Raw genomic sequence first — 72,089 nt, 5'->3', positions numbered from 1 at the left:
AGCCTCTGAGTTGTCACAGCTTTTTTGTAATGTAATAGTGACTTATACAGGAGTATGTATTAGGACACTCAAGACTGAATACTGTATTTTACACTAATTGGCATCTTGAAGGAGATTGCAATTGACAAAAGGCTTATTGTAACCATAATGCAAAGATAAATGGTGTTTGCATGTGTGCATGACAATGATACACTTTCATTACACGGGGGCAGCCATCCACAATATGCACCATCAAGAATGAAGAACAAGATTTTTGAAGGTCACCAAATGACGCTCATTCTTTCTTTATGGGATCCCCGGCGAACTGTGGCAGCAAAGCTTCTGCTCAGCTGTAGTGCAGCCAATAGACCAGAAAAAAACACACCATGGATTTCAATTTTGAGCCCTTCACAAAGCATCTAGTAGGGATTTGAAAGCTGTCCAGGATTTCACATTCTGTCTGCATTTTTTAAAATAATTGTTCATTAGTAGAAAACCATTCAGACTACAGAATGAATTAAAAAAAAAAAGGATTCACAGGAGACTACTTCAGTCAGCGCTCCTTCTGCTGCGCTCTACATTTGTTTCAGTGTTGGTCTTCCTGGAGAGTTTGAATGATTGGCTGGCGAGTCACTCATTGTTCTCCAATCGTTAGACAGTCTCACATTAACCACCGCTTTGTGTTGCTCGGGTACCTACCAGGTAAGTTGTAACTCCTTCTGCATGATTGAATTGACGCACAGTGAGCTTGCACATCAGGCCAGTGTCTGAGGTGGTTGCCAGCCAATCGCAGAGCGCATGGAGACAGACAACAATCACACTCACAATCACACCGAGGGGCAATTTAGAGTCTACAATTAATGCATGTTTTTGGGATGTGGGAGGAAACAAGAATGTCCAGACAAAATCCACACAGGCACAGAGAGAATATGCAAACCCCACACAGGCGGGGCCGGGATTGAACCTGGGTCCTCAGAACTGTGAGGCCAACACTCTACAGCTCCTCCACCATGCCCCCCCCACTCTCTTAAAATTAGAGAATAAATCCATCCATCCATTTTCTTAGCTGCTTATCCTCTCAAGGGTCGCGGGGAGTGCTGGAGCCTATCCCAGCTGTCAATGGGCTTGAGGCTGAGTACACCCTGAACTGGTTGCCAGCCAATCGCAGGGCACATCGAGATAAACAGCCACACTTACAATCAGACCTCGGGGCAATTTAGAGTGTCCAATTAATTAGATAATATATAATTTGTGTGTACTTTTTATGACAGAACACTTGCCTCAAAAGTGTTTTGTTCTATCCCGCATACCTTTCCTTGACTGGACTCCGAGCAGGTCATCACAGAGCAATACGCTGCATTCCTGTGATATACAGTTCAGTTGTTGAGTAAATAGCTGACTTAAACCAGCATATCTGGAATCTTTTTTTTAATTTCTACAACTCAATATCAACACAGTTAGTGTATTATTGCCTTTCATGTTTCTTGCTACATTAGTTCATATTTCTTTGTTGATGTCATTGGTCGGGAATGACCTGATGATTCTTTTTTTTTAGCCGAGAATCAGTTCAGGTGGTCCTCTATGAATTGGAGATAGAGAAGGGACCTGTTGTGTCATGTGTATTTTCCAATTAACAATGTGACTAACTGCATGTCAGTTAACATTATAGTGCCTGTAAAGACACACGGAGGAGCAAAGATGGGATTTTATATATTAGTGTTCAATGTTTTCACAAAAATTAACAAAGTGATTTATGGTAGCAAAGGGACACTATACAAACAACAATGAATCATCCATCCATTTTCTTTGCCGCTTATCCTCACAAGGGTTCTGGGGAATGCTGGAGCCTATCCCACCTGTCAACAGGCAGGAGGCGGGGTACATCATGAACTGGTTACCAGTCAATTGCAGACAATGAATCAAGGAAGACTTAAGAGGAAGAAGAGCATTAAATACCATATACTGAAATGAACAACAAGGACATGAAGAGAGAAGGACTTCATCGGCTGAGATGGGAATAGCAGAACTGAGGAGACCAATGAGCAATCACAAAAGACTTGGGGAAACAACTCAACTGCTTAAACCCCTGAGCTGAAGGGTGCCCCGGGGATTGGATGATACTGACCCGTCACTGGCCAAGCACTGCTTTAACACTGCAACGACAACCTTGTGGCTGTAAGAACTTCCATCATTCAGTGAGGGTGATGGGTCAGACCAAAAAAATTGGCTCCTTTGAGTACCAGACCAAAATACTTCTGTGGACTCATGATTATTGTCATTTATAAAGTGTTGGTTTACAACTATTGTTTTAAAGTACAACTCAAGTCAATTAATTTCCACATAATGTTGTGCCATTTCTGAGTCGGTACATTTTACTCAAATCTGTGAGTATAATGCATTATTAGTTGTGGATTAGTGCATTTTATTTCAGTCATAGAAAATTGATGTGACGAAAATTAGTTTCTTTTCTATATAATCTGTCAATTTACAAAAAGGGACCAGTTTTGGGGGCACTTGCACTTAGCCTGCTGTCATATTTCTTTTCATGTTTACAAGAAAGAATTAGGCCATTTCCCCTTTCCTTCCCTGCTCCAACTGTAATAAATTCAAGGAACAAGGAGAATTTTTTTTAAATCACAACAATGAGTCACATTCAAATTTACCCATTGGAAAAGTAATCACACCCAACTGCAGTTTTTTTTTTTTTTTTTAGCATTCTGTCGCCCCAATTAGTAACAGAACTGAAGAAAAATAACATTGATACCTGTGTACTGTACTTCGATATTTATGATTTATGGCTGAAACAAAAGTAGGTCACCTAGTAAGAAATAATTTCCAAAATGAGACGTATGGTAATGAGTTTCTCTCACATGTCAAAATGACATTCTCACAGTGTTAAATGAAAGCAGTACGACATTTTCTCTCTAATTCGATTTTTAATTGGTGCAAAGTATTCAATGAGGGGGGAAATGAAAACAGATGGCTTTTACAGTGTAGCTTTCACCTTTGCACATCATTTTGGTCATATTCAGCACCTCCATTTTGTTGATATGCCTAAACATGACAGATAAAGACATTTGAAATGCTTTTAGAATCATGGCAAATGTGGAAACGTGTACGCGTATCCCTGTTTGTCTTTTTTTTTTGTTAAATACTTAATTTGCATTTAACACAGAGCAAATTCCAAAGCCATGCTCAAGAGGTTAATTGAAAACAACACATTTACACACATATGGTGTGTTGTTAACAAGAGGCAAGTAATTTATTTGCCTTTTCTACTCTTCCTTCTTTCTCATTTTCTTCATTCACCAACTTATCGAAGTATTCTTTCCATCTATTTAGCACACTAGTGGCACCAGTCAACGGATGGAGCTGCCAGGCAAAAGAGTGAGAGGAAGACCAAAGAAAAGGTTGATGGATGTTATGAGGGAGGACATGAGGACAGTGGGTGTTAGAGAGGAGGATCCACGAGATGGGCTTGGATGGAAAAAGATGACACACTGTGACGACCCCTAACGGGACAAGCCGATAGAAAAAGAAGAAGACTGGCACCAATCAACACATTTCCATCTCTATCCTTAATCATCCTTACCTGCTGCACATCCTTCCCATCTCTATCCCTCTATCTGCCCAACCTGTAGAGATCCTTTTCACCTTCTTTCGTGTCCAAACTGGTGTGCATGTCGCCATATGCCTCTGTTTAGCCTTCGCCACCTCTCCCTTTGCCCTACGTCACATCTCAATCTATTCTTTTTGCATCTCCTCAGTCCTCTCAGTGTCCCACTTCTTCTTCTTTGATAATCTCTTTCCTTGTATGACTCCCTGTATTTTGGGGTTCCACCACCTTCTCCCCTTTCCTACCAGAAGACACACCAAGTACTCTCCTGCGTGTCTCTCTGATTACCTTGGCTGCAGTAGTCCAGTCTTCTGGGAGCTCCTCCTGTCCATCAAGAGCCTGTCTCAACTCTTTCCAAAAGGCCGCACAACATTCTTCCTTTCTCAGCTTCCACCACATGGTTCTCTGCTCTACCTTTGTCTTCTTAGTCTTCCCACCCACCACCAGAGTCATCCTACACACCACCACCCTATGCTGTCGATCTACACTCTCCCCTACCACTACCTTACAGTCAGTTACCTCCTTCAATTTACATCATCTGCACAAAATATAGTCCACCTCCGTACTTTCAACTCCGCTCTTGTTGGACACTATGTTCCTGCCTCTTCTGGAAACAAGTGTTCACTACAGCCATTTACATCCTTTTTGCAAAGTCCACCACCATCTGTCCCTCAGAGTTCCTTACTCAGTGACTTACTCATCACTTCTTCGTTCCCCTGTTTCCTTCACCAACATGTCCTTCTCTCTCATTTTCTTCATTCATCAACTTCTCAAAGTATTCTTTCCATCTATTTAGCACACTACTGGCACCAGTCAACACATTTCCATCTCTATCCTTGACCACCCTTACCTGCTGCACATCCTTCCCATCTCTATCCCTCTGTCTGGCCAACCTGTAGAGATGCTTTTCTCCTTCTTCTGTGTCTAACCTAGTGTACATGTCATTATTTGCCTCTTGTTTACCCTTCGCCACCTCTACCTTTGCCCTACGTCGCATCTCGATGTACTCCTTTCGCCTCTCCTCAGTCCTCTCAGTGTCCCACTTCTTCTTCTTCGCTAATCTCTTTCCTTGTATGACTCCCTGTATTTTGGGGTTCCTCCACCAAGTCTCCTTCTCCCCTTTCCTACCCGAAGACACACCAAGTACTCTCCTGCTTGTCTCTCTAATTACCTTGGTTGTCGTAGTCCAGTCTTCTGGGATCTTCTGATGTTCATCGAGAGCCTGTCTCACCTCTTTCCGAAAGGTCACACAATATTCTTCCTTTCTCAGCTTCCACCACATGGTTCTCTGCTCTACCTTTGTCTTCTTAATCTTCCTACCCACCACCAGAATCATCCTACACACCACCATCCTATGCTGTCAAGCTACACTCTCCCCTACCACTACTTTACAGTCAGTAATCTCCTTCAGATTACATAGTCTGCACAAAATATAATCCACCTGCGTGCTTCTACCTCCGCTCTTGTAGATCACTATATGTTCCTCCCTCTTCTGGAAATAAGTGTTCACTACAGCCATCTCCATCCTTTTTGTCCACCACCATCCGTCCCTCAAAGTTTCTTTTCTGGATGCCATACTTACCCATCACTTCTTCATCTTCCCTGTTTCCTTTACCAATATGTCCATTACAATCTGCACCAATCACAACTCTCTCTGTCTGGGATGCTCAGAACTACTTCATCAAATTCCTTCCAGAATTTCTCTTTCATATCTAGGTCACATCCTACTTGTGGAGCATAGCCACTAATCACATTATACATAAGACACTCAATGTCAAATTTCAGCCTAATCACTCGATCTGATACTCTTATCACCTCCAAGACATTCTTAGACAGCTCTTCCTTTAAATTATTACTATTACTATTTACTTTGGGAAATCTTCTTATAACTACTGTATATTTGAAATCCAGTAACCCCTTCTGAACTAAAATGAACTTACCCATAATCAATTACAGCTCCCACCTTCCAAATGTGACTACATTATTGTTAAATAGTGGGATGTACAAGCTAACCTTCGGAGACGATGTCACACAGTGAGTCTCACTCATTATCTGCATGTGGCAGATCCAAGCAGATCATTCAGACCACTGTAGGCCACTTGTGCCACTCTTGCCATCTGCACTGGTTTCATTCCAGCTCCACAAATGGTGCCGCTTACCATTTGGTGTTTCACATGGTCATCGATTCAGCAACTCACACTGCTGCTCATTATCATCACCAGGGGCCGATTTACTTGTCGAAAACATTTTGTCGCTATTTTGAAAGTTTAGGTTTTAGTTCCAATGTTGTGATCCCACAATTACAGAAGGAAACTCTGAATATGTGTTTGATATCACAGCTCTATTTCTTTTTACATATTGATGGCCTTTGCAGTAAGGCTATACTGTGTGTGCTTGCCATGTTCACGATTGTGTTCAGCCTTTTAGTCTGAACTTTTTCAAGTCCCATATTTCGGCAATTTAAACCTCTATTGAGTAACTCTCTAAGATGGACTTAGTATTAAAACGTCAATTTCATCGAAAAAAACCAAAACTCCTTGTTTTTTTTCAAACAAGTGTCCAAAAAAAGGCTCCTGTGACAGCTGGTTCTGTTTGACACACTTTTGCATCTGCTTTGTCCATATTTGACAGAACCGATTCCTCTGATTTGTTGCCTCTGTGTAGAAGACCCAGTTGTGAGAGTGTTTGTTATGTTGACAGTGCTGGCTCAGGAGCATAGATATAGGCAGAAATCTTTGTTAGTGATGTAGACAAGCTCGAGAGACTCAAATGACATATTTTTTAAAAAAAATCTCTGGAACTCAAAAATATGTGGATGATTTCTATATCTATTTCAAATGTTTACTGAGGCACCAAAGAGCCTCGATTGCATACCAAATACGACGAAATGTTTGCTTGACCCAATAGGGGACATTTAAAAAGGAAGACTGATGGTAAAAACAAAATTCTAAAATTAATATTGTCATTTGTCTTACAAAAGCCCCAAGAAAGTCAGTCCTTTGTAATTCTGTTTCAAAGCTTGGCTCTTCTCCCAGTAGGAAGAGTGAATATTCATACATTATTATATTTCAGGACCAATAATTTTAGAACCTCATTTAGAATATATTCAAATTCATCACCTATTTCTGTCAAAAATCCATCACTGACATGTGAAGTTATATTTAGAGTTAACCAAATTACCCAAATGTACCAACAACACAGCAGCTTTTATCGTCTGACTTTCCCCTTTTCCTGGAATAAAATATTAATACAAAAAGGCTGACAAAATGATGACAACCTATAAATTAATGATTGGCCTAAACGTGTAGGGGAAGCACTAATATTCTTTTTCCTCTTGTGTAGAAAGGACAGATACTGTGGAATATTTATACGTACATCGGCAGTTTGAGCTGACTTTGAACGCATATGACAAGACTTGACCTCATGGCCTTTTGGGGTGTAGGACAGGATCCCTTAAGGATACAAGCCCTTATGGACAGGAGCCCTTAGGACATAAGCCCTTAGGACATACAGTGAAGAAAATGAGTATTTGAACACCCTGCTATATTGCAAGTTCTCCAACTTAGAAATCATGGAGAGGTTTGAAATGTTCATCGTAGGTGTGTGTCCACTGTGAGAGAGAGAATCTAAAAAAAAAATCCAGAAATTACAATGTATGATTTTTTTAACGATTTATTTGTGTGATACAGCTGCAAATAAGTGTTTGAATACCTGAGAAAACCAATGTTAATATTTGGTACAGTAGCCTTTGTTTGCAATTACAGAGGTCAAACGTTTCCAGTAGGGTTTCACCAGGTTTGCACACACTGCAGGAGGGATTTTGGGCCACTCCTCCACACAGATCTCTAGACCAGACAGGTTTCTGGGCTGTCGCTGAGAAACACAGAGTTTCAGCACCCTCCAAAGATTTTCTATTGGGTTTAGGTATGTAGACTGGCTAGGCCATACCAGAACCTTAGATATACTTGTTACGGAGCCACTCCTTGGTTTTCCTGGCTGTGTGCTTCGGGTCATTGTCATTTTGAAAGACCCAGCCACAATCCATCTGTTTGGTGCATAAGCACAAACAACAGTCGGGAAGTGCAGGCAGGAGGAGGCTACCCTCTCATCCATTAGGGTAAACCCCAACGTACAGGCCCCGAGCCAGGGGGCAATAAGTAGACCCACACCTGCTCGGCGTCTCTTACTGTGGGCAACTCCAAAGTGGAATACATCCAAACCCTCTCAAGAGGAGTGGTGCCAGAGCCCAAGCAGTGCGTAGAGGTGAGTCTGACTATATCTAATTGGAACCTCTCGACCTCACCCACCAACTCGGGCTCCTTCCATGCCAAAGAGGTGACATTCCATGTCCTTAGAACTCGTTTCTGTAGCAAAGGTCGCCACCTTTGGCCACCGCCAAGTCACTTCGCACCCGACCCCTATGGCCCCACTTACAGGTGGTGAGCCCATGGGAAGGGAGACCCATGTTACCGTTTTGGGCTGTCCCCGGCCAAGCACCATTGGGTGCAGGCCCGGCCACCAGGTGCTCTACTTCAAGCCCCACCTCCAGGCCTGGCTCCAGAGGGGAGCCCAGGTGACCCGCGTCCGGGCAAGGCAAACCAAATCCAATTTTTGTAGTCATCATGGGGGTTATGGAGTCGTACTTTGTCTGGTCCCTCAACTAGGGCCTGTTTGCCAGGGGTGACCCTACCAGGGTCATAAAGCCCCAGACAACTTAGCTTCTAGGATCATCGGGACACAAATACAACTCCACCACGATAAGGTAGAAAGTAAAGTGTAAGTGTAAAGTGTAAGCTACAAAAGCAGTCAAACGTGGAGGGTACAAATGTAAATAAAATAACTGTGAAATAAAAAATTGTATAATATTGCATCACATTCAAGGTTTCTTCACCCAGAACACTTGATGTTTTAATAGATTATAAATGTTTGTAAAGCAAAATTAAATTACCATTGTATTATAAGGATAATGCAGGTCTCAATGTGGATTTGTTCAAAACTTGGTAAGCTTTAGCAAGATTTTTTTGCATCAGTAAGTCATACAACATGCCTCTGGAGACTCAGTATTTACACCCACCACTCACTATATGTGATAGTGTCAAATTATATAGTTTGCACACATCTGGACCAACATCCATCATAAAAATAAGATAAATCACAAATATTGATTGGCTCAACCTGGCAGTACAGGAAGTCCTTGAAGACACCAACAACTTAGACAATAAAAGTTACAAGCTGCTTTATTCTCTTGTGTCGACATCTGAGGCCTTACCTTAGTCACATCAGAAGAGATCCCAGGAATTATCAACAAATGAAGGTCATTCTTTTCAATTATTTTCTGAAAGAAAGTTTTTGGGAAAAGGGAAGACACTTCCATCCCTCCATTTTCTATACAATGTCTTTTTTCTAAGGATACTATCGGACATTTGTACTTCATCGGTAGTTTACATGTTCATTTGAGCAAGAGTAGTCCAAGAAACTAAATTTTAAGTGATTCATTTATCACTGTCAGAGAGGTTTTTATTTAACAATTTGTTTGTGTGTTTGTTATCTGACCATGTAGACTAGTATACTAATTTACACAACCTCTTACAACAAAGTTTGTAATGGGGTGGGCAATGTGGAACATATCGCTTTAGTGACAGGTCTTGATTAGGATCATTCCACCAACAAATACAAAATGGGAGTAGTTAATTATAATGCATTACCTTGTAAATTCAGGGAAGCTGTTTGCAAACAAAACAACAACAAAAATAATATCCAGACAACACTGTGCTCCAATTGTTTGGTTTGGCCTTGCCTTGTTGGAGGTCTGTGTTCTGAATGCTATTCTAGTTTGCAAGATATGAGCTTCACTTCATTATACTATTGATAAACTACAGCCAACACAGAAAGTATTAAGACCCTTTTAAATGTTTGACTCTGTTATATTCCAGCCATTTGCTAAAATCATTTATGTTTTGTTCCCCCCAACATTAATGTACACACAGCACTTCAGATTGACAAGGGAAAAAACAAATTGGTGGAGTTTTTGAAGATTTATTAAAAGAGAAAAACTGAAATATCACACATCCATAAATATTCAGAGCTGTGGCAACGGATCCACCGCCGCGCCATTTCCACGTCGCTGCGGCAACAGATTCAGTGCAAGTGCACACTGCAATAGCCACTGATCCGCTACCGAGCCAAGCTCACGTTGCAGTGGAGACAGATCCTTCGCCTCGCCACACTCACGTTGCTGCTTCGACAGACGCGCTGCTGATCCATTCTCACGCCACGATATCCATCGACCCCTTTTCGAACCAAGCTCACATCGCGGGCGGCAATAGATTCACTGCCGCATCACACCTTTGTCGCGGTGGTGACAGGCGTCCGGGCGACCGTCGCAGGAAAAGGGTGGAATTGGCGATTGAGGATGAGGGTGCCAGAGCGCCTTCAACGTGCGTGTTCCCAAGGAACAAGACCCAGAAGCGAATTGCAGAGGGCTTAAGTTCCGAGGCTGGAGGCTATTTTCCTCCAATTAAGAGGAGGAGGACTTTATCATTCCTGTTGCTCCGTGCCGAGCCCAAGAATGATCTATTCACGCCATCTAGTGTCTGCCAGTTCTCCTCCGGGAACCCTGACCATGAGCCAGTCCCTCTGAAGGAGTCGACTCTCATTCATGAACAAGCGCCCAGTTCAGGAGAGCCAAGGCAAACACCGAAAGAGCAACAACGCAGCGTTCTGCCGCTTCTGGGGTTTCAGGAGCCAATCTCCAAATCCAACGTTTCTATCCAGGAGGTGGTGATGGCGCCGCAGCTGCCTCACTTTCCTGTCCAGGAGGTGGGGATGGTTCCGTAGCCGCCTCACGTTCCTGTCCAGGAAGTAGCGACGCCTAGTTGGCATACTCACGGCCCTGTCCAGCTGACGGTGGTGGCGTCACAGTCCCCTTCGTTCCAGTACCGGCTGCGACCGGTCCGCGGCCATCCCTCGCCCCTGTCTCAGCGGCGACAGGCCCACGCCAGCCCCACACTCCTGCTTCGACGGCGACCAGTCCGCGGCCGTCCTACGCTTCTGCTTCGACGGCCACTGGCACGCGGTCGTTCCATGCCCTCGTCTCGATGGCAACAGAGGATGGCGACGGCTCATCAGCATCCTTATGTTCCTGTCCAGCGCACGGCAATGGTACCACTGTCCTCTTTGCCGGCGGCGACTGGTCTCCGGCCATCCCACGCCCCTGTTTCGACGGTGACAGGAGCTGTGGAGTTCAGATGGGCCACCCCGGAACTGGAAGGGCATCGGGATGGCTCTGATGATGATCGTGGCATTCATGGCTTTGTTCCTCTCCGTCGTCCTCCTCACTCCTGATGTTTCCCAACTGCTTCATGACCTAGCCTTGGCAGTGACTGATCCCTGGCCGCCTCATGATGAAGCCTCGGTGGTGACCGTCCCCTGGCCGCCTGCCTACCGAGCCTTGGTCAATACTCGGTCGTCTTGCAACCGCGTCTTGGGTAGGCTTCGTCCGGAGGAGTTGCATGCCTTTGTCTGGTTCCTGCTTTGCCGTTGGGTTCCTCCTCAAGGACGTCCACCCGAATCACCCTGTAGGGAACCTGGTGCTTGGACATGTTAATTTTTGTGTGTGTGTTTCTTTTGTTTAGGCACGTCTGGGAGCCGTGCCTTAGCGGGGGGGGGGGGGGGGGGTACTGTCATGGTCCTGCTGGTCCAGCCCTGGCACACAGGCACTGATTAGGAGGCGGACACCTGCTCCTCATCCTCGTTGATTAACCCTATATTTATAGGACCCAGGGGACGACTGGTCTTCGCCAGATCATCGCCACTCATGCCCCGTTCCTGCACTCCCATATTCATGATCGTGAACCCTGGTGTACCGACCTCCGCCTGTCCTCCGACCGACCCCGTAAGCTTGACGTCTTTGATACTCCTGCCTTCTCTGATTGATCTCCCGTGTACCGACCCCTCCCTGCCCATGGACCTGCTCTCTACGCCCGACGTCCTGACTACCGCTGCTCCACTTGACTGTTTGCCTGATCCCCGACCTTGGAATGAATAAACACTTCTCCCAAACTGCCTCTGCATCTCCGGAGTCCTGCATTTGGGTCCTCCTCCGTACCGATGGCTCGTGACACCTACAGGTAATCAATCAATCAATAAATCAATCAACTTTTCCCCATCCATATACTACAATAACAGTGATATACTGTACAATGACAACAAATCTCTTTTCAACAGAATGACACAATAAAACATTTTTTTAAATAATAAACTTTATTACAGACATATTACCTCTGGCATCCACTTAACCTTAACCTGATGTCTACAGATAAACTTAAGACAAAACGTATATGACCAAAGACTTTACACATTTTTAGTTAATTGAAGTTGACAGAATAAAATCTAGAAAGAGAGCAGTGTTCGTTAAATAGTGTTTATCTTTGCTCCTTCTCCCAAAGATGGCTATTTTTTCACCCATGGTTATATACACGTTTGTATGCTACTGTATTTCCTGGACATATTTTCAGATACAGTGTTCCCTCGCTATAATTCTGTTCACTTTAAGGGGCCTCGCTATTACACAAATTGTGTGTGTGTGTAGTTTTTTTCCAGTATAGCTAACTTTTTTTTTTTTTACAGCGTATGAGCATTGTGTTCTGTATCGTGAGTGGCTGATTCATTGTGCCCGCGTTGTGCTGCATCTGCAGTTCCGGTACTTTGGGCGGATGATCATGGCAGCCCCCGAATCCCACTGTCAAACGAGTGCACTTGAGCTCAGTGCAGTTTGCTGAAGTTCATTGGCCATGATTGTTGGAAGATCAAGTGTTAGTGCATACTCCTCCTCCTCTTTGACAACACTTGTGTCTGCTTCTTTCTCTTCTGCACATTAGAGTCACACTATTAGCATCGAACAATTATGGAAATTAGGCAGGGTGAATGTAATCTGTACAGTACAGGACATGTCACTGTCAGGGCTAGCGAAGGGCAAAGAAGGCAAGGCAGGGCGTGGAGGACTCAAGCGCATGGAAGCAGGGACACGAGGCAGGAATCCAACAATCTCCAAAAAGTATTTAATTTTTGAAAAAATACAAAAAGAAGTAACAACAAAATACCCAACGTAAAAAAGTATATCTTAAATAAACCCAAACTAGAATCTTGACAAGATGTGGCTCAGAGAGATCATGTCATGGGCATGAACAAACATGACAATGAGGCAGTGGACCGACAAGAACTAAAAGAAACTAGGGAGTTAAATGCACAGCAATTGATGAGACAAGAGATACCTGAACAAGACATGAGTGGTGGGAGGGAGCGTATTGGTCATAACAAGGGAGCAGGATGAACGTGAACAAGTGGACACAACCAACAATATCAGCACACAAAACATGGAGACAAAAATAAAACCAACCCAACCCAAACGGAGACCATGACAGGACACTTGGCATGGAGGAGATTGATTGACCTTCAGCGAACTGTATTGAGCTCAAGTGCAGTGGTCCGTTTGCACGCTTCGAGGGCCGCCATGGGTGTGGCACCGACCGCGGTCCCCTGCTGTAAGTACCGGGGGTGGGGGTGGGGGCCGTAGCGTTTCGACACACCCGCACAAAACGTCATGGATTCAGTTCTCAAACATAATCCAAGATGCCGAGTCTGTTTATAAGAATATTTTCACCCAGAAGAAAAAAAGCGGCAACAACAATCCATAGCAGCACCTGGCCAGAGGAAGTGTAAAATACTGAGTTTGTGTACAACCTCCTCGATTGATTGTTAAAATTAAATTTGTTATTTTTAAATACTTTTTTTTTTCTTTTTATAAGAATACACTTGTACCCGGTGCAGGATAAAGTGGAAAAAAAAATGGATGGAAGGAAATTGATAGAATTATTTCTCAAATAAATATTTTGACCTCAAACAGGTTTTGATCTTTAGTTTCATTCTAGAATACAGTTGTGTACCTTTTTTTTCTTTTAATCTACAAAGGTTTGAACAAGAGAATTGTGGGAAAATGTTAATGCCTGTCTGAGAAAAGTTCATCAAGTCTGTGGTTAGGGTCTTAACAGCCTTAGAAATATTTAAGAAATAAAAAAAAAAACACTGTAAATAAAAAACACACTGTAAACAACAAAAAACAACCTGTAAATGGAAAAACACATGCACTGTAGATGGGGAAAAAACATCTTGAAAAAAATGAAAAAAAATATCCTGTATATGGAATGAAAAAATGAAAACGAAAAAAACTCAACTTCTACTACAATGATTTCACTTAAAGCCCGGGTGTCATCCCTATAAACATTCTAAAATAGATATTGTAATGAAAAATACATATAACAGTATTCACTTCAATGTCTATACGGGAAAAAAAGTGAGCGGAGAGCGCGTCATCCAACCAAAAAGTTGCGCAATTGAGTGTCCCTCGACATCCAAGTGGTCGCCATATTAGTCGCGTCCTCTGTCCTTGACGTCATTGTCACTTCCGCTGTTGATAACGCGCAGTGCCTGCTACTATGGAAGCCGAACAACAGAGATATTCGCATTTTTCCGACGCCCCTTCTGACACCGAAGTTCTTTTCCAAAAGGACAACACCACACAACCGAGTGAAGTTACGGGGCAATATTACACTGTTGTTTTGAGCCATATTCAGATGATATCTGATCACGGCCAAACCACATCCCGTCCGATCCACTCCCGCGGCGGAGATGCAGGGATGAGAATGACCAATTTGGAAAAACACTGAAAATATCTGTCGATGGGGGTGGGTTTGAGTTTCCTCCTGGATATTTTTTGCTCCTATCAGAACACAGAGTGCACAGCACTTTGCCGGGAATGTCCACTTTTTGTATGTGTTCGGTTAGACATGTTGATACCATTTTCGGTCCTATCTGCACGGTTACACTTTTTTAACCCATGCCCGTTTGAAACAGTTTTTGATTCCAGCATCCTTGTCAATTGTCCTCGCTCGATCTTCATCCTTTTTTTCTAACACTTTCGCCATCGTGAAACTTTGAACACACTGTCGCTCAGTTCGCGCTATCTAAGTCCCACGCGCCATTACTTGGCTAACTAACAAGTTACACTGCGATTTCTGAGAACCAAGAACACATGTACAATGGTAAAACTCAATTAACCACTAACACGATTGGCTCGTTATACTGTATAACTCTGTTGTCCAATTGAGTAATCTGCCGCAAACAAGTTTTAATGTTTATGTCGCAAAATGCAAATATTTACACTACCGAGCAAGTTAGAACGGCATATGATAGTTGTGCTTGTGCTAGCACTAAGCTGAACTTGCAGCTCGGAGCCCACCACTGAGAGGCAGGAGCACGATACCCCCCCCCACCCCTGAAATTTTCTCAACGGATTTGCGCTTATCTCGAGAATGATCATTTTGGTCTGAAAAAGTCGGACATCTGCCGATCGGCGGAAAATTCACATCCCTGGAGATGAGCCATCGCGGCTCATCTCAGACGGCCGATGTGGCTTATGACAGAGCCGAGCAGTGGTGCTTTAGTCACAGTCGAGCCGGAGCGCTTTATGCGCGCACGAGACTGAGTAACGCATTCTCGGCTGGGTTCTTCAGAGCCGCCCCCGTTGCAAAGCCCGACGCGCAGCATTTGTAGAAGCCATGGAGTGCAGGCCCTCAAAACTTCTGACATGGGTTTGCACCTGGAGGAAGTCGCGGTTGGTGACTCCGGCGTCAGGTTGCCGTGCGACCTCTCGGCTGACCAGCCTCGGCCGCTGGTCCCTGCAAACTAGCAGCGAGCTGTATTCGAGGCGGTCCACAAACTCTCCCACCCCGGAAGGAAACCGTCCGTGAGGCTGGTGGCCCAGAAGTTCATGTGGCGCGGTCTTAAGAAAGATGTGAAGGCCTGGGTCGACTCGTGCGTGGCCTGTCAGCGGGCTAAGGTGCATCGCCACACAAAAGCCACCTTGGATCCCTTCGCTGTCCCTGAGAGGAGGTTTGACCACATCAACGTCGACTTGGTAGGTCCGCTTCCTCCCTCGCACGGTTTCACCTACTTGCTCACCATGGTGGACAGGACGACCCGCTGGCTCGAAGCCGTTCCCCTCTCCTCAACAACGTCGTCACACGTGGCCCGGGCGTTCATCGGCACATGGGTTGAGCGCTTCGGGACCCCGTGCAACCTTTCCTCCGACCGTGGCCCTCAGTTTACCTCTGAACTGTGGAACGTAGTCCCTGAGAGTTTGGGGGTCAAGCTGCACCACACTACCGCCCATCACCCCCGGGCGAACGGTCTCTGCGAGTGGTTTCACCGCTCCATGAAAGCAGCCCTGCGTGCCGGCTTGACGGACGGCAACTGGTTGGATAACCTCCCGTGGGTCATGCTCGGCTTCAGGTGCGCCCTCAAGGAGGACCTGTTGTCCTCATCCGCCGAGCTCGTCTACGGCCACTTTTCATCATTCATCCCAGACGCCACAGCGCCCTGGTCCGCAGCCAGGCAACGGTCCTCCCTGCTGGAGGCCGCAAAAGGGTTTGCGCCGGTTCCCACGTCGCAACATGGCACCCCAGCTGCCTGCCTGCCCCGTCACCTGCGCTCTGCGGATTTTGTGTTTGTTCATCATGACGCCCAACGTGGACCTCTGTGCCCCCCATATGACGGGCCGTTCAGGGTCCTGGAGCACGGGGATAAGAGCCTGCTCGTGGACACTGGCGGTAGACCCGAGACTGTTTCCGTCAAACCTGCGCACCTGGACATTGCCCAGCCTTTGGGGTTGGCCCTCCCCCGTTGCCCTGTGCCCCTGCGCCTGCCGGGGTGCCCTTGACCCCGCCTGGGCCCTTGTTCCGTGACTCAATGGACAGTGCGGCCCCGCCCCCCTCGGCCTCTACAGTGTACACTCGCCGGGGTCGGGTCGTCATCCCTCCATGGCACGAGGATTTTGACTATGGGTGAATTCTGGGGGGGCTTGTGTGGTGTTTACATAATTCACCCACAGGTTGGGGTGCGGGGTTCCGCACGGACTGCTTTTGTTTGTTGCTCTTCCGGAGTGAGGCTTCACAGAGTTCCCGCCATTATGCGAGTAGTGTTTTGATGTCGAGCAATAAAACAAGTTTTGTTCCTGTGTCCGACACTCCGCCTCCGACTCCTTTTCTTCGGCGCTACACCACCATAATTTCTATGTGGGAGAACTTGCAATATAGCAGAGTGTTCAAATACTTATTTTCTTCACTGTAACATATATGCTGAGGCGGATTTTTTATGCTCTCCACACACAACAAATTCACACACATGCAGGGATGCAAGCAGAGCTGTCCAAGTGATACTATAGAGGCACGCAAACAGTGCAGCATCTCTTGGGCTGGGTGGGTGATATGTGTGCGTTGGGAGTGGCGGGGTGGGGGGGTGGGGAGGGGAGGGGTCCTTGAATTGGTCAACAGTAGTCAAGAAGCAGACTGATATTTGCACATCTGTCTGACAAGTCAACATTTTTTTTGTCTAGTTTGTCAGCAGTGCTCTTCGGTTCCAAAGGCTCAGTACTTACTGTACAGATAAGGTATTGCTAAAATATAATTGTCATTCAAGCACTTTAAGAATTCCTGCCCTACTGTATTTTAAATGTCACAATCAAAATTCTTATTGAATATGGATAACATGCCAAAATTACCATGGTGAAAATAACGCTTGCACAATTAGCTTTAAACTATCTAGTATGTACTGTTGTCGTGGTTTTCCACCTTATTCTTGTTCCAATGGGACACTCGGCACCAACAACCAAGTGTGGTTTGGAATACTTCAAATGAAAAAAAAAGCACATCCACAGTGGCGTCATAGACTATGAGTTTGACATGCACCAGATCATTGGATAAAAGGGCAGATCAGTGGAGAAATACTCTATCTCCATCGTATTGCAGAAGCAACTTGACAATCACAACAGGCCAGGTCTTAAACATATCCTAATTTATTTTCTATTCTTTACTTCTATAGCTCTGCAATTGATGCTGATATCAAATAGAGGGTAACAACTCAACAGACACGTACGATCATGTTCTCATATTACATGAGTGAAAATCCTAGTATGTACTCTATAATTGATAAGTCACAGTTTAGATTCACAATGGTGTGTTCTCATCACAACTATGATAATGCAACACAATGACTTTGTTACAGATATACTGACAGAGTTTGTCCTACCTGACTGGTCACATTTACACACAAAGTCAGTATACAACAAACACCGTACAATTACTTTTGGAACATAGTGGACTATCTTGTGGAATTGAGAGTACAACAATGTTGGACAAATGTCAAAATATTATAAAACAAGCATGCAGCACAAAAGCATTTAAAACTAGAACAGTGTTCAATTTACATTGTGTACGTGGGTACATGAAGATAACTGATCTGTTTCTATGGTCTAATTATTTGAAATGTTTATGAACTATAACCAGTACAGTAGTCAGACACTTGAGCATACAGCATGAGGAAACATATTTTTTTGGCAGGTAAAGGGCCTTCTCCAACACTTTCAGTGGACATGCCCACCCAGTCCTGCAGAACCAGGCCGGCCTTATTTTTGATCATTTGAGAGCCTTATTTTACATACATATTGATTTTTTTTTTTTTTTTTACAAATTCATGGAAATTTAGTATTTTTCTATACCCTTCTCTTGGGTGTGTCAAACGTCCAATACTTTTTTGCACTTTTTCGGTGGGTGTTTAAACATTAAAGATGGTGAGAAAAAATGTGAAAATGAGAAGGGTGCAAATAGTTTTTCATGGGGCTGTAGGTCTTTGATGAGCATTTTCTGGCTGCTTAATGTTGTTAGTTCCTGTGCGAATCCTGTACAGTTATCTTCATTAAAGTGGGTGTGAAATCTGCAGTTATAAGCTCGCCGCTCATGGTAGCTGGGAAATATCCCTTGTTTCCAATGTACAATACAGTGTAGTCTTATATGTCAACCCAGAGTCATTTGTTTTATTCACCAGGAGAGCCAAAACACTGGTAAATTTTGCACACAGCTCATGTTGCTGACTTCTCTCGCAAAAAAATTCAGTCATTCTCACAAACAAAGAATTGCCTGAAATGGCTGTCCGCAATACAATACACTAAAACGCAAGGGAAAACTATTGGACCTTTGAGTTGTTCATTAATCAAGATGTGTGTCAATCAATACTGATGAGCACTGTTTATTGTGTAGATTTTTGTGTATCCCAATTTCACTGTATGAATGTTTTGCTCTGTATCTCAGCAGACGAGGCAAGAGGGACTTCTCCCATTGACCATGCAGCATGGATGAAAGCGCTGGCCGTCACTCGTCTACACAGTATGAACAAAAACAAAAAGTATACAAATTCAGACGGGGGTTTCTAACTTTTTGATGTGTGGATTTGATTGAAGATGTGCTGGCAAAGTAAAGCACTGAAACAGCATAGAGAAACAATGCTTCCTTTGCAGCCTTCGTCTCTGGGCTTGAAAGACAAAGGCCATAGAGTAGTTGAAAGGCTGAATTTGGGTACTTGAATATTACTGCCGAGCCCTCAACTAATGGATGCCATGGTTTTTCCTGAAGTTTCTATTCTCATGGAGATACTGTGTGAAAGTCTATCAAGTCAGTTTTAGTGCGGGTCATATTTTGTGACTAGAAGTTGTGCAAGTGTGGTCAAGAGGAAACAACAAAGATTGCCGCCAGCAGAAATAAATATAAGGCAAGCTTGTATTGACAAAGTATCAAATGGGTAAGTTGTATGAAAAGACCTGTGTATGAAAAGACCAAACAAATATAGTTTGTTTGTTCAATTGATTGATTGGTTAATTAATTGATTGTTTTTTTGAGCCTACCCCCTCCTCGTAATGATGAAAATGACAAAGTCCAAAGCTCCAATATGGCAAAAGGGTTTGTGACAGGAAATACATGTTGGAGTAGACCCACTGCAAGTAGCTTTGCTGTTAGATCGGACAAACTTTGTTCTCTGGAATGGGGAGTTGAGCAAAGGAGCCACAGTCAGTCTGAGAATCTTCAGACCTGGGTGATCCTGTACCACCAATGGGGATACGGGCCGCAATGGCAGCCATTTCTCCTGTTTGACTGTCTGCGGTGGTTCCTGGTCGCTCTGATGTCTGGTTCATGTTGCTTTCCGGCATCGCCACAATCCCAGTGAAGAGCTGGATGATGCACTTCCTGAACTAAACACAAATCAAAAGCAACACAAGTCTTCATTGAATGCATCCTTATATGTTATGCAGTTTTTACTGTATATTCAAAAATTAATTCAAACTTCAGTGACTTGATACCACCGGCTTATGTGTGTAACCAAGCCCTTGTCCTATACAGTATGTTCTTTTCCTGCACCTCATTTAAAATCTATGTATGACAAAACCTTAACTGACTTCAAAATATTACCTGATATTGCCCTTAAATTTAAGAGCCTGTTTGAGGTCCTGCATACTTCTAGAAGCTGCTCGTTATAATATTGTACCTATTTTCTTTTCTTGTCATCATTGTGAGGATGCACATACAATAAACTCAGTTCAGATTAAAACAAAACAAGAAAATTGTGAGCACTAACATCATTTGGAGTAATTTGAAATGTATTTTTTTATTTTTATTGGCATCCATACACTTTTTTTAATGGATAAGAGTCAGAGTGAGAGCTGGAATCTTTTCAGGTTACTTGTGATGTCATTGGGTGTGAATGGGGCATTAAATGACAAACGAGCCTGCACCGTCACTACATTGTGTATGCCCTGCTTTTACTCATAGTTCTTTCTTCTTTTCCTTTTGGCTTGTCTCGTTAGGGGTCACCATAGCATGTTATCTTTTTCCATCTAAACCTATCTCCTCCCCACCACCTCCCCTCCTCGCTACTATCGAACACCAACTGCCCTCATGACTTCCCTCACAACATCCATGAACTTTCTCTTCGGTCTTCCTCTTGCTCTTTTGCCTGGCAGTTCCATCCTCAGCACCCTTCTACCAATATACTTACTCTCTCACCTCTGAACATGTCCAAACCATCTAAATCTGCTCTCTCTAACCTTGTCTCTAAAACATCCAACTTTGGCTGTCCCTCTAATGAGCTCATTTCTAATCCTATCCAACCTGTTCACCACAAGCGAGAACCTCACCATCTTCATTTCTGTCACCTCTAGTTCTGCTTCCTGTTGTCTCTTCAGTGCCGCCGTCTCTAACCCGTACATCATGGCCAGCCTCACCACTGTTCTATAAACTTTGCCCTTCATCCTAGCAGAGACTCTTCTGTCAAATAACACTCCTGACACCTTCCGCCAACTGTTCCAATCTGCTTAGACACGTTTCTTCACTTCCTTACCACCCTCACCATTGCTCTGGATTGTTGACCCAAAGTATTAGAAGTTGTCCACCCTCGCTATCTCTTCTCCCTGGAGCCTCGCTCTTCTGCTCCACCCCTCTCATTCACGCACATATATTCCGTTTTACTTCAGCTAATCTTCATTCCTCTCCTTTCCAGTGCATGCCTCCATCTTTCTAATTGTTCCCACACCTGCTCCCATCTGCGAACAAGGGGATTCCAGTCTAACCTCATCTGTCAGCCTATCCATTACCACAGCAAACAGCTTAGAGCTGATACTTGATGCAGTCCCACCCCCACCTTAAATTCTCTGTCACACCTACAGCATACCTCACCACTGTTCTGCTTCCCTCATCCATTTTGTACTATTCTTAGATATTTCTCCGTCACACCAGATTTACGCATGCAGTACCACAGTTCCTCTCTTTCTATTCTGTCATACACTTTCTCTAGATCCACAGTGGTACTTTTTCTTGACATGAAACCATACTGTTTCCCCCGGATACTTACTTTAGTCCTGAGGCGAGCCTCCACTACTGTTTCCCATAAATTCATTGTATGGCTCATCAACTTTATTCCTCTATAATTCACACAGCTCTGCACATTGCCTTTGTTCTTAAAAATGGGGATTAGCACACTTTTCCTCCATTCTTAAGCCATCTTCTCAATCGGTAGTATTCTGTTAAATAAATTGGTCAAGAATGCCACAGCCACCTCTCCAAATTACTTCCATACCTCCACAGGTATCTCATCATGACCAACTGCCTTTCCATTCTTCATCATCTTTCGTGCCTTTATAACTTCCCTCTTACCAATCATTGCCACTTCCTGGTCCTTCAAACTTGCCTCTTGTACTCTTCCTTCTCTCTCATTTTCTTCATTCATCAACCCAAAGTATTCTTTCCATCTATTTAGCACACTACTGGCAACAATCAACACATTTCCATCTCTATCCTTGACCACCCTTACCTGCTGCACATCCTTCCCATCTCTATCCCTCTGTGTGGCCAACCTGTAGAGATGCTTTTCTCCTTCTTCTGTCTAACCTAGTGTACATGTCATTATTTGCCTCTTGTTTACCCTTCGCCACCTCTACCTTTGCCCTACGTCGCATCTCAGTGTATTTCTTTTGCCTCTCCTCAGTCCTCTCAGTGTCACACTTCTTCTCTTCTGCTAATCTCTTTCCTTGTATGACTTGTATTTTGGGGTTCCACCAGCAAGTCTCCTTCTCCCCTTTTCCTACCAGAAGAAATACCAAGTACTCTCTTGCTTGTCTATCTAATCACCTTGACTGTAGTAGTCCAGTCTTCCGGGAGCTCCTCCTATCCATCGAGAGCCTATCTCACCTCTTTCCGAAAAGCATCACAACATTCTTCCTTTCTCAGCTTCCCCCACATGGTTTTCTATCTTTGGATGCTGTACTCACCCATCACTTCTTCGTCCCCCCTGTTCCCTTCACCAATATGTCCATTACAATCTGCACCAATCACAACTAACCTTTCTGTCTGGGATGCTCAGAACTACTTTATGTAGTTTCTTCCAGAATTTCTCTTTCAACTCTAGGTCATATCCTACCTGTGGGTGTGGGGCATAGCCGCTAATCACATTACACATAACACCCTCAATTTCAAATTTCAGCCTCATCACTCAATCTGATACTCTTTTCACCTCCAAAACACTCTTAGCCAGCTCGTCCTTTACAATAACGTCTACTCCATTTCTCTTCCCATCTACTCCATAGTAAAATAATTTAAACCCTGCTCCTAAACTTCTAGCCTTACTACATTTCCACCTGCTCTCTTGGATGCACAATATATCAACCTTTCTCCTAATCATCATCTCAACCAACTCCAGAGCTTTTCCTTTCATAATCTCAACATTCAAAGTCCCTAGACTCAGTTGTAGGCTCTTTGCATTCCTCTTCTTCTTCTTTTGATGAATCCGGTTTTGTCCTCTTCTTTGTCTTCGACCCACAGTAGCTGAATTTTCACTGACGACCTGCAGGTTAATGGTGCCGGTGGCGGTCATTTTTAACCCTGGCCATGACCGATCAGGTGTGGGATTCTTTAGATGAATGCTCATATTTTTTTGGCACAGTTTTTACGCCAGATGCCCTTCCCAATGCAACCCTCTGCATTTTTCCAGGCTTGGAACCGGCCTACAGATTGCACTGGCTTGTGCCCCCATTGGGGTGCATTCCTGCTTTTCTTCTTCTTCTTCTTCTTCTTCTTCTTCTTTCCTTTCAGCTTGTCCTGTTATGGGTCACCACAACGTGTTATCTTTTTTCATCTAAGGCTATCTCGTGCATCTTCCTCACTAACACCCACAGTCCTCATGTCCTCTCTCACCACATCCATCAACATTTTCTTTGGTCTTCCTCTCACTCTTTTGCCTGGCAGCTCCATCCTCAGCACCCTTCAACCAATATACTCACTCTCTCGCCACTGGACACGTCCAAACCATCAAAGTCTGCTCCCTCTAACCTTGTCTCCAAAATATCCAACTTTGGCTGTCCCTCTAATGAACTCATTTCTAATCCTATTCAACCTGCTCACTCCGAGCTCCGAGTCCAGTAGTGCTTTCTGTTGTTTCTTCAGTGCTACCGTCTCTAATCCATACATCATGGCCGGCTTCATCGCTGTTTTATAAAGTTGCCTGTCATCCTAGCAGAGACTCTTCTGACGCATTCCTGCTTTTACTCCTAGTTATTTTCTCATATTCAATACCACAACAAAATATGAAATGACCTCACTCGAGATGGAGTACATTCTCTTTAGAGACTGTACCAGTGTGGAAAAGTCTTCACATTGGTATCTTCTCTTGAGGAACAAAATGTGTTTTTTTGTCTTCTTTTACTTAAAACACAAGTTTAAAAACATATCACAATCTTGTACCCATTTCAGAATGCCAATTCAAGACAGCTGTTTCTCTGCTAATTGTCCTGTGAGGGTATATGTAATGTACTGAAACAAAATGGGCAGGGAAGTCTACCCACAAATTTGCTGGCTGTGGTCGGCAGCAGGACAGGCAGAGTGTGAAGTTGAAGACCGGAGACCCAATTCCCACAGCCCTTTCTGTTAAACTCAAGTGACGTGGTCCCAGACTCTGGTGCTGACTTCGCAATGTATGTAATTATTTCAATGTGCGAAGCGACGACAGCTGTGTGAATGTCCTCTACAGACACTCAAATGTGCCTTTCCAGTTATTAATACATAAATATAAATACACAATTACAGTAGCAAGAAATACAGCTGTAGTACAATATGTATGCCAGTCCCAGGCCTGGTTATGTCAGGAAGAGCATTCAACTTAAAACTTGACTAAACAAATGATAGCATTCATCCAAAGAATTCCATAGTCACCATGTTTGCAGTGGTGAAGAATAGGCTACCAGATGAGGTTCAAGTGAATCCCTCTGGACTAGGATGTTCACAGATGACTTTGTGAGCTCCATGTAAGAAAGTATGAACCAGGTGAAGGAACAATAAGAAAAGGTGCAGGCATACACAGGAAAGTGGAGGAACAAAGATTAGCTGAAATAAAATATAATATATGTGCATGAATAAGAGAGAGGGAGAAGAGATACCAAGACCGTAGGGCTTTATAAACCTGGTGTGTTGTGTGAGAAAAAAATGGATGGATGGATGATGGATGGATATGAAGCTGGATTGAGATGATAAACATACAATTTCACACATTCACAGATTATTGAATGTCAAGGTGTGTCCAAACTGCTGAATAACATTGTATGTACAGGAAATTGCATAAAGACAAATGACTGATTTTGAAAATTAAGTGCACAGTTTTCACCAAAGGAGAATGTGAGCCATTTTTCCATAGAAGTGGTCTTTGCCCAGCAGAAAATGAGTAGCAAATAGCTATCAGCTGATGATTCCAAATGTTAATTAAATGTTAAAGGTTGTTTTTCTACCTTGGAAAATTATAGTAAAGCCCTGCAGAGTCCAAGGATTCTTGCCCAGGTCGTATTTTGAGATAAGATCAAAAGGTGATGGAAAATGACTCAAAGTGACTGAAGGTGACAGGCATGAGCATTTCACGGAAACAATCGTTCCGTTACCGTGTCATTACCCAGCCGGAGAAAAAAACGGAACTGAAAGTCCGTTTCCCAGATCTCAGGGCTTACTTTTAATAAAATTCGCCCATGTGTGGAATGTAAAACAAGTTCTCAACGAAATAAAACAATCTGTATAAAACGAACCTGCATGAACCCCTTTATTTTTAATTAAAACGGCCAGCTTTGTCAGTGTGGTTTACAAACAGCAACAGTTTCTTATTCTGAAGTACATGTAAAAACCGGTTCCCATGAGCATTATCTATGGGAACCGAAAAATCGTTTCCCACCGTTTTCCAGGACAAAAATCAACGGAACCGGAAGATCGGTTACCATACTTGCCGAAATCCTCATGCCTGAGGTGATATATGTATTGTGTTCCGCGACATCCACTGGAAAAATATTTTGCAGTTTGGTGAAATTTGGTCAAAATAATTTGGGACTGAATTTAATGCAGCTGGCATGTGTTTGGTTCTTGCTATGTAACTTTTAGATGTAAATGTGGAGGGTTGACTGTTGATAGACGTTCTTTGATTTATAGCAAACAATTAACAGTGTAGTCCACCCTTAACTTCCAGAATTGGATAGAGTCCAGGTCTCTGTGACCCTAGAGCGGGTAAGTGGAAGAAAATTTATTGATCGATTGAAGGACTATAGTATAGTATAGTTTAGTATAGTAAAGGCACCTTAGCAATAGTTTCTATGATTAAACGTCTTCCAATCACATTACTGTCAACATTTGTTCAATCTTCTTCTTTCCTTTCGGTTTGTCCCGTTAGGGGTCGCCACAGCGTGTCATCTTTTTCCATCTTAGCCTATCTTCTGCATCTTCCTCTCTAACCCCAACTGCCCTCATGTCTTCCCTCACCACATCCATAAACCTTCTCTTTGGTCTTCCTCTTGCTCTTTTGCCTGGCAGCTCCATCCTCAGCACCCTTCCACCAATATACTCACTCTCTCGCCTCTGAATATGTCCAAACCATTGAAGTCTGCTCTCTCAAATTTTGTCTCAGAAACATCCAACATCTTCATTTCTGCTACCTCCAGTTCTGCTTCCTGTTGTTTCTTCAGTGCCACCGTCTCTAATCCGTACATCATGGCAGGCCTCACCACTGTTTTGTAAACATTGCCCTTCATCCGAGCAGAGAGTCTTCTGTCACATAACACACCAGACACCCTCCGCCATCTGTTCCAACCTGCTTGGACCCATTTCTTCACTTCCTTACCACACTCACCATTGCTCTGGATTGTTGACCCTAAATATTTGAAGTCCTCAACCCTCGCTATCTCTTCTCCCTGTCGCCTCACTCTTCCCCCTCCACATTTCTCATTCACGCACATGTATTCTGTTTTACTTCGGCTAATCTTCATTCCTCTCCTTTCCAGTGCATGTCTCCATCTTTCTAATTGTTCCTCTGCATGCTCCCTGCTTTCACTTCATATCACAATATCATCTGCGAACATCATGGTCCAAGGGGATTTCAGTCTAACCTCATCTGTCAGCCTATTCATTACCACTGCAAACAGGAAGGGGCTCAGACCTGATCCCTGATGCAGTCCCACCTCCACCTTAAATTCTTCTGTCACACCTACAGCACACCTCACCATTGTTCTGCTGCCATCATACATGTCCTGTACTATTTTAACATACTTCTCTTCCACACCAGACCTACGCACGCAGTACTACATTTCCTCTCTTGGTACTCTGTCATAGGCTTTCTCTAGATCCACAAAGACACAATGTAGCTCCTTCTGACCTTCTCTGTACTTTTCCACTAGCATCCTCAAGGCAAATAATGCATCTGTGGTACTCTTTCTAGGCATGAAACCATACTGTTGCTCGCAGATACTTACTTCTGTCCTGAGTCTAGCCTCCACTACTCTTTCCCATAACTTCATTGTGTGGCTCATCAACTTTATTCCTCTATAATTCCCACAGCTCTGAACATCACCTTTGTTCTTAAAAATGGGAACTACAACACTTATCCTCCATTCTTCAGGCATCTTTTCGCCCGCTAGTATTCTGTTGAATAAAGTTGGTCAAAAACTCCACAGCCATCTCTCCAAATTGCTTCCATACCTCTACCGGTATGTCATCAGGACCAACTGCCTTTCCATTTTTCATCCTTTGTAGTGGCTTTGTGACTTCCCCCTTACTAATCATTGCCACTTCCTGATCCTTCACACGTGCCTCTTCAACTCTTCCTTCTCTCTCATTTTCTTCATTCATCAACTTCTCAAAGTATCCTTTCCATCTATTAGTACACCCACTGTCCCACTTCATCTTTGCTAATCTCTTTCCTTGTATGACTCCCTGTATTTTGGGGTTCCACCACCAAGTCTCCTTCTCCCCTTTCCTACCAGATGACACACCAAGTACTCTCCTGTCTGTCTCTCTGATTACCTTGACTGTCGTAGTCCAGTCTTCCGTGAGCTTCTGCTGTCCATCGAGAGCCTGTCTCACCTCTTTCCGTAAGGCCGCACAACATTCTTCCTTTCTCAGCTTCCACCACATGGTTCTCTGCTCTACCTTTGTCTTCTTAATCTTCCTACCCACCACCAGAGTCATCCTACACACCACCATCCTACGGTGTCGAGCTACACTCTCCCCTACCACTACTTTACAGTCAGTAATCTCCTTCAGATTACATCGTCTGCACAAAATATAATCCACCTGCGTGCTTCTACCTCCGCTCTTGCAGGTCACTATATGTTCCTTCCTCTTCTGGAAATAAGTGTGCACTACTGCCATCTCCATCCTTTTTGCAAAGTCCACCACCATCTGTCCCTCAAAGTTCCTTTCCTGGATGCTGTACTTACCCATCACTTTCTTCATCGCCCCTGTTTCTTTTACCAATATGTCCATAACAATCTGCACCAATCACAACCCTCTCGCTGTCTGGGATGCTCAGAACTACTTCATCTAGTTCCTTCCAGAATTTCTCTTTCAACTCTAGGTCACATCCTACCTGTGGGGCATAGCCGCTAACCACATTACTCCTCATCACTTGATCTGATACTCTTTTCACCTCCAAGACATTCTTAGCCAACTCTTCCTTCCTAAAATAACCCCTACTCCATTTCTCTTCCCATTTACTCCGTGGTAGAATAATTTAAACTCTGCTCCTAAACTTCTAGCCTTACTACCTTTCTACCTGCTCTCTTGGATGCACAGAATATCAACCTTTCTCCTAATCATCATGTCAACCAACTCCTGAGCTTTTCCTGTCATAGTCCCAACATTCAAAGTCCCTACACTCAGTTGTAGGCTCTGTGCATTCCTCTTTTTCTTCTTTACTCCTCTTCTTTGTCTTTGACCCAGAGTGGCTGAATTTCCACCGACGCCCTACTGGTTAGCAGTGCCGGGGGCGGGCGTTGTTAACCCGGGCCACGACCGATCCGGTATGGAATTCTGTAGATGAACGCTCATATTTGTTTGGCACAGTTTTTATGCCAGATGCCCTTGCTGATGCAACCCTCTGCATTTATCCGGGGTTGGGACCGGCCTACAGATTGCACTGGTTTGTGCCCCCATAGGGCTGCATTCAATATTTGTTCAATATTGAGGCAAATAATGTCTCCCTCTCACTCACATCTCTTGACAGCACAGTACAAATTGTAACAAGAAAAACAGGACTCGAATGTTCCTAGCAGTAAACAGCCGCAATAACTAACTTTACAAGCACCCCATACTGTAGGTGGCTTAAGCATTTTTCAACAGTGTCTCATACGGACAATTGTACCAACTGAATTGTACATTTTATTTATTCATATGACATGCATTATTTAAAAACAAGCAAACCTCTCCAATAATATATACCACTCGGGATTCACTTCCCATTTTCATCTGCCGAATACATGTAGTGATATGTCTGAGAGGAAGTGTTACCTGTCTGTTCATAAATACGTAGATGATTGGGTTGTACACCGCAGCTGTCTTGGAGAAAAAGGCAGGGATAGAGGCCAACCTGGCATCCAGTTCAATAGTTGGATGAATCGTAACTAGTATAGCAAAGACTGCATATGGTGTCCATGCCACCATGAATGCAATAATCATGACGACCACCATACAGGTCACCTGACGCTCAGGTTTCCTGGCAGTGGCCAGACGACCATGGGACACCTAGAGGGGGGAAAAAAAAAGGGTGTTGATTTTATTTGAATTTTAGACATTGCTAATAGGATTTCCATCCATCCATTATCTTAGCCGCTTATCCTCACAAGGGTCGCAGAAGTGCTGGATACTATCCCAGCTGTCAACGGACAGGAGGCGGGGTACACCCTGAACTGGTTGCCAGCCAATTGCAGGGCACATAGAGAGAAACAGCTGCACTCACAATAAGACCTAGCGGCTATTTAGAGCGTCCAATTAATGTTGCATGTTTTGAGGATATGGAAGGAAACCGGAGTGCAGGTACGGGAAGAACATGCAAACTAAACACAGGGAGGGCTAGGATTGAACCCGGGTCCTCAGAACTGTAAGGTCAATGCTTTCCAGCTGCTCCACCATGCTGCCCGAATAGGATTTTTACAAGTTAAAATAAAGAGTAGTCAAGGCTGGTTTTAAGTACAGTTTGCAGTGATTCCCAACCAGTGTGCTGTGAGAACTCTTCAGGTGTGCTGCTAGAAATGATCGAAATTCACTAAATTGGTGAGAAAATTATAATCTATGAAACCTAATGGATCTTTCTTCATTTATGCATGCCACTGATGTAGAGTGAGAGACAGAACAAATAAATGCTCTTCTATTAGACGGCCGAAAATACATAACTGACAGCTGTATCCATATTTTGTAGCATTTACGTTTTTAGGTGTGCTGTCAGATTTTTCAAATATGAAATGTGCCCCTTGATCCAATAAAGGTTTAAAATCACTGGACTATTGCATTCCTTTGTGCATCTCTGATGGCCCCAAAAATGCAACCAAAAAATAGTAGAATAAAAATACAAAACCAAAGCGTCGCCTAACATTAGAATGACATTGCAATAATAAAAACTTGCATGACCTGCCTACTTTCTTGATCTTGTAGCCAGTAGTTTTTAAGTATCATTGATATTGAAAATGTGATAATTAAATATCATTTTAAAGTAAAATTTATAGATTGGCGGTACAGAGCAGCTGCAAAGCATTAGCCTCACAGTTCTGAGGACCCGGGTTCATTCCAGACCCCGCCCGTGTGGAGTTTGCATGTTCTCCCTATGCCTGCATGGGTTTTCTCTGGGTTATCCATTTTCCTCCCACATCCCAAAAACATGCATTCATTGGAGACTCTAAATTGCCCATAGATATGATTGTAAGTGTGGCTGTTTGTCTCCATGTGCCCTGAGATTAGCTGGCAACCAGTTTCGAATGTACCTGCCCGTTGACAGCCGGGATAGGATCCAGCACTCCCTTGACCCTTGTGAGAATAAGCGGCAAAGAAAATGGATGGATGGACAATGAGATAAAGGCATCATAATTATTACTGAATTTTCTATAGCACTCATCCTAAAATCGCAGGTGGACTGGAGCCTATTTAAGCTGACCTTGGATGAGAAGCGGGACACACTCTGGACTGGTCGCCATCCAATCACAAGGCACACACAGACAAACAACCAGTTTATGCACTCAACCCTCTGGTTCATTGCGCTGTAGTGCTTTTGTCGTGCAATGCATCAGAGGGTTTAAAAAAAGAAAACAATGAAATGTAATACAAATATGGTATCTCCTGGATATAATGACAGATTTAGTCACTCGTAGTGTGGGGAGGAATGCGTCACTGCGGAATTGTCTTCTCAAATAAGAGAAATAAAAAAAGGCGATGCACTCCCCACTTATACATAGCACTGACCTTCCGGAGCTTCTTCAGGAGCTTTCCATAGCAGAAGAAGATAAGTCCAAGAGGCAGAATGAAACAAGTGGAGAAGAAAGTGATGATGTAGCTGTGGTCAGTGACATCGGATGAATACCTGGGAGGCACAGAACCATTTAGCTCCATTTAATTCCACTGTAACCAAAACAAAAACAAAAAAAAAAACAGTGTATTCACATTAGGAACTAAATATATTTTGAAGATGATTCTTGCACGTGTTAACCCTGATATATTCATATTTTGTATCCATCCATTTTATTAGCCACTTATCCTCACAAGGGTCGCAGAAGTGCTGGATCCTATCCCAGCTGTCAACGGACAGGGGGCGGGGTACACCCTGAACTGGTTGCCAGCCAATCGCATCGAAACAGCCACACTCACAATCACACCGTAGGGCAATTTAGAGTGTCCAATTAATGTTGCATCTTTGCGGGATGTGGGAGGAAACCGGAGTCCCCGGAGAAAACCCTCACAGGTACAAGGACAACATGCAAACTCCACACAGGAAGGGCCGGGATTGAACCCAAGTCCTCAGAACTGGGAGGCCAACACTTTCCAGCTGCTCCAGCATGCCGCTTCTTTATGGTTATGTTTTGTTTAATGATGATTCTTGTGTGAATGCTTGACAGTTTAATTTCAAACCCATGCCTGCGCCTTCATGTTTTCTTTAAAGTATATAACATCTTACAAATTCTGCCTGGGTAATCAAACAAAAGAACAAGTGGGCGTTTTCTCATATATTAAATAAACTAGGGCTGTAAGTTTCAAAATAAGAATAAGTAAATAATAAAGTGTGACATCTTCAAATAGCTAATAATAAATAATAAACCCCAACCTTAACTTCAGAATAATTAATTGTCAAAAACTAACACAATGCTAATTACACTTCATGTTTGATCATGTGATTACAAGCAAAATCATGTATTGTAAATTGCATAATATGTGGGGAGTTCTCCAGAATTTTGAGCTCATTTTTGGGAGTAATTTTACATGTGTGTTCAATCTACACAAGAGATTAATTATGTTACTAGGAATATTCAGTATGATCTATATTTTTACATTTTTGGGCAACCAAAGTTGATTTCCTGACCTGATACTTTCCAGCAGTCCCGCGACGCGTGTGAGGATAAGCGGCTCAGAAACTGGATGGAAAATGGATATTACATCACATCATATAACACATTATATCCATCCATTGTTTGAGCCCCTTATCCTCACGGGGGTCACGGGAGTGCTGGAGCTTAACCCTGGTGGAGGAGACGGGCTACACCCTGAAATGGTTGCCAGCCATTCGCAAGGCACATAGAGACAAAGAGTCACACTCACAGTTACATCTTGGGGCAATGTAGAGTGTCCAACTAATCACTAATTTAGAAAAGGCTTCCAGTCCCCGTACTGGTGACAACAAATCGAGGAGGCTCCGACCTGCACGACCATACAATAAATAAATCCTGCTGAATTTGGACTGAATGTGGTGAATACTTGACGTGGGACACCCCTGGTGACGAATTCAGGTGACTAAAATCATCATCTGTGTAATCTTAGTACCCAAATTGGAGCTGTATTCAGTGAAGGTGCACGGCCTAGCCTAGCCTAGACTAGCTCCTTAACATTAAGTCGCATACGTAATCAAATATTTGCTGAGGAGGTAAACATCAAACGCTAGTACTTACATGACGTACAAAACCGATGTATCGTAAACAACGAGGACCGTGAGTACTTATTAGGAAGTTGGGCGAGTGAGGAACTTAATTATAGGCCCAGACTACCTTAGCTTAGTAGGCTAACAACGAGGCGAGTTTGTGATCAATCCATGCTGTGGAAGAAACATCGAATGTGAGTAACTTCATAACTTGTATGAGGGCTGTGAGGATTTACAGGAAATTTAACAAGTCTTATCTTAGTACATCTTAGTACCCAAATTGGAGCCGTATCGTTCGCATTGAAGCTGCACGGCCCAAGTTAGCCTAGCTTAGCGCTAACAACATTATCTTCGTTGCGTATACAATGAGGACCAAAGATCGACCGTGGACCCAACCCAACCTTTAACTACTAGAGTGAGGGCCATGGTGGTTTGAATTCCTTCCATCCACATATCCTTTAAATCGCCATATCCTTTATAATTTCACACGTGTAGGATGTGATTTGTGTACCATAGGTTCTGATTGTGTTTATCTGTTGACTGTGTTTATGTGATTGCTTTCATTTGACCTTAACTCTAAAATAGATTAGGCAGTATGTGATTTGTGTATCTTATGTGCTGACTTTATTTATTTGATTGCTTCTTCTTTTCTTTCTTTTTTTTTTGACTATCTGCAGCCCGTTGGGCAGCACAATATTGTGCAAGCTGTCCACTGGTCCCAAGCCCAAATAAATGCAAAGGGTTCCGTCAGGAAGGGCATCCGGCGTAAAACTATGCCAAACACATAGGAGCGTTCATCATATGAATTCCATAACAGTTAGGTTGTGGCCCTAGCTACCTACGCCCCTCCCCTGAACTGGTAATCTGCAAGGTGTAGGTAGAAATTCAGATAATGTAGGTCGAAGACAAAAAAAGAGGGGGAAAGCGGATTAGTCAGAAGAAGAGGAATGCACAAGCCCTACAGCTGTGTGTAGCAACTTTGAATGTTGGGAGTATGACAGGAAAAGCTCAGGAGCTAGTTGACGTGATGATTAGCAGAAAGGTTGATATATTGTGCATCCAAGAGAGCAAGTGGAAAGGGAGTAAAGCTAGAAGTTTAGGAGCAGGGTTTAAATTATTCTACCACGGAGCAGATGGTGGAGTAGGGGTTATTCTAAAAGAAGAGCTGGCTAAGAATGTCTTGGAGGTGAAAAGAGTATGAGATCGAGTGATGAAGATGAAATTGAAATTGAGGGTATTATGTATAATGTGATTTGGCCCACAGGTAGTATGTGGCCTTGACTTGAAAGAGAAATTCTGGAAGGAACTAGATGAAGGTGTCCTGGGCATCCCAGAAAGAGAGTGAATTGTGATTGGTACAGATTTCAATGGACATGTTAGCGAAGAAAACATGAGCGATGAAGTAGTAATGGGTAAGTACAGCATTCAGCAAAGGAACTTTGAGAGGCAGATTGCGGTGGACTTTGCAAAAATGATGGAATTGGCAGTGGTGAACACTTATTTCCAGAAGAGACAGGAACATAGAGTGACCTACAAGAGCGGAGGTAGAAGCACACAGGTGAATTATATTTTGTGCAGACGATGTCATCTGAAGGAGGTTACCGACTGTAAGGTAGTGGTGGGGGAGAGTGTAGCTCAACAGCATAGGATGGTGGTGTGTAGGATGACTCTGGTAGCAGGTAGGAATACTAAGAGGACAAAGGTAGAGCAGAGAATCACGTGGTGGAAGTTGAGAAAGGAAGAATGTTGTGTGACCTTTTGGAAAGAGGTGACACAGGCTCTAGGTGGACAGGAAGAACTCCCAGAACAATGGAATACTACTGCCAATGTATTATATATAGAGCAGAAGAGGCAAGCATGAATGGCCAGGAAGTGGCAATGATTAGTAAGGGGGAAGTTAGAAAGACACTGAACAGAATGAAAAATGGAAAGACAGTTGGTCCCGATGACATACCAGTAGAGGTATGGAAGGAATTTGGTGAGGTGGCTGTGGAGTTTTTGACCATTTTATTCAAGAAAATATTAGCGGGAGAGAAGATGCTAGAAGAATGGTGGAAAAGTGTGCTAGTCTCCCTTTTTAAGAACGAAGGTGATGTTCAGAACTGTGGAAACTACAGAGGAATAAAGTTGAAGAGCGACAAAGTTATGGAAAAGAATAGTGGAGGCTACACTCAGGACAGAAGTCTGGTTTCATACCTTGAAAGAGTACCACAGATGTATTATTTGCCTTGAGGATGCTCGTGAAAAATACAGAGAAGGTCAGACAGAGCTGCATTGTGTTTTTGTAGACCTAGAGAAAGCCTATGACACAGTACCAAGAGAGGAACTGTGGTACTATATGCACAAGTAGGTGGGACTGCATCAGGGATCCGCGCTGAGCCCCTTTCTGGTGTTCTATGTGACAGCAGAGTCTCCGCTCGGATGATGGGCAAAGTTTATAAAATCGTGATGAGGACCGACATGACGTACGGATTAGAGACTGTGGCTCTGAAGGAACAACAGGAAGCAGAACTGGAGGTAGCAGAAATGAATATGCTGAGGTTCTCGCCTGGATTGAGCAAATTGGATAGGATTAGAGGGACAGCCAAAGTTGGATGTTATGGAGACTCTGTTAGAGAGAGCAGACTTCAATGGTTTGGACATGTCCAGAGGCGGGAGAGTGAGTATATTGGTGGAAGGGTGCTGAGGATGGAGCTGCCAGGCAAAAGAGCAAGAGGAAGACTAAAGAAAAGGTGGATGGATGTTGTGAAGGAGGACATGAGGACAGTGGGTGTTAGAGAGGAGCATGCACGAGATAGGCTTAGATTGCAAAAAACGACACACTGTGGCAACTCCTAACGGGACAAACCGAAAGAAAAAGAAGAAGAAGAAGAAGAACTAATGTCACATGATTTTGGGATGTGGGAGGAAATCGGAATGCCCAGAGAAAACCCACGCAGGGACGGGGACAACATGCAAATTCCACACAGGCAGGGCCAGGATTGAACCCTCGATCTCAGAACTGTGAGGCTTAAACTTTGGAACACCATGTTCCCTACATAACAACTATATACGTATATATAATCTCTCTCTCTCTCTCTCTCTCTCTCTCTCTCTCTCTCTCTCTCTCTCTCTCTCTCTCTCTCTCTCTCACTCACTCACTCTGTGTCTCTCACACTCTCTCTCTCTCTCTCTCTCTCAGTTGTTTACTATCCAGTCATAATAGATAAGAGGTGGGATGAGCATTGGCAATCTCTTTCTTTATAATGCTTTATTTAAAAAGCACCAAAACAAACTGGCCAGTTGGGAACGCGTCGTCACACAACTTTGCATTATTGACGTATCGGCCATCATTAGATTTGATCAGCTAAGACCGAATCACAGCCGTGATGATATACAGTACAGCGTCACTCCTTCTCGACTAATACAACTTCATTATGCAAATTTGCGACAGAGGTAAGGACAGGGGGGACCTGATATCATAATAACATTGTATCTAAACCGACTCCAGCTTTTCTTGATTGATTTGTACAATTAGAGGAACCACTAAGTGCGTGTGGGAGTGCATGCCAGCGTACCTGCATTCTGGATAATTCTATTGATTTCAATAGAGACTGGTGTAGCACTCTAACTGTACTTAGCTTTCCATTGATAGTTGCTATTTCATCCTTAAAAAGCATTTTTTTCACCTGTGTAGTAAAATGCAGTTCACATGTACACAAATCCAGATCATTTTCAACTTGACAAGAAACTGATGCGACTGATGGCTTCAACCCTTGTCAGTGTTTTATGACATGCACTTGAATGCAGCAATTTAACAGAACTGTTTGGCAAGAAATGTTATTTTAGTTCTGTGGTGTGATGTGGTGACATAGTCTCCAGTCACCTGTGACCCAGAAGAGGTTGTTTTTACCTCTTGTGCTTTTTCTCCTATAGTTTGCATTATTACATCCTGATAGAATCGTTTTCATTTTTTTCTACAACAATGGCAATAAAGGCCCATTTTAATCATTCATAGGACCCATTTTAACACAGTGGCACTTGAACAGGTAGGGGAAGATGTTTTAAATTCACTTTCTTAAATCCACTATTTATATATTATATTATGAGACAAAATGCATGATTTTGGTAAATTTGATTTGAGCACATTTTGACAGATTCCTAGATTTGTGGTGGTCTTAGATGCATTCCATTCATAAATATGTGAACAGCAGCCATAAAAAACTCTGAATCATAGTATGAATCAATTTATTGAATTATTATTCTCATCCTACCAGCCAGCATGCAGCTATAGGGGGCATAGGAATGAGGATATAGACATGAGTTGCACGGACATATTTAACTTATCGCCACTTCATTCTCGATTTAATAAAGTTTGCCGATCACAATATCTGTTGCAACACAGATCAAAAGCAGCAACAATGTTCCAGTTACATGTGGCACGCTGTGTCCTTTTCCCCAAAAATGTCTCCCTGTGAGACTGTACTGCACCGCATTTAAAGGAAATGAGAAGAGCCGATTTGAATGGTGGCAAAAGAAGTCCACGGACACAAGCACACACACACACACACTGGTACAGCGTCCTCTTCCTTTAATATGTCGGCTTGGATGTATGCAAAATTATGAAAATCCTGTCTAATTTGTCAGATTTACAAATATTTTTACCAAAGAAAATCTGGTCATGTGGTGACCTTGAGCAAAGCACTGAATGACCTGATTGCTCAGGGCGTGCTTCAATTTGCATTGCTCCCTCACTCTGATATCTTTTCCTTGTTTTACACTTAATTCATTGTTTTTTGATGCAATCCTTTCCAATTGTGATTTATGCTTGACTGTTATATGAGACTGTGTGATTTCTTTCTTTAACTCGGAATCTTATGTCCCCCTGCTGGCAAAGAAACAAGTAGGAGTTTGACCAAACTTTTGAATTGCCTTCATTTTGCAGATGGCTTTCCAACTGTCTCCAATCCAAGCTGTAAAATGATATTTTTCAATGACTTCATCCATGTGTCTGTCCAAAACGTAATTTGGTGGAAATTTGCAGGTAATTCTGAAGTAAAGAGCTAAATAGCCTCAGTTGTTTCATTTCTTCTTTTTTTCTCGAGTCAATCTGCAAACCAATTGCTATTTTTCAACATACGCTTTTAAGAACTTCAAAGGAACCAGCACTCAATATTAAAACGTACTCAGTGATGATACGAGGACACACACCTAAATTAGGCTTTTAAAATGGATCCTGACTGTGCATGTGGGAGTACGCTAACATTCAGGTACCAAATGCTATTTTTTTTCCCTCAAACAACTCACAGATAGATGCATCATGTTGTTTTTGTTTGTGTCTCCCTAAGGTGAGTTCTTGATTATTGTGTCTAAAGCTGGGATGTCAAAATAATTCCTAGCACAGGCCACATCGTTGCTACAGTTTCTCTCAGAGGCACGTTTTGATCATGAAATAGTGTAAATCGCCTGATCAGAAATAAGGATAATTCTTTTAGTATTTTTCAAGGAGTTGTGTAAAAAAAAAATGCTTGCAATATTTACACATTATTTACTCCACACCATGAGATAAAATTTAGTTGCACCTTTAAGTATAAAGTAAGAGTTGATGTGAATGATTTGCTTTTGATCTTGACATAAAATGATGTAAAAGGGATATGATCTCAGTAGGCGGCATGGTGGGGCAGCTGGAAAGTGTTGGCCTCACAGTTCTGAGGACCCGGCTTCAATCCTGGCCCTCCCTGTGTGGAGGTTGCATGTTCTCCCCGTGCCTACATGGGTTTTCTCTGGCCACTCTGGCTTCCTCCCACATCCCAAAAACATGCAACAGTAATTGGACACTAAATTGGCTCTAAGTGTGATTGTGACTGCAGCTGTTTGTCTCTATGTGCCCTGCGAGTGGCTGGCAACCAGTTCAGGGTGTACCCCGCCTCCTGCCCGAGACGAAGAGGCAGAAATATTAACCACCATGCAACCATATCCAAGAAAAGCTGTGAGTCAACTTAGTGTACGTTAAGGTCAAAGTTGCACATACAGTGGTTGAGACAAGGGCATTTCTTACCAGTCAGGCTCACAGGTAGTTCCAATCTTGCTGACAGTGTATCTGTTCCAGCCTAGCACTGGAGGGAAGGTCCAAACAAAGGAAAAAATCCAGACGAAGAGCAGACCCATGATGGCGTGTTTGGCTTGCAGTCGAATGTTACCCAGAGGTCGGCAGATCACAAAGAATCGTTCAAAGGACAGAACCGCCAGAGACCACAGGGCTACAATTCCTGAAGCAAACAGCAGGAGGTCAGTCACAGAGGCCCAGCAACAGAAGACCAAGGCAGTAGATACGAACGTTTTGAAGGGATATTTTCAACAGAATCGTCACAATTTTCTGCCTATATATTTTATATTAAACTCTGAGAATTCTCTCAGTCAGTGAGTGAACTTTAACGGAAATAGGATTATTAAAACAATCCTATGTCTGGGAAGAATGTAACATTTTACAGCCACAAAACAAATCATTTTGCCCAAACTCTATTTGCAAAAAGTCAAAATATCCATCCATCCAACAACACTCACAATTACACCTCGGGGCAATTTAGAGTGTTCAATTAATGTTGCATGTTTTTAGGATGTGGGAGAAAACCGAAGTGGCCGGAGAAAACGAACGCAGGCACTGGGAGAACTTGCAAACTCCACACAGGCGGGGCCAGGATTGAATTTGGAAACTCAGAACTGCGAGGCCAATGCTTTCCGGTTGATCCACCGTGCCGCCAAGTCAAAAATAGGACATTCATAAATCATGTGACATATTTAGTCAATGATGAAGCAATGCAGTCACCTCAAAGTGTTCAGACTTTCCATTACTGAGCTTTGCAGGAGACAACACCATCCTCATATGAAAGTAAATTTTAATATCTGTGATCATATCTGCTCAGTGCTTCTTATTTGTTATCCAATTCAATCATTAAATTACAAAAAAAGATTTCCTTCATGTTATATGTTCAGCATGTGTGATGGATGTAATTTCTGCATCTGCTAATCTTTTTGAAATGGCTTCCCGCTCTTAACTGACAATTTTGATTACGCTTTATTATATTAAGCTTTGGGCGGAAAGGTGGAGCAACTGGTTAGAGCATTGGCCTTAAAGTTCTGAGGACCGGGGTGCAATTTCCGTCTGTGTGGTGTTTGCATGTTCTCCCCGTGCCTGCGTGCATTTTCTCCGGGCACTCTGGTTACCTCCCACATTCCAAAAACATGCAACATTAATTGGACACTCTAAATTGCCCCTAGGTGAGATTATAAGTGCGACTGTTGTCTGTCTGGTCTATGACAATAGTCTTACTGTACCCTGCCACCTGCCTGATGACAGCTGGGATAGGCTCCAGCACTCCTGCAACCCTTGTGAGGATAAGCGGCTCAGAAAACGGATGGATGGATGGATGTTTACTTTGCAATATCTGGAGTTGGATGGTCTGTTTACAACTCTTATGGTGTTCTAGCTATTTGTTTGGAACAGATCTCGCTTCTGTGAAACCAACGATGTGCAAGTAAGGTACTAATGCTAGAAATAGTTAAATGAAGCAGAGTGGTTGAATTAGGCTCCCTTACGATGGACTAAAAAAAACCTCCCTTTAATTATGGTAATAACTCATTCTCACCAAGCGGGTAATTACCTTTCTCTGCACAACCAGTGTCAGTGTCTGAGCTTAGTCCAGAGGAAGAAAAGGAGTGGTGAAAACCAATATGTTAAATTCTGTTTCACGTGTCAAAATATGAGCTGATAAAAAGATTCACTAATGAAACTGGCACTTTTGTGTCTTTTTTTTTTAACCATGAAAGTCAAAATGGCGCATTGGGTTAGAGAAACATTCACATGAACATCAATTTATCTTATTACCTAGGCCTTTTTAATCTATTCAATCCTGACATTGTGTGCAAAATAATTGGGAAGCTCTTCATTTGGCTCATTTTAATCCATTTCTAATTTGTCTTTACACGCCAACGCAGGTGCCCACAAACAGCGAAACAGATCTAGGACCCTAAAATGAGACTGGTCACGACTGAATTCTCCAGTACTATGGATGACATCCATCCATTTTCTGTACCCCTTATCCTCACTAGGGTGCAGACGCATGGAGCCTATCCCAGCTATCTTCAGAGAAGAGGCGGGGTACACCCTGAACTGATTGCCATCCAATCGCAGCTATTGATTACACATCACTAACTGAATACCCTCAGGGGTAATGTATTATGTAAAATGTTTTATTTTGGTCATCTTCGAACCACATGAACTCTGATTTAGTCAGATCCCAAACACCGGGCACTCAATTGCGTTTACTAGACACACTGCATGCGATGCCAGAGGCTTTGTTCTGTATTATTTACTAATCTTTGACTAACATCTCAAATACCCTGCAGTAAATTATAACTTCACTCATACTAAACTGTTTGCAGATCTATTTGCAAAGGCTGTAAAAGTTTCTGCTTCAGGTAGCACTGATGGTTTTCACTTTGTATAATTCGGGAGGGCACAGCAAGCACAGAAAAAAATTAATTGAAGTGATGGAATTAGAAGTGTTAGTGGAAGAGTTACCAAGTTGGTTATATTTTTTTTTTGGCTGCAATAAATTTAGTGAAGTCAGTACTGCATAAAAGACATTTTGTTCGATTGGATGTGTTCTGAGTTTTCATTCTGTGTGAAATTGTATTTAAAACCTCAGACCACCCCCCCCAACCTAAAGTCCCCTTTAAACAACCATTTACACTCACATTCACACCTACGGGCAATTTAGAGTCTTCAATCAACCTGAGTACCTACAGAAAACTCACAGAGACACAGAGAGAACATACAAACTCCACACAAGCAAGGCTAGGATTTCTACCTAGGTCCTCAGAACTGTGAGTCACATGTGCTAACCTGTTTGCATTGTGCTGTCCTGGAAAAGGCCAACAAATGTCGATTGCTAGTCAGTGTGATGAAATGATCCAGAAGCAAGGAAATACAGCATTGAAGAGTATTGTCACAGTATTGTCACAGGTTTCCAAGTCATCCCGTAGCTCACTCAGAAGCTCCAAAAACTGCATCACTGAATCAAAGGTTTGTCCCATTAATTTTTGCTCACGGCATTTTAAAAATCAGTTTGCCCAGTCGCCTCTCATTTTGCTTGTTCTTACTTTGTCTTTTAGATACTAAATTAACCATTACAATTCAAAGTTTGGCTACAGAATCTTGGGTGTGCCTAGTTTGTAAATCAGCTTTCACATTACAATTGCATGAGCCATCACATTTGCGTCTGTTTTTGTAAGCACAAACCATGAGTTAATCACGCCCACTGTTGTTTTATGCCACCATTAAAGCTGCCCTTTCTGCAGCTATTTGTTTCAAAAATATCTTATATCTTAATCATGCTGCTGTGGGTAAGTAGTCACAATTCCCCAAAGAACAATATCCATGTATACAGGAAAATGTATTACTAAGACATTTTCTCTCAAGTTACTTTGCATTTGCGGCATTTTGAAACATCTGTAATACTCAATACATTAACAGTTTTTATATGCACAAGTGAACACAGCACATTGTAATTTTGCTCCGAGGATTTGAGTTAGTAATACAGGAACCTTAATTTTGCATGATATCTTTACATAATTGTGTTAGATTTATCATAGTGTCTGCATAATATTTTAACTTTTTTTCATTGACCGAAACATTTCCATATTTTGTAATTAGGAAATCCTTTGATTAATTCATCTGCAACCTGACGGGCATTCATGGTGCCGAGGTAGGATTTTTAACTTTATTACCAAATCCAATTGGGAGCCTTTGCCTCAATTAACTTTTACTGTATTCTGACCTCAGCAGACACTCAGCACAGATCTTGGACCAGTTTGCGGACTTTGTTGAAGATCATTTATGGTCATGGTGCTAGTAACTCACTTATGATAAATTGTCCATAGTGATAGACTGCTAACATCTGCTGAGCACATGAAATTCTCCGTTTTGGGCAAGCAGAATTTGTTTTGAGTGTTCAATTTTAAGCATATTTCCAGAGAACAGGGACACCTGCACAGTTAAGTAATGTCCAAAATGAACTGTATAAAAATATCTCAAGCAAAGTAAAACTGCTTAGTTTTGAGTTACACTCATTCAACAGCATGTGTATTATTACAGCAGCAGATAGTAATGTATCATCTATTTTTTTATTTTTTTCTGTCTCTGCTTAAGCCTGGATGAGCGGGTCAGAATCCCCCACCCCACATGTTATTACATTGTCCAGTCAAGTGTACCTGTGCATATAATTAGGTCTTATTTTAATGTTCCACGATGACTATTGTGAGTATAATTGGAGCTCGGGTCTGTTCTTTAATTCTGATGACTATTTTTGAATGGGAGATCATTCTTGAAGACTCTTGACTGGGTCTGCTGCTCTATTATGGCACAGAAGGTATAAACAGATGTTACAGTAAGTAATGATGAGGTGTCATCAGTACTCATTTGTGTCATGCGGAGCTTGTTATTAATCATATTTAAATCTGTTTGACGGAAACAATGTTCCAAAACATTTGACCTTGCAGGTGGAAGTTCACACACAACCAGCATCAAGGATCAAGTCACTGTGCACATCTCAAGTCTTAACCAGTCTAAGGAAAGTCCCGAGTCAATTTGTCTTAAATACATTACATCAAGAAAAGGTTATTGTGAAGCAAGTGGAATTATTAATCCAGTCTAACCTGCATTGTCAGGTCCTCATAAACAGAAGCGAAATCAGGTCAAATTATATTATTGACCAATGTACCGTATCTAACCTATAGTGTAATAACTCCCAAGATAATACGCGCCAATTAAGGACAACTTCATAACACGTTTTCAATATCTGTTCAATATCTGAGTGTCTGTCAAAACTTTTACTCTCAAAACAACTTCAGCTTGGTTTCTTGGTTGTTCTTTTAGTTTCAAGCTGACAAGCACAATACAGCATTATTTCACAAAGTCACTTGTGTAACACAACCATGCAACGGGTGAAAGTAATAAGATAAGCACCTACCGAAAAAAGTCACAGCAAAGCCCTCCACCACACAAGCCCAACGGCCCAGGAAGAAATACCCTCTGGCATTAGTCAGGAAACTTATGAGTCCTCCTGTGAGGGAGACTAGAAAGTCAGCTATGGCCAAATTCACTATGATGTAGTTCAGTGGCTGTCTGAGTTGTTTGAACTTGTATGTGGCAAACATGACGAGAAAGTTTTCGCTCAGAGAAAGAGAGGTGACCACAAACATGAGCAGCGCCAAAATGGTGAAGTTCCACGGCGCGATGTTCTGGATGGGTCCAGTGAACGGGTCATCGATCGGGTTCAGCTCAGCCGCCACAGTGTAGGACACCGCGTTCACGGACAAACTTAAAGCCTCCATAGTCCATGACCACAGTGCAGACTACTTGCTTGCTGCCTCTGACGCAGACAAAATCAGGATTTTGCTCATATTGTCAACTTTACGCCAGACGCGCTCGCCGCGATTAGGGCGCAAGTTGCGCGCCGCCACGCTCGTTTAATCAAGTTTATGCGTTGACATCCATGCCATCCGAAAAGCATGACAGACCAGCGAAGAGCGTGAAAACTCAACGGAAAGTGGAAGCTGTAGTAATAAAAAGAGCAAAAAGCAAAACAAAACAAGAAAAGCGTGAGCGCAGAGGAGAGAGAGCCGCGGCGACGTGCGCGCTGGACTCGACGCTCGCAGGGAGCAAGAGCACGAGGAAGCTGCCGCTGGCGTCTTTCAGTCTCTTTTATAGGCTGATGAGGATGCGCTTCTGCCCTTTCGGCCGGTGAGCACGCACTGGACCCATCCTCCTCCAACATCCACTCACGCTTCATTACCTCCACCAAGGGGATGATTACAAGTAATCATTAAAGGGTTAAATGTTTGCAGCTTGCTTTGTTTTCGAACATTCAGGTAGGGGATCAGCGTGCTTAAATACATACATACATGCATACACACATACATACATAATCATTTCAAAATTACTCTTACATTATTTGTCATCTATTACATATTTTTTACTCAACAAAGAGTACATGGAGCATCAATGTCTATTTAATATAAATTGTATTTCATAATTCTTAAAGTCATCTGATGTTGTGGGACCAATTTCCAGACTGACATTTTTCATGTACATCTTGTACAAGAGGCATAATTAGTTCCAAGACTAAATTTGTATCTCAGTTTACTCTTATATCAAATGTATTTTCCCTATTGAAATTATTTAATTGTCATAAATACATAGATTGTTAAAATCAATCCCATCCTGTCACTGATCTACAGAGATGTACACATGTGCATGAGCATGGTCTCACACACACACACACTGACACACACGCACATGCACTCGCACACACAGACACACACGAACGTAGGTCAAAATAAAAACAAGCATAATAACGTAATGAGGTGAGGCTAGGCACAGAGAATCAATTTCAGGAAGCCGTCTGCACTAAGAGCAGACAGAAGACTGCTGCCTCAAAACAGCGCCATGGAGTCACAATGTAGTGACCTAAAGGGGCCACATGGTGACCTAAGACCTCATGATGCAGGACTGTAGCCACTGTCCATCACAGTTATCACAGCTCCCATTGCAGAAGGCAACCTCTGAAGAAAACCTGTAAGATAATAAAATAAAAAACATGAAAACTCTCTGCAGCCCTGAGGTGCTCCAGCAGGCTGTTCCACAGACGGGGGCCTAAAAACTGGAATGATGCCTTACCATGAGTGTGAAGTCCTGACTGGGAATAACTAAACGGCTAAAGCCAGAGCACCTCAAGGCTCACGAGGCTGCACATTATACAAGTATATGTTAAAGCTATATGACCTGACAGTAGAATATTATTAAAACTCTTTTGAAAATCATTCCTCTCTGGCCCCATCTAATGCCTTCGATTAAAATTTCTATTATAAAAAAACTTGTCTTGCACAAACAAGAACAGCCTGTAAGAGATGGTAGTCACAGAAGGCACGAGCTAAGAGTGTGTCAATCATTTGCCGTGCACAAATAAGCGGCCGCATTGCTGTCGGTGCACCCAGCAGCCTTGTAAAGATATTTTTTCCCTCCAACTCACCAACAAATGTTAAAAAGAAGGAATTGGGAAGATCTCATGACAAAACAATGGTAAACATACAAAATGTAAAGGGCATCTTCATGTTGGCAAGGGATGTGGTTTTAGTCAAAGATGTAAGGGTGGCAGAAGGAAGGAGTGAAGTGAAAAAAAATGTAAACTTCACCTTTAAGATGCCAACAAACAAAGAAAAATATTGTTTTAATGAACAGCACTGTATTGAAAATTTATATTAAACAAAATAAAGGACATTAAGTTGGTAAGTTTAGTGTCACCATATCCTCTATGCTCCTCAAAGGGTTTTTATTTTGTATTTGTGTTGTTGGGGTCAATAAATTGTTGAAGGTGTGACTGTTGTGCTTCTTTTTTGTTTACCTTTACCCAAGTGGCAGTTCATTTACTAGAGCCAGATCATAACTTCAATTTTGTCTCAATTATAAAGAAAAAAATCAACCAAGTGACTTGAAAGTTGGGTTGCGCTGAAGTCAAGGTACAACTACAATATATCTTATTCTTTTGTGGGTTGCATGCCCAAGGCCAAGAAAATCATACTACCACCACCATATTTGATTGTCGGTATGATGTTCTTTTTCTGAAATGCTGTTACAGTTTCACGAGATGAAACGAGACACACACCTTTCAAAAGGTAAGTTTTCATTTTGTCAGTCCACTAAATATAGAATATATCATTCTGTATTGTCATAAACATGGATCCACAGAGAAATGTGTTATCTGCATTTTACCCATCACAGTGAACAAATGTATTAGTAAAGACACCGGAGGAGGCGGCAACCTAAGTGCCCGGGGACAGGTTCATGGTGTCTTGCTCAAGGACCCCACAGCCATCAGTCAGGGACATGTTGCTGGATGGTCTTCTCAGGGTCTTGAACCTACAGTGAAGAAAATAAATATTTGACCACCCTGCAATATTGCTCCCACTTAGAAATCATGGAGGGGTCTGAAATTTTCATCAAAGGTGCATGTCCACTGTGAGACAGATAATCTACTCATAAAAACAAAAATCCAGAAATCACAATGTAGGATTTTTTAACAATTTATTTGTGATACACCTGCAAATATGTATTTGAACACCTGTCTATCAGCTAGAATTCTGATCCAAAAGACCTGTTGGTCAACCTTTAAAAGTCCACCTCCACTTCATGTATTATTCTGAATAAATCGCACTCGTGTGATGTCATTAGCAGCATAAAGACGCCTGTCCACCCCATACAATCCGTAAGACTTATACTCTTAACATGGCCAAGACCAAAGAGTTGTCCAAAGACACCAGAGACAAAATTGTACAACTCCCCATGGCTGGAAAGGGCTACGGAGAAATTGCCAAGCAGCTTGGTGAAAAAGGGTCCACTGTTGGAGCAATCAGAAAATGGAAAAAGCTAAGCATACCGGTCAATCTCAATCGGCGTGGAACCCCATGCAAGATATCACCTCGTGGGGTCTCAATGATTCTTAGAAAGGTGAGGAATCAGCCCAGGACTACACAACTGGGCTTAGTCAATAACCTCAAAAGAGCTGGGACCAGCATTTCCGAGGTGACTGTTGGTAATACACTAAGACGTCGTGGTTTGAAATCATGCATGGCACGGAAGGTTCCCCTGCTTAAACCAGCACATGTCAAGGCCCGTCTTAAGTTTGCCATTTACCATTTTGATGATACAGAGGAGTCATGGGAGAAAGTTTTGTGGTCAGATGAGACCAAAATTGAACTTTTTGGACATAATTCCACTAACCGTGTTTGGAGGAAGACGAAAGATGAGTTCCATGTGGGTGGTAGCATCATGCTTTGGGGGTGTTTTTCTTCAGATGGGACAGGACGACTCCTCTCTATTAAGGAGAGGATGACCCCGGCCATGTATTGGGAGATTTTGGGGATCAACCTCTTTCCCCCGGTCAGAGCATTGAAGATGGGTCGTGGCTGGGTCTTTCAAAATGACAATGACCCGAAGCACACAACCAGGAAAACCATCGAGTGGCTCCGTAAGTAGCATATCAAGGTTCTGGCGTGGACTAGCCAGTCTCGAGATCGAAACCCAATTGAAAATTTTTGGAGGGAGCTAAAACTCCGTGTTTCTCAGGGACAGCCCAGAAACCTGTCAGATCTAGAGATCTGTGTGGACGAGTGGACCAAAATCCCTCCTGCAGTGTGTGCAAACCTGATGAACAACTACAGGAAACGTTTGACCTCTGTAATTCCAAACAAAGGCTATTGTGCCAAATAATAACATTGGTTTTCTCAGGTATTCAAATAATTATTTGCAGCTATATCAAACAAATAAATCGTTAAAAAAATCATACATTGTGATTTCTGGATTTTTCTTTTTAGATTGTCTCATTCACAGTGGACATGCACCTATGATAAAAATTTCAGACCCCTACATGGTTTCTAAGTGGGAAAACTTGCAATTGAGCAGGTTGTTCAAAACTCTTTTTTTCACTATAATTCCCCCATGGTGGCAGGTGACGATATTAACCAGTGAGCCAAGACTGCCCAAACAATAGTTACGTTTGCATCATCAATGTCTCTCACCAAACAATAATTTGTAACTGGTAAGCTAATCAAAAGCAGTCCAGCTGAGCAAAAGCATTTAACTGAAACTGGTATTCTGGATATCCCGATGTTGCTTCCTGGGACCCAACTTCAAAGACTGTGAGTAGAAGATGGCTGGACGGATGGACTTCAGAGACGCTCTGTACAAGTTACTTGTCTGTTTGAGTTTGGCAACACCGTGTGCTTCGAATTGCTTTAAATTGGCTTTCACTGTGCTTCAGATCACAAGCACACAGGTCATGACCTGGCCCAACTTGGTGTGGACTACACACAAGCCTTTGTAAACCTAAATAGTGAACAGTTATTTGTTTATTTATTTGTTGCTTTGTTAATCTATTGTCCTGTTCAGATTTTAGATCAAACAGATAGAAGGATCCGTATCCCTTTTAGGAAATTTTACTGTGTCACAGTGGCATTTTTAACTTGCTGCTGTGTTTCTAGCACTATATATATTAGCTGCTTATCCTCACGATGGTCGTGGGAGAGCGGAACCAGTCCCAGCTGTCATCAGCCAGGAGACAGGGTACACCCTGAGCTGGTTGCCAGCCAATCGCAGGGCACATGAAGACAGACAACAGCCTCACTCACAATCACATCTTGAGGATTATTAGAGTGTCCAATTAATTTTGCATGTTTTTGGTTTGTGGGAGGAAACTGGAGTGCCTGGACAAAACCCACGCAGGCACGGGGAGAACATGTAAAGTCCACAGAGGCAGGGCCAGGATTGAACGCGGGTCCTCAGAACTGTGAGGCCAGCACTTTCCACCATGTATATATATCTTCTTCTTTTCCTTTCGGCTCGTCCCGTTAGGGGCCGCCACAGCGTTTCATCTTTTTCCATCTAACCCTATCTCCTGCATCTTCCTCTCTAACACAAACTGCCCTCATGTCTTTCTTCACAACATCAATCAACCTTGTCTTTGGTATTCCTCTCACTCTTTCGCCTGGCAGCTCCATCCTTAGCAGCCTTCTACCAATATATTGACTCTCTCGCCTCTGGACATGTCCAAACCATCGAAGTCTGCTCTCTCAAACCTTGTCTCCAAAACATCCAACTTTGGCTGTCCCTCTAATGAGATAATGAGATCATTCCTAATACTATCCAACCTCCTCACTCCTAGTGAGAACTTTAACATCTTCATTTCTGCCACCTCCAGCTCTGCTTCCTGTTGTCTCTTGAGTGCCACTGTCTCTAATCCATACATCATGGCCCACCTCACCACTGTTTTATAAAATTTACCTTTCCTCCTAGCAGAGACACTTCAGTCACATAACACACCAAACACCTTCTGCCAGTTATTCCAACCTGCTTGGACCCGTTTCATCACTTCCTTACCACACTCACCATTGCTCTGGATTGTTGACCCTAAATATTTGAAGTCCTCCACCCTCGCTATCTCTTCTCCCTGGAGCTTCACACTTCCTCCTCCACCCCTCTCATTCACGCACATATATTCTGTTTTAGTTCGGCTAATCTTCATTCCTCTCCTTTCCACTGCATGCCTCCATCTCCAATTGTTCCTCCACCTGCTCCCTGCTTTCACTGCATATCACAAGATCATCTGCGAACATCATGGTCCAAGGGAATTCCAGTCTAACCTCATCTCTCAGCCTATCCATTACCACAGCTAACATGAAGGGGCTCAGAGCTGATCCCTGATGCAATCCCAGCTTCACCTTAAATTCTTCTGTCACACCTCACCATTGTTCTGCTGCCGTCATACATGTCCTGTACTTGTCTAATATATTTCTCCGCCACACCAGATTTATGCATGCAGTATCACAGTTCCTCTCTTGTTACTCTGTCTTAGACTTTCTCTAGATCTACAAAGACATAATGTAGCCCCTTCTGACCTTCTCTGTACTTTTCCACAAGCATCCTCAAGGCAAATAATGCATCTGTGGTACTCTTTCTAGGCGTGAGACCATAATGTTGCTTGCAAATACTTCTGTCCTGAGTCTAGCCTCCACTTCTCTTTCCCATAACTTCATTGTGTGGCTCATCAACTTTATTCCTCTATAGTTCCCACAACTCTGAACATTGCCTTTGTTCTTAAAAATTGGGATTAGCACACTTTCCCTCCATTCTTCGGCCATCTTCTCACTCGCTAGTATTCTGTTAAATAAATTGGTCAAGAAGTCAACAGCCACCTCTCCAAATTCCTTCCATACCTCCACAGGTATGTCATCACATCACATGTTATCATATTCCTCTTGTTTACCCTTCGCCATCTCTACCTTTGTCCTATGTCGCATCTCAATGTATTCCTTTCGCTTCTCCTCAGTCCTCTCAGTGTCCAACTTCTTTGCTAATCTTTTTCCTTGTATGACTTCCTGTATTTTGGGGTTCCACCACCAACCCAGTAACCCACCACCAAAGTCATCCTACACACTACAATCCTATGCTGTTGAGCTACACTCTCCCCTACCACTATTTTAGTCAGTTACCTCCTTCAGATTACATCGTCTGCACAAATTATAATCCACCTGCGTGCTTCTATATCCGCTCTTGTAGGTCACTCTTCTGCCTCTTCTGGAAAAAAGTGTTCACTACAGCCATTTTCATCCTTTTTTAAAAGTCCACCACCATCTGTCCCTCAAAGTTCCTTTCCTGGATACCAGAAGACACACCAAGTACTCTCCTGCCTGTCTCTCTGATCACCTTGGCTGTAGTAGTCCAGTCTTCCGGGAGCTCCTCCTATCCATCGAGAGCCTATCTCACCTCTTTCCAAAAGGCATCACAACATTCTTCCTTTCTCAGCTTCCCCCCATGGTTTTCTATCTTTTGACCGTACTCACTCATCACTTCTTCATCGCCCCAGTTGCCTTCACCAAAAATGTCCATTACAATCTGCACCAATCATAACTCTCTCTCTTTCTGGGATGCTCAGAACTACTTCATCTAGTTCTTTCCAGAATTTCTCTTTCACCTCTAGGTAACATCCTACCTGTGGGACATAGCCGCTAATCACTTTATACGTAATACCCTCAATTTCAAATTTCAGCCTCATCACTCCATCTGATACTCTTTTCACCTCCAAGACATTCTCAGCCAGCTCTTCCTTTAATATAACTCAAATTCTCTTCCCATTTACTCCACGGTAAAATAATTTAAACCCTCCTCCTAAACTTCTACCCTTACTACCTTTTTTGGATGCACAATATATCAATCTTTCTCCTAATCATCATGTCAACCAACTCCTGAGTTTTTCCTGTCATAGTCCCAACATTCAAAGCCACTACACTCAGTTGTAGGCTCTGGAGATACCTCTTCTTCTGCTGACGAATCTGGTTTCCTCCTCTTCTTTGTCTTCGACCCATAGTAGCTGAATTTCCCCCGATGCCCTGCAGGTTAGCAGTGCCGGGGGCGGACGTTGTTCGCTCCGGCCACGACCGATCCAGTATGGGATTCTTTAGATGAACACTCATATTTGTTTGGCACAGTTTTACGCCAGATGCCCTTTCTGATGCAACCCTCTGCATTCATCTGGGCTTGGGACCTACAGATTGCACTGGCTTGTGCCCCCATAGGGCTGCATTTGTGTGTGCATGTGTACGTGTGTATATATATATATATATATATATATAATTGGACACTCTAAATTGCCCCTAGGTGTGATTGTGAGTGCGGCTGTTTGTCCTGATGTGCCCTGCGATTGGCTGGCAACCAGTTCAGTCTGTACCCCGCCTCCTGCCCGTTGACAGCTGGGATGGGCTCCAGCACTCCCCGCGACCCTTGTGAGGATAAGCGACTAATAAAATGTATGTATCTATGAATATATACATGTATATATATATATATACTGTGGGACATTTGTGCATGTCTCACATTGTGGACTATGAATATCATCTACAAGCCATATGGTCACACGTGTGCGCGTGGCACCTGGACATCCTGGACTGTGGTTTGACTTGGTTGTTGTGGCATTAGACTTGCATTCACTTGTCTTGGAGACATGAGTGAAGTGAGGGTTGGAGTTGTCACCCTATCCCCATCTAGTGATGTGCTGGCGAGGGAAGATGCAAAAATATTGTGAGGCTAGGGATGTCTGGTAGAGTACCACCATAAGAAGTAATTTTAACTCCTATCAGCATCAGAACTTTGACCGTCACCAGGGCAAGACAAAGGACATTGAGTGGGCCATGCCTCAAATGTTGCAGAGTTGTGGTCGTAAGGTAGTCCATCCCTGTTGTGGCAGCAATCATCAAACCTGCAGATTGACACGATGATGAAGAATGCAAAAAAGGTAAAGAAGATCTATCAGTTCTTTTTGGCTTGTTGGACCCTTGTACACCTAATGGGTACTGGCAGGCCAAGATTAATCCATCTTGGTCACTGAGCCAAAAACCTGCTTGGAGAGCCCATGGAGCACAAAATGTTGGTCCATCTGGCGGATCAGGAGAGGTTAAGTGGTGCATCATCAGCAGTGTGCATATATGGCTAGGGTTTCAGGTCAGGATACCCCGTGAATCCCTCCCCAGTAAGATGTTCTGGTCACGTCCTACTGGGAGGAGGCTGCTGGGAAATACCTTGGACATCCTGGAGAGACTATGTTGTCTGTCTTGCCTGGAATTTGAAAAATATCATTGGATTTATTTTTTCAAATAGAAAAACACACAATAACTACTGATCAAGTGACTATGCAGATTTCACATAATTTTTATAAACAATGCCGAAGAGGCTCATCAGTGCTTACTTCTTCCCTAATAAACAGTCTTGTTTTATGAAGAACAGTTGTGGTAAAAAAGGCAGGAAATTCTGTTTCAAGGGATCATTACTGTTATTGATATGGCTTTTGTTGTGCCGATTGTTCTCTCATTGCTGATTGGTACTGACTGCCTGCCTTTCATAGACAGCAAGCCACTTCACAGAAAATAAATACACTGCAAAAGCTTTTTTCCTGTCCTGGCACTTCAAAGTTTGGATAAGTATTGCATCCATGATTCCCAAGTGCAGATGTTTAAAATCATAATAAAGTTATAAGCTTTGAAATTGCTTTCTTTTTATATCTCGGTACGGTTGCAACCTTGCCATTTCCACACCATACGTGCTCTTCCTGAATGTCTTTGCACAAATGTATACAATGTAGTCTCTAAACATTTAGCCCATTCATGCCCCTACTTTCATATGATAATGATCTTTCATGACCTCACAAATTTTCACAGATAGCATACATTATCTCTCAATTCAATCTAAAGATGTTATTGTCAGAATATTCTAAGTACACCAACAACATGTTGACGCCTAGGTACATTTGCTGCAAAGCTTGGCATCTGTGAGCAAAATCAAACACCACCACACTTGTAAGGTCAGTTTTCATATGGATATATTGTGTACACAGGACGTGCGAATGAAATGAGTGTCAGCTAATAATTGCACTGTAGTCTAATTTGGATACACAATGTTTCACAAGTTATACAAAAAGTTGAGGGTGCTTAGAAATTAAGCGCAGCAGAAGAAATAAAGGAAATCACATAATACCAAATTGCTATAATAAATGAAAATTTTCCCCAAGCAATAGAATCAAATGCTAGTATGGAGCATACAGAAATAAGCACTTCAAAAAAATAATAATATACTTTAATAATGGAAATGGGCAGCACGGTAGCGCAGTTGGAAAGTGTTGGCCTCACAATTCTGAGGCCCAGGGTTCGATCCTGGCCCCGCCTGTGTGGAGATATGTTCTCCCCGTGACTGCTTGGGTTTTCTCCGGGCACTCCGGTTTCCTCCCACATCCCCAAAAATGCAGCATTAATTGGACACTCTAAATTGCCTCCAGATGTGATTGTGAGTGCGGCTGTTTTTTTCTCTATGTGCTCGGTGAGTCGCTGGCAATCAGTTCAGGGTGTACCCTGCCTCCTACCCGTTTACAGCTGGGATAGGCTCCAGCACCCCCCCCCCAACCCTCGTGAGGATAAACAGCGAAGAAAATGGATGGATAGATGGATGCAATATGGAAATGGTTAAAAATGAGTTTGGAATCACTCTTATTTTTCAGAAGAGGGGTGGGTCAATAATAATTAAAAATACTTTGTTGGCAGTCAAGCAACCAGTTCATGGTGTATGTAACCTGTCTCCTGCCCAAAGATAGCTAAGATAGGCTCCAGCACTCCTGCGACCCTTGTGACTCACATTTGACGAGCACGAATGCCCTCGTGCTCCTCCTTGCTCGCAAATCTGCACAGTCGAGCTCGAAAAATCACGTGCGTAAAATTTGTTATGAGTAGAAAAAATAGATATTAAAAGACATCACTTATTTTGTGTAGTCTTGACATTAATTTACGTGTTTATTTCATAAACATTGTTAACTAAACAAGCCTGCTCCAAAACAACCAGTACTCACCCGGAAACAGGAAATGCAAGTTAACCGTACTGAGCATGAACGGAAGTTAGGCCGGAAGCGCATGTTCAGAGCTGCTTCACATGCTGCAAGCGCATTTACGTTGAAAGACATGAACATAATGAGCCATGTCAAAGGAAATTCAGTTACACCAAGGGTGCTCATTGCGTCGATCGCGAGGCAGTGTGATGGCATGCCCCCCCCCACAAAAAAAGACATTAGACTATCATCCACCTCGTCCCTTCATTCAGGTGTGGCCAATACGTCGAGCGCATGCACAAAAAGGCGCATTCTAGCAAGCCAACCTCCTATTTACATAGTCCCGCAATGCATACCCCCCCCCACCACCACCACACACAGCAATACACCACACACAACAATACACCACAATCACCGACAGGAATGTTTCTTATATTGTTATTGTATCGCTAGCTTGTTGCCACTCATGCCGATTATGTTGAACCAACTATTACATTGCGGGTATAGACCGTTCGTGTGTATTCCTTGACAGGCCAGTGCATTTAACTTTTCTTCAGATAAAGTTTGTCAGATCAAGAAATTTTATTTGATGAAAAATTTTAAATACCGTTTTATATCATGTTCTACTAATATCAGTTGAAATTGGAAATGATCATTTATCAGTTTGAAATTTTAGTTTTCTATTTTAGGTATGTATTTGTTTATTTTATTTTTAATTTACAGTGTTGTTATATTAATCCAGTAAGTTATTTTAAGGTCTTGAGATTCCATCCCTAATCACACCTGTAATTTTATCTAAGAGCATGACTAACCACACCTGTACATTTATCAAATGTGAGTGATTCATATATGAGTAGGCTAATAAACATTGGACTTTTAATGATGAGTAAAACCGATTTGTTTATTGTCATCCCATTTCTTGATGTCATCCTTTTTGGGCGCTCAGCCGTTCTATTAGCGTTAACTTGTCATTAAATTCAGACACACGGGGCAGGATCATATACATTGAAAAAGATATTGCCGGGTAGATAGTCGCATTCCAGTGCTCACAGCCAAAAACATGAACAATTACGATAATGATTTACTATTAACCACTCCCGCACCCATGGCATCAGCTATTTCATTTCTGGTCCCGTTCTCATGTAGCCTGTGCGATGTAGACTTTGGAAATGACGGAATTTAAAGATTGGAATTACTACTTATTAATTTCAGAGCAATTATCTAAGGTTGTGTTTTGGCCTGTGGTTGATAACCATGGCTACATGGAATAGCTTGTAATTATGTTCCAAAGAAAATATGTGAGTTTGTTAGTAGTGAACTGTGAATGGGCTTGGCTTTACAGTAATTCAACATTAACACTGATTTTCTATTATGGCAGTCTGTAATTCCTGAAAATGTTACAATTATGGCAAAACACGTTTAAAAAAATGTGCCAAACCCGGTGTCCTCTTGCTACAACAACAGGATGTGGTGCAACTGAGTCCAAGTGTAGATTTAGAAGGCATGACCAGTATAATCCAAAGCAATGTCTCTTTTATATAAGCAGGAGAGCAAAAACAATTACACTCACCTAATTAAGTCACAGGACATTAGAGCGTGTACACACACATGGGCACATTCCTACATGTGCATACACACACAAAACTAACAGTAGCACTTCAGAGCTGCATGATATTGCTGGACCTTTCTTTTTCTAGACCATGAGACATCACCAAAACAAGGCCCGTGAGGTCACTGGTGGATTTTAGCCACCAGGAAAGGAGAAGCTCCATATACAGTGGAGAAAATAAGTATTTGAACACCCTGCTGACTGTGTTAATTTGATTGCTTTCATTGGACCTTGACTATAACATACAGTGAAGAAAATGAGTATTTGAGCACCCTGCTATATTTCAGGTTCTCCCGCTTAGAAATTATGGAGGGGTCTGAAATTTTCATCATAGATGCACGTCCACAGTGAGAGAGATAATCTATCCATCTATCCATCCATTTTCTTCACCGCTTATTCTCATGAGGGTCACGGGGAGTGCTGGATCTTATCCCAGCTGTCAACGGGCAAGAGGCAATGTAGACCCTGAACTGGTTGCTAGCCAATCGCAGTGCACATTAAGACAAACTGCCACACTCACAATCACACCTAGGGGCAATTGAGAGTGTCCAATTAATGTTGCATGTTTTTGGAATGTGGGAGGAAACCGGAGTGCCCGGAGGAAACCCACACAGGCACGGGGAGAACATGCAAACCCCACACAGGCAGGTCCGAGATTGAACCCGGGACCTCAGAACTGTGAGGCCAATGCCAGCTGCTTCACCGTGCCGCCAGAGATAATCTAAAAAGAAAAATCCAGAATCCACAATGTATGATATTTTTAACGATTTATTTGTGTGATACAATTGCAAATAAGTATTTGAACACCTGAGAAAAACAATGTTAATATTTGGTACAGTAGCCTTTGCTTGCAATTACAGAGATCAAACGTTTCCTGTAGTTGTTCATCAGGTTGCACACACTGCAGGAGCAATTTTGGTCCACTCGTCCACACAGATCTTCTCTAGATCAGACAGGTTTCTGGGCTGTCGCTGTGAAACAAGCAGTGTCAGCTCCCTCCAAAGATTTTCTATTTGATTTAGGTATTGAGACTGGCTAGTCCACGCCAGAACCGGGAGATGCTTCTTACGGAGCCACTCCTTGTTTTTCCTGGCTGTGTGCTTTGGGTCAATGTCATGTTGAAAGACCCAGCCACGACCCATCTTTAATGCTCTGACTGAGGGAAAGAGGTTGTTCCCCAAAATCTCACAATACATGGCCGCAGTCATCCTCTCCTTAATATAGAGCAGTCGTCTTGTCCTATGTGCAGAAAAACACCACCAAAGCATGATGCTACCACGCCTATGCTTCACAGTAGGGATGGGGTTCTTGGGATAGAACTCACCATTCGTCTTCCTCCAAACACAATTAGTGGAATTATGACCAAAAAGTTCCATTTTGGTCTCATCTGACCACAAAACTTTCTCCCATGACTCCTCTGTATCATCCAAATGGTCATTGGCAAACTTAAGACGGGTCTTGACATGTGCTGGTTTAAGCAGGGGAAATTTCCGTGCTCCGCATGATTTCAAACCATGACGTCTTAGTGTCTTACCAACTGTCACCTTGGAAACAGTCGTCCCACCTCTCAGTCCTGGGATGATTACTCACCTTTCTAACGATCATTGAGACCCCACGAGGTGATATCTTGCATGGGGCTCCACTCCGATTGAGAATGACCATCATGTTTTGCGTCTTTAATTTTCTAATGATTGCTCCAACAGTGGACCTTTTTCCACCAAACTGCTTGGCAATTTCTACGTAGCCCTTTCCAGCCATGTGGAGTAGTACAATTTTGTCTCTGGTGTCTTTGGACGGCTCTTTGGTCTTGGCCATGTTAAAAGTTTGAGTGTTACTGATTGTATGGGGTGGACAGGTGTCTTTATGCAGCTAACGACCTCACACAGCTGCATCTGCTTCAGGATAATACATTGAGTGGAGGTTGACTTTTAAAGGTAGATTAACAGGTCTTTGAGGGTCATAATTCTCGCTGATAGACGTGTTCAAATACTTACTCCAACACTAGACCTTTTTTCACCAAGCTGCATGACTATTTCACCGTAGCCCTTTCCAGCCGTGTTTGAGGGTCAGATTTCTAGCTGATAAATAGGTGTTGAAATACTTATTTGCAGCTGTATCACACAAAAAAATGGTTAAAGATTGATAAAGATGCATTCTGATTTCTGGATTTTTATTTTCAGATTATCTCTCTCACAGTAGGTGTGCACCTACAATGAAAAGTTCAGACCCCTCCGTGATTTCTAAGTGGGAGAACTTACAATATAGCAGGGTATTCAATTAATACGAATTCTATAACAGTTATGTTGTGGCCTGGGCTTCCTACACCCACCTCCAGAATTGTAAATGTGCAAGGCGTAGGTATAAGTTCAGATAATGTAGTTCAAAGACAAAAAAGAGGAGGAAAGCATCTTATCCGGAAGAAGAAGAAGAAGAAGAGGAATGCACAAACCCTACAGCTGTGTGTAGGGACTTTGAATGTTGGGACTATGACAGGAAAATCTCAGGAGTTAGTTGACATGATGATGAGGAAAAGTTTGATATATTGTGCGTCCAAGAGAGCAAGTGGAAATGGAGTATGGCTAGAAGTTTAGATGCAGGGTTTAAATTATTTTATCATGGAGTAGACTGGCTCCAGATGAACAGGAAGAGATCCCAGAAGACTGGAATACTACTGCCAAGGTATTCAGAGAGGCAGGCAGGAGAGTACTTGGAGTGTCTTCTGGTAGGAAAGAGACTTGGTGGTGGAACCCCAAAATACAGGAAGTCATCCAAGGAAAGAGATTAGCGAAGAAGTAGTAGGATACAGAGTGGATTGAGGAGAGGGCTAAGGAATACATTGAAATGCGTCATAGGGCAAAGGTAGAGGTGGCGAAGCCTCAACGAGAGGCATAGGACGACATGTACGCCAGGTTGGATATGAAAGAAGGAGAAAAGGATCTCTACAGGTTGGCCAGACAGATGGAGAGAGATGGGAAGGATGTGCAGCAAGAAAAGATGATTAAGGATAGCGATGGAAATATGTTGACTGGAGCCAGTAGTGTGCTAAGTAGATGGAAAGAGTACTTTGAAAAGGTAATGAATGAAGAAAATGGGACAGAATATGGAGTATAAGAGAATGACCGGGTAGTGGCAATGATTAGTAAGGCGGAAGTTAAAAAGGCACTGAACAGAATGAAAAATGTAAAGACAGTTGGACACGATGACATACCAGTGGTGGTATGGAATTTGGTGAAGTGGCTATGGAGTTTTTGACCAACTTATTCAATAGAATACTAATGGGAGAGAAGATACCAGAAGAGTGGAGGAAAAGTGTGCTAGTCCTCATTTTTTAAGAACAAAGACGATCTTCAGAACTGTGGAAACTATAGAGGAATAAAGATGATGAGCCATACAATGTAGTTATGGGAAAGAGAAGTGGAGGCTAGACTCAGGACAGAAGTATGTATCTCCGAGCAACAGTATGGTTTCATGCCTTGAAAGAGTACCACAGATGCATTATTTGCCTTTAGGATGGTCGTGGAAAAGTACAGGGGTCAGAAGGAGCTACATTATGTCTTTGTGGATCTAGAGAAAGCCTATGACAGAGTACCAAGAGACTTCCACCACCTGATTTTCTGCTCTACCTTTGTCTTCTTAATCTTCCTACCCACTACCAGAGTCATCCTACACACCACCACACTCTGCTGTCGAGCCACACTCTCCCCCACCACTACCTTACAGTCGGTAACCTCCTTCAGATTACATCGTCTGCGCAAATCACAATCACATTATACATCATACCCTCAATTTCAATTTTCATCATCATCACTTGATTTGATACTCTTTTCACCTCCAAGACCTTTTTAGTCAGCTCTTCTTTTAAAATAACCCCTACTCAATTTCTCTTCCCATCTACTCTATTATAAAATAATTTAAACCCTGCACCTAAACAGATTGACATTTCCGGGGGCGGACGTAGGAAATCCTGGGCCACGACCTAAACATTATGGAATTTGTATGATGAACGCTCATATATGTTTGGCACAGTTTTACGCCGGATGCCCTTTCTAACGCAACCCTCTGCATTTATCCGGGCTTGAGACCGGCCCACAGGTAGCACAATATTGTGCTTCCCAACGGGCTGCAGATAATCAAAAAGAAGAAGCAATCAAATAAACAAAGTCAGCACATAAGATACACAATCCACATAATAATAATCTGTGTTAAAGTTAAGGGTTACCTAAAAAAACCCATGCTGGGTTGTTTTTGACGCAACTGTTTTTAGAATGTAATTAAATCCAAGGCACTAATCTTGTGACTATCATACTATATATCTCTGTAATTATTTCTTTTGTTTGTCTCATGCATATCAAAAATATTTTCTTACACATTTTGACTGCAGCATTTTAGTCTTATACTGTTTCGTCACTATAATAGCTCTCTGCTTCTTTTACCTTTTCATTAAGGAATGACAAATATTTACTGATGCACACACAATTTATACCAACGCATATTATTTTCAATTATTTGTATAAGTAGATATGCCAATCCTGTGGATGTGCACCCCTTGCACGTTTGTGAAATGATGGAACCTAATACCAAATGTGATTATTTGCATAGTGGACTAGTCTTTCAGACTACATTTTCTTTTTCTCCTCATAGTCTCTTGTTTCCAAGTAATCCAACAGCCGTAAGAGAACCCAATGGGCCTTTCTGACTGGCAATATTCAGCTCCGCCCACCTTAGCGACAGTTGCCATCCCCCACAATCTTCCAAATTGGCGACTGAACATAACTGGTTTTTAACTGGATCCTCTATCGTGTATTCCAGGTAATATTGGGTATGTTTTTTGCCAAATGTGTCGGACTTGTCCAAGAGAGTTCTACAGAGAGATCTCAACTATTTCACGCAAGGATATGTGCACGGAAGGCAGTGTGATGGCATACCCCCCACAAAAAAAAGACATTAGATTATCATCCACCTCGTCGCTTGATTCAGGTGTGGCCAATACGTCGAGCGCACGCACATAGAAGCGCATTTTAGCAGGCCGGCCTCCTATTTACGGCAGTCCCACAAATTTTAGTTTTCTATTTTAGTTATGTATTTGTTTATTTTATTTTTAATTTACAGTTATGTTATATTAATCCAGTCAGTTTTTTTAGGTCTTGAGATTCCATCCCTAATCACACCCGCAACTTTATCTGCAAGCATGACTGACCACACCCATACATTTTTCAAATGTGAGTGACTGCAACTGTATTTTAGGCTTTGGCAAATGAATCAACCAGGCCCCTTGTAACCTAGCCGGATATCTTTCATCAGAATTGTACGTTCCCCAAGCGCATCTGAGGACCATTTTGTTTGTAACATTAACTTTTCCAATCGCATGCGACTGATAACCGGCACTGCTTGTGGGACATGACGACAAGAGGGACGGGTCAAGCCAGGGGTTAAGACAATGCTGCTATTTGATTGGCTATTATTGTACGAGTGATTGACAGGTTGGAAAGGCCCATTCAACAAGTCACTGTCATAGTTGGAGTTTAGTATCATGCAAGGAATGTGAGCAACAAGGTTGGATTCTGTTGTCTGTCTGCAGAATAAAATCAAAACATCAGTGTTGTTAACACACACATTATTTCACATTTCAGAAATGCCTCCACTATTGCTATAATTTTTAAATTTTGTGAAATCATTTAATGGTTTCAAACTAGGTGTTCATGCAACTTATTCCAGTTTCACCAAACGAAAGTGGTCCTATTAGAAGAAAGTTTGGAGTGTAACTAATTGGATTTGGTCTTTTGACTCTTTTTGACAAAATCACAAGGTTGAACTTGGCAGCATTGCTTCCCAAACCTGCCAAACAAATTCAGTCATACGGGTCTGGAGAGACTGAATACACAATAAATCCTCATTTAGGAGATGGTCACTGACGTGTGACAAGTTGGCTTCCATTAGAGGGAACAAGATCAAGGACCAGGCAGAAATGGAGACAAGTGTACTGTGATTCACCTCTGAAAGATAAAAAAAAAGTTTACTTTTGTGACCTCCAAGTTTAAATGGGAGTTCAACCGAAACACAAGGTGTTTGTAATATTAGCAAACACTTGGAAGATTCTGTCATTGTGTATCATTAGCTTGAAAACCAGCAGCGTACTGAAATCAATCAGCCATTTTGTAGGTAAGCCATTTTAACAAGTGGTATTTATCCATCCATCCGTCCATCCATTTTGGCTCTTTGATGTGTATGATGTGGTTCTTTACCATAACACCATAAAAATTTCTTTATCGATTACAAGTTGGCCTCATAGTTCTTGAATCTGGGGTTCAAATCCCAGCCTGCTTGTGTGGATTTTGCATGTTCCCCCGTGCCTGTGTGCATTTTCTCCGGGCACTCCGGTTTCCTCCCAGATCCCAAAAACATGCATCAATTTGACACTCTAAATTGTCCCTAGGTGTGATTGTGAGTGCGGCTGTTTGACTCATGTGCCCTGTGATTGGTTGGCAACCAGTTCACGGTGTACTCCGCCTCCTGCCTGTTGACAGCTGGGAGTGTGATTAATAATAGATTGATTAATATAATCAAAGGGGGAGTTGTGCTGGAAAATAAATATATACTTCTATCAGCTTTATACCACCTTCACATGCTTTACAGATATGTTGTCATGTTATGACTATTAGGTCTGCGTGCATAATACTTGTTTATAGTTGATGGTAAAAACCTTTACATGCTCCATTGATATGTTATCTAGCGCTGTGGGCGTCATACTAATTTTGTTTTTCTTTATCTCTCTCAGTTGAATATAACAAAGGGATCTTAGTCTGAACTTAAGTAAGGGTGACAACTCATAAGACTTGTACCTTTTCCTCTCTTCGCAAAGATCTTTTTTTCTTTTTTGGAATAAAAACCCGCAAAGATTGGCTCCTGATTAATGGTGTCAGAAAAAAAAATTCAAAAACATTAGACCATGGCTATTGTCAGAAATGGACTGTTTTTTGTGTGCGTGAATGTGCGCGCGTGTATGTTTTTTTTTCTTGTCAGGAAGGATTTTTTTTTTTTTTTTGCAAAAGTAAGACGAGCCTGCATGTTCGTTTGGTCAGCAGTTGTCCCAAGTCCCTTTGTGATTTCTTGGATGAGTCGTTACTGCTCTCTTGGGGTCATTTTTGTAGGCCGTTCTCTCCTAGGAAGGTTCACGACTGTTGTATGATTCCTCGATTTGTGGATAAAAACGTTTGTTCGTTTCAATAGCGTGCTAAAGCTTTCAGAGTAAGGGGGACCACATAAGAAGTGATAAATATGAGTACACTTTACCTCCTCCACATAAATAAAGTTAATGTGACTAATGTGATATGTTTTCTCTGGCTTATGGCAGTCATAAAGAGGTCACACAAATTCATTCTTTGTGACATAACAATCAGGCAGATTAATAGATACTTTTAATTGATGTCACACCGACCACGTGTTTTTTTGTTTACAATGCCATTTTGGACAGCAAGATCATGTCTACATATCATGGATAGGAAGCGATGAGTGTATACTGTAATGTTTTGGCTACAGTTTTTCGTTGATCTTTTATCTTGAAGGTTCTTTGACAAATGAACACTGTAACCAGAGGTGATTGAGGCACTTGTGCTGGAGTGAGGAATAAAGAAGCCACATGTGAAACTCAAGAGCAAGTATTGTCTCGTTATTATTAGATTGAGCTATAGTACTTCTCGTATACAGTGAAGTATAGTGTATAGTGTATAGCGTAATTGTGATTGTGTCAATGTCAGCAGGGAGCGACAAGACAAGACGATAAGGAAGTGAGCTAGAGAGTTTGCCAGGGGATAAAGCCAAATAAATATCACCAGTTGAACTCACATCTACGTTATTCAATAACACGACCGCAAGATCATAACATGGTGTCAGAATGATGGAAGTATAACTACGGACTCAGTAAAAAAAATACGAACTCAGGGGGAAAAAAAAGAACAAAGACGACGAATTAACCACGATGGAGGCAAACGTTCGGTGTGCCAAGCCCGAGGATGGACTAGGACTAATACAATTTACCAGATGCGCGGCGGAGATTCAAACAACACGCCGAACTCATGTTCACAGGACCGCTTAAACACAGAGCTGAAGAGGAAAAGTGCAGTTCCTCCTGCTGTGGATAGGAGATAAAGGACGGAATGTCTGCAATATGTGGATAATGACCGGAGAGGAAGATAAGTTGCTAAAAACTTTTTGCGAAAAATTCTCTGATTACCTCACTTCGAAAACAAACCCCATATTTACTGTGAGTCATGTGAGCACTTTGTGACAGAACTCAAGCTGTTGGTTAAAAACTGTAACTAGACAAACAGCGATGAGATGGTCAGAGACAGCATAGTTTTCGCTACCAATTCACTGTGTGTGCACAAAGTGTGATAGTCCAAAGACCTCCGTAAAGGCACAGTGAAGAAAATAAATATTTGAACACACTGCTATATTGCAAGTTCTCCCACTTAGAAATTAAAAAAATAAATAAATAAAAATTTTCATCGTAGCCGCATGTCCACTGTGATAGAGATAATCTAAGAATAAAAATCCAGACACCACAATGTATGATTTTTTAACAATTTATTTGTGTGATCCGGCTGCAAATAAGTATTTGAACACCTGTCTATCAGCTAGAATTATGACCCTCAAAGACCTGTAAGTCCGCCTTTAAAAGTCCACCACCACTCGTTGTATTATCCTGAATCAGATGCACCTGTGTGAGGTCGTTAGCTTCATAAAGACACCTGTCCACCCCATACAATCAGAAAGACTCAAACTTGTAACATGGTCAAGACCAAAGAGCTGTCCAAAGACACCAAAGACAAAATTGTACAACTTCAGCTGGAAAGGGCTACGCAGAAATTGTCAAGCAGCTTGGTGAAAAAAGGTCGGAGCAATCATTAGAAAACGGAAGAAGCTAAACATGATGGTCAATCTCAATCGGAGTGGAACCCCATGCAAGATATCGCCACGTGGGGACTCAATAATCCTTAGAAAGGTGAGGAATCAGCCTAGGACTACACGACGTGGCTTGGTTAATGACCTGAAAAGAGCTGGGACCACCGTTTCCAAGGTAACTGTTGGTAATACACTAAGATGTGATGGTTCGAAATCATACATGGCATGGAAGGTTCCCTGCTTAAACCAGGACATGTCAAGGCCCGTTTTAAGTTTGCCAATGACCATTTGGATGATACAGAGGAGTCATGGCTGTCATTCTCCTGGTTTCCTCCCCAGGCTGGGCGTGGCCAGCCAATTAGTCGGCGCACACCTTGTCCCGGCTGATTACACCCGGTACATATAGGACCCGGGGGACGACGAGTCCTCCGCCAATCGTTGCCTTTGGTGCCTCGTTCCCGCACTCCCGTTTGCCTGACTTCTGCCTTCTGTGTACCGACCCACGCCTATCCCTATGCCCACCCTCGTAAGCCTGTCGTTACTATTACCTTGGACTATCTGCCTGATCCCTGACCTTGGACCGAATAAAGGTTTCCTCTGTACTGCCTGCTCATCTCTGGAGTCGTGCATTTGGGTCTGCCCTCGAGCTCCGTTCGTGACAATGGGAGAAGGTTTTGTGGTCAGATGAGACCAAAATGAAACTTTTTGGCCATAATTCCGTAAACCATGTTTGGAGGAAGACAAACGATGAGTTGCATCCCAAGATCACCATCCCTACTGTGAAGCTTAGGGTTGGAAGCAAAATGCTTTGGGGGTGTTTTTCTCCACATGGGACAAGAGGACTGCACTTGTTTAAGGAGAGGATGACCGCAGCCATGTATTGTGAGATTTTGGGGAACAACCTCTTTCCCTCAGTCAGAGCATTAAAGATGGGTCGTGGCTGGGTCTTTCAACATGACAATGACCTGAAGCACACAGCCAGGAAATGCAAGGAGTGGCTCCGTAAGAAGCATGTCAAGGTTCTGGCATGGTCTAGCCAGTCTGCAGACCTAAACCCAATAGAAAATCTTTGGAGGGAGATGAAACTCCGTGTTTCTCACCAAATCCCAGAAACCTGTCTAGAGAAGATCTGTGTGGAGGAGTGGACCAAAATCCCTCCTGCAGTGTGTGCAAACCCGGTGAACAACTACAGGAAACGTTTGACCTCTGTAATTGGAAACGAAGGCTACTGTACCAAATATTAAAATTGGTTTTCTCAGGTGATCAAATACTTATTTGCAGCTGTATCATACAAATAATTAAAAAATCATACATTGTGATTTCTGCATTTTTCTTTTTAGATTATCTCTCTTACAGTGGGCATGCACCTATGATGAAAATTTCAAGCCCTCCATGATTTCTAAGTGGGAGAACTTCTAATATAGCAGGGTGCTCAAATACTTATTTTCTTCACTGATTGTAAAAAGTGTGGAGGATACCACAGTAAATTATCTGAATGCCCTGCAAAAGGTCAACAATGCCTGACGTGTCAGACCCTGTGTCTGTTCTTACAACCATAAGCCAGACAATGAAATACCATGATGAAAAGGCCATAAGAAGCTTATAAGCAAGCCAATATTCAGAAAAAGATCACTAAAAAACGCGAGTTGTATTGTAGTTTTGCCGTCCAGTGGGCGTCGTAAACAAAAGTCTGACTCATGACATCGCGTGAAAAGTATCTATTGTACCTAGCAGCCACAGTAACTCATCCTGATGACCTGTGCAATTCTTGCAGCTTCACGCGTTTCCAAGACTGACGCTCTCAACCACGTTTTGAGTGACGATTTAGTTAAAGGGGTTGTCTTGGTTACTCTTGAGGCTCCACTGGATCGTTCACTTAGTGAATCCTGGGGAATTGCATTACCAGTACCGACACATTGATAGCACACAAATTCTTGACGCAATCTATCCTGATTTACCTGTATTCTTTGTGTAATTAAGTGCTTAAAGTCACACAATCTGAAAATGGGATGACACATGCCATCAACACTATAGCATCATGTTTGAAATAGATTATTCATGTTTACCCAGAAAACTGTTTGCCACAATGAAATTCAGGAAAAATCCTGCATTTCAAAAGCAGCGTACACCTGTTGAATTTAATTTTTAATTTAATCTTACTGATTTGAAATGTCTATAATTGGTAAAAGTATCACCAGTGACCTTATGCATGTTCTGTTAGGTGATTTGGCCTCTATAGGTCAGGGATGAAATCCTCCCCCAAGCGCCCCATGTCTGTGTGTAAGACATGCTTACCGCTGTTTCTCAATGCTGACATTTTAAAGCATTCGTCCATTCATGCATTTTCAGTAATGCTTGTCCTCACTAGGGTTGCGGCCATGCTGGAGCCTCTCCCAGCTATCTCTGGGCGAAGGGGCGTACATCCTGAACTGGTTGGCAGCCAATCGCAGGGCACAAATAAATAAACAATAATTTGCGCTTACATTTAAATCTACAGACAATTTAGATTCTTCAATAACCTACCATGCATGTTTTTGCAATGTGGGAGGAAACCAGAATACCCAGAGAAAACCCACGCAGGCACAGATGTTCTTGCCAGTCATACACCATGCCGCCAGTTTAAATCATACGTAATCAAACTATTAGCAAAGCTATTTAGAATGTGACTAATTTAGTGAGTTTACAAACTCTGACAATGTCTACTTGGTGAGATTTACTTTGTTTATCCCTCTCTTCTGTTTTAAACTTTTTATCAATAGAGGTATCGCTGACAGGTTATCACCACATTACATGAAAACCCGCTTACATTATGATTAATGGCGTGCATTTAAAGGACTCAAAAGGCGAGACAACTGTTCAATATAGAAATTGTGACATGAGTGATGTTTGGTTTATAGTGACCTCATTGATCACAAAAGCAGAAAGACCACAAAAGTGACTGGACCTCACCACCATCAGTAAAGAATGTTTGAATAGATTTCAGTTTTTATTCTGCCTGATCATCAATGCTATTAAAAACATTGGAGGCACTAACATAGTGTCCTTTCTGAATGGCTTCAATGGTGACAAAATGATACTCTGAGAAACTGAGAGAATAATGCCACACATTTGGAGCCCCAAATCTATAACAATTACTACAAAAATCATAGCAAAGGAAAGAACCCCTTGAAAGACATTATGGTTTTTCTTTTTCATCTTGAAGTCAGAAATTCATTCAGCTAATAATACCTGTTTATTTTGAGCAGATCTGTGTACGTGGTGCATGTACACATTGCCACACCACAGCATCTCGCTATATACACAGACACCATACTGAGTTGACAAGTTCATTGAGCATGTGACTTTTATCTGAAGCTAATACTGTTATTCAAGAGCAACCTGTTCATCAAACAAAACTCAACGCAGTTCCTCATACCTTTTGGCAGAAACAAAGAGATTTGGTGAATGTAGTCCATCAGCCTGCTCTGGATGTCACTTGAAATAGGTAGACAACAAAAGATTTACTTGAGTTTCACACTTGACTTGTTGACCATCCAGAAATCCAAATGACATGCTGTGTTTACACAATCAAGTTGAAAAAAAAATACCCAATTTAAGAAAACCTAAAGAAAGTCAACCAAATAGTACATTTAGGACAATGACAAAGAGAAACTCATCAATGGCAACCATATAAATCCTGTTTTGTTTTTTTCTTGCATTTGTGTGAGTTTTCTCAGCTAAGTCTGTCTTGAAAGTTTCTACCAAGACAGAGGCAACTTTATTATGATTCATTAGTGAGTGACCAAATATTTTGCTTGCTCTCTACTACTTCAAGTGTCTTTGACCAAACACTTGCTATGTTTGTTGGCCTCTGGTAGATGAATACGCGATGACCTATGAGAAAGTGTCAGCATAATTTCTATACCTCCAACCTCAGCTAATTTGTTTGCACTCGGTTCTTTGAGAGATCAAACAGTCAAAGTTCTGACTGCATCTGACTGAGGTAATTTATGCTTTGGCTTGTTTAGTTGACAGTCATTCTGGGACCTTTCTTCATATGCCAGTCGTCCCAGTGACATTACACTTTGCTCTCTGCCAGTACATTTGCTTTCCCTCTTATCTGGCACATGAGAAGACCAGACAACACCCTCCCATCAGGAGACAAATGAAAGTGTCAGGGCTTTTTTTTCCTCCAGGAAGACGCAAGCATAGGAAATGGACTGACATTTATCGCCCATCAGTTGATTGGTCAACCTGAAAAGGTGCAAGCAAGTCGTTGGGCACCTGAAAACAATCAGATTTTTCCACTTACACTGGCAACAGGCCTCAATATAAGTATGTGTGCAACCTTAACCTCACCATTTATTTTGCAACTAATTTTAACTCTGATCTAATAATGTCATATTTACCAGCTGCCTGCTTTGTTGAATGGTTTGTAATGAATTATGGCTTTGGTGTAGATAACACAATTCTCTTATTAAAGCATGTTAGTCAGATCCCCGCAGTTACCCAATATATAGTTATCTTAATAACCTATATAAATGCTAATTAAGCCTTTGAAATTGTCAGAAGGCTCACCACATGCACAATGTAATGTGAATCCGTGACGGTCCAATGGTATACAATGCATTAATGACTACAGTGTTGAAGTGTTCATTATAACCTTCTACTGCTGTGTTGGATCATAATGTCCATTGTGATACTAATCTCTCATTTTGTGACACTGCACCTGTTAAATCAGCTTTCCAAACACATGTCTCCAAATGTCTGACATTACATAAACAAAGATTTTACCACTGAAATAATGCATGTGTGGTTGTCACTCGAAATTATATGAGATGACTGGGTGATTCCATTATTTTTTTCATGCAGAGCAGAAATCCCAACCTAAAGCAAGCATGTCACTAATTGCTCGAGATTATTTAGTTACGATAAAAAGCAATAACACATGTAGTATGTGATGGAAAAGGCCATTTTTTTTAAAAAGGCGATTCGGTTTTCTGGCTCTTCATTTGTTTCATCCCAGTTAAACCATAAAATATATGTGTTAAAAAAGGGGTATCAAATGTTGGGGACCACTGATGTAGCGATAAACCTCATAAAGCCTCAGTCAAACCTGCTGAATATCAACAGGAGCCAGGTTGAGCAAGCTGGAAAATTGAAATGCCTTTGAAAAAAAAAAGAGATTTTGTATCTACACTTCTAATTAAATTCCTAAACAAATTCAGATTGAGTTTCTCAGGCAATTAACAACTAGGTATCTGAAGTTCCAGAGCATAGATAGAGGTGGATATCCAACCATACATCGATTTTCTGAGCCGCTTATCCTCATAAGGGTCGCGGGAGTGCTGGAGCAAATCCCAGCTGTCTTTGGACAGGAGGCGGGGTACACCCTCAGCTGGTTGCCAGCCACTAGCACTCACAATCCCACCTAGGGGCAATTTAGAATCTTCAATGAATGTAAGTTTTTGGGAAGTGGCAGGAAGCCAGATTGCCCGGAGAAAACCCATGCAGGCACAGGGAAAACATGCAAACTCCACACAGGCGGGGCCAGGATCGAACCCTGGACCTCAGAACTGCGAGGCCTACACTTAACATCTGATCCACCATTCCACCTGTATACAGGGAGTTCTCAGGTTAAGACGGCCTTGAGCTAAAATGTTTCGACTTTATGACGCCCATCTTGTCCGCCATAATGGCCCCAGCACAATCGTGTTTCTGCTTTGCTCATGCATATTGCTTGTCTGTGTTTGTGTGCTGGGGGTTTATTTGCCCTTTTTGCCCACCTTTTTACACATTATGGCCCAAAAGAAGAAAGCTGTTTTTTTCATTTTTTTATCAATGCTGGTCCAGCCGAAGTAAAGCAATGACTGTGAAAACGAATCTGAGCATCATAAAACAAAAAAATGGAAAAAGGATTAACACCGACAGACATGATGGACGTAAAGACTTGGGCTTCAGTCGGATGACCGTGGTGATTATTATTAAGGACAAACCCTGTATTTTAGCGCACGTTAAGGGTTTCACTCAAATGAGGGATACAGTGCTCATGAAGCAACGTTTTTGGGAAGAAATTAAAACAAAGCAATGTTCTTCGATCGTTGCCGAGATGGAAAGATTACTTATTGTCATGAGCAAGACCTGGCCACTGCCAAGAGAGGCGTGGCCACGCCACTGCTCTGGGCGGTGACACCTGTTACCGCTCACAGCTGTTTTCCCTGAGTTAGTGAGTTGCATCCACTGACAGTAGAGGAATCTCCACCACTGAAAATAATGGAGTGTTGAGCTATGCTCGTTACGGGGATTCTGTGCCAGTCTAGTTTTGTTATTTTCAAGTTTTGCCTCACAGTTATCAGACCCCGTTTCATCTGCCTCTGCCTTCTCGGACTGCTTACACCGTGTCTAACCCTGTTACTTGAATAAACCACACCTAACATCATGCTCGCGTCTCTGCATTTGGGTCCAGTCCCTTACCGGAGGTTCATGACACTTACATTATGGATTGAGGATCTGAATCAACGTAGGCTTAATAGCAGCTTCATGTTTATTAAGGTAAAAGGCACAACGAATTTTCCTAACTTTGAAAGAGCAGAAAGGAGAGGATGGCGAGTCGGAATTTACCACTAGCAACAGCTACCTGCACTTTTTTACTTAGCAATAGCTGAGCGCAACCTCCCTTCATTCTTCACCATCCAGGCCTCCCTTCCCTAATAGTAAGTGAAGCATCTTTTATTTTTTACTTTAATGTATTTTAGTTTTTATATGAAGCACACATACCCACCCATTTTCAGAGCTGCCTATCCTCACAAGGGTCGCGAGAATGCTGAAGCCAATCCCAGCGGTCATGGTAATTTTTTACTTTAACGGTGAAGTCCAACTTAAGTCGAAATTTGAGTTAAGTCATAGACCGAGGACTCCCTGTATATATACTGTAATCCCTCGTTTTTCGCAGTGAATTGTTATCAGACCCACCCACGAAGAGTAAAAAAAAAAAACACAAATTAGGGGTAAATGTCGTTTTTTTTTTGTTTTTGTTTTTGTTTTTTTTTGCTTCAGTGGTCCATGTCGTCCTGCCGTATATGGCGCATTAGTACGTAGGGATCAGGCTTCTTTTTTTTTGGGGGGGGGGGGTCCGTAAATCCGCAATGGGTTATCTGTGAAGAGGGATTACTGTAGGGAGGGTGAGAGAGAGAGAGAGAGAGAG

The 72,089-nt window shown here is 42.5% G+C and overlaps 1 protein-coding gene across 1 annotated transcript; it reads right to left on the bottom strand.

Annotated features, from left to right (window-relative positions):
- Positions 1-19,493: 19,493 nt before the first annotated feature.
- Positions 19,494-43,828, bottom strand: valopa (vertebrate ancient long opsin a). The gene is made up of 5 exons (XM_061836740.1): positions 43,450-43,828; positions 38,478-38,688; positions 30,778-30,895; positions 28,837-29,070; positions 19,494-19,730 (listed from the first exon to the last, which is right to left on the bottom strand). Exons 1-5 carry the CDS (start codon positions 43,811-43,813, stop codon positions 19,494-19,496), a joined length of 1,164 nt encoding a protein of 387 aa, XP_061692724.1. The 5' UTR covers positions 43,814-43,828.
- Positions 43,829-72,089: the final 28,261 nt, after the last annotated feature.

This window comes from Syngnathoides biaculeatus, chromosome 12 (assembly GCF_019802595.1).
Source record: "Syngnathoides biaculeatus isolate LvHL_M chromosome 12, ASM1980259v1, whole genome shotgun sequence".
Lineage (NCBI taxonomy): Eukaryota > Metazoa > Chordata > Actinopteri > Syngnathiformes > Syngnathidae > Syngnathoides > Syngnathoides biaculeatus.
This window is presented reverse-complemented; position numbering and strand designations above follow the sequence as displayed.

Bases quoted from the DNA above. Each gene is read 5' to 3' on its own strand.
- valopa (XM_061836740.1), bottom strand. From the start codon at position 43,813: ATGGAGGCTTTAAGTTTGTCCGTGAACGCGGTGTCCTACACTGTGGCG. The intron at 30,896-38,477 runs GTAAGAAATGCC...TGTGCCTCCCAG, and splicing joins ACTACCTGTGAGCCTGACTG to GTATTCATCCGATGTCACTG. The intron at 19,731-28,836 runs GTAACACTTCCT...ATTTGTGTTTAG, and splicing joins ACGTATTTATGAACAGACAG to TTCAGGAAGTGCATCATCCA.